This window comes from Natrix helvetica (genome assembly GCF_964273705.1).
Source record: "Natrix helvetica genome assembly, chromosome: 2".
Taxonomy (NCBI): domain Eukaryota; kingdom Metazoa; phylum Chordata; class Lepidosauria; order Squamata; family Natricidae; genus Natrix; species Natrix helvetica.
In genome coordinates, this window is record NC_138552.1 from 225,187,792 (window position 1) to 225,259,880 (window position 72,089).

General features: G+C 41.2%; 1 protein-coding gene across 2 annotated transcripts; it reads right to left on the reverse strand.

Moving 5' to 3' along the window:
* Positions 1-23,121: 23,121 nt before the first annotated feature.
* Positions 23,122-56,247, reverse strand: MEMO1 (mediator of cell motility 1). 2 transcript variants are annotated; one of them, XR_014174400.1, is made up of 10 exons: positions 56,044-56,247; positions 37,647-37,728; positions 35,865-35,933; positions 35,188-35,300; positions 32,939-33,050; positions 31,029-31,171; positions 28,238-28,314; positions 25,110-25,214; positions 23,553-23,768; positions 23,122-23,452 (listed from the first exon to the last, which is right to left on the reverse strand). XR_014174400.1 is itself a non-coding variant. In XM_081941576.1 (9 exons), the coding sequence occupies exons 1-9, from the start codon at positions 56,102-56,104 to the stop codon at positions 23,637-23,639; spliced, it is 894 nt and encodes a 297-aa protein (XP_081797702.1). In that variant the 5' UTR covers positions 56,105-56,247; the 3' UTR covers positions 23,122-23,636. The 2 variants fall into 2 exon arrangements, 1 of the variants encoding a protein (XP_081797702.1); XM_081941576.1 differs by having other exon boundaries at positions 23,122-23,768.
* Positions 56,248-72,089: the final 15,842 nt, after the last annotated feature.

A 72,089-nucleotide genomic window follows, 5' to 3' on the forward strand; every position in this document is an offset into this window, starting at 1 on the left:
TTCTGTTCTCATTTTTTTATGAGCTGATTATATTTTATAGCGTGAAAGTTTCATTTTGTTATATGCATTTTTATCACTTTTGCTGGAAAATGTAATTGGGTACACCCATAATGCTAAAACATAAAGTGGCATGTTTCAATTTGTTTTCTTACAGGTAGACAGAAAACTGAATCATAAGTACAGGTAGTCTTTTTAATGACTAATGTTGAGACCCGCAATTCCATTATTAAGCAAAGCAGCCATTAAATGAAACTGTGACTGTGCTTATGATGTTTATGGAGATTCTCAGTCATCCAGGTCATGGATGTCCCAAAGGTGCTTTTTCAAGAGGCAACTGGACTTTCTTGTTTTTCTTTGAAGACATTTCACTTCTTCAGCTCCGACTGGATAGTGGAGAATGGAAGGATTTATACTCTTTGCTGACAGTTTGTCATTTGCATTCTTTTAGTGAGTCGTTAAGACCACCTGGAGGTTTATCTGAGGGTCACCTCAGTGGTGCAAATGGGTGTGGAGCCTTTTTGGAACTGTTGAAAGGACTGTATTGTAGACTGGAGATAGATAATGTCCTATCCCTCCCCTTCTGTTGAGAGAGGACTGCTCAATTTTGACATAGATGGCCTCTTTGACCCCTCTTTCAAACCAGCAATCCTCCCTGTCCAAAATATCTTCAAAAGAGTGGCCTTTGTCTTTTAAATGTTGATGGACTGCTGAATCTAGTCCTGATGAGTTGGTTCTCCTATGTTGTGCCATGCGTTAATGAAGTGGTTGTTTTGTTTCCCCAAAGGACAGATCTGCACATGGCTCACTTCATTGTATTGCATATACCATGTTGCTCAGTTTGTGTCTAGGCGTTTTATCCCTGAGGTGGGCAAGCTTATGACCTTACTTCAATTTTGGACCAGACAGTCTTTTTCCAGACACCTCATCTCCCAAAGTGGTTCTGATGGGGAAAATAGGAAAAGGAAGGAGTATATGTAGTGCTTGATTTACAACAGTTCATTTAATGACTGTTCAAAGTTACAACACCACTAAAAAAAGTGGCTTAAGACCGTTTTTGACACTTACGACTGTTGGAGCATTTCCAATGGTCATGTGATCAAAATTCGGAGGCCTTGGCAAGTGGCTCATGTTTTTGATGGTTGCAGTATCCTGGGGTCATGTGATCACCTTTTGCAACCTTCTTGCAAGCAAACTCAATGGGAAAATCAGATTCACTTAACAACTGTGTTACTAACTTAACCACTGCAGTGGTTCACTTAATAACTGTGGCAAGAAAGGTCATAAAATGGGACAAAATTCATTTAAAAAATGTCTCATTTAGGACCATACATTTTGGGCTCAATTGTAGCCGTAAGTCAAGGACTACCTGCATTAGGTATGTTTTTTTGTTTAAGTAATTTATATAATTCTGCCCCACACATCCCTGCGACCTATTCGCTCGCACAGAGAGGGACTTCTCCGGGTGCCGTCCTCCAGAGAGTGTCAGAGGGTGGCGCCCAGGAGTAGGGCCTTCTCTGTGATGGGCCCTACCCTTTGGAATGACCTCCCCCCAGACATTAGGACAACAACTGACCTCCGCTCCTTCCGTATGAAACTTAAGACCCACCTGTTCCGACTAGCCGGCCTGGCTTAAATTTAGAGCTTTTCCACCTCTTGGGCATTTTTAATTGTTAATTTTAATTTTAAAATTTTAACTGTCATTGGGGTTTTAATTGTCTTAAAGTACTGTAATTTATTTATTTATTTTCCACCTCCTCCATATTATATTGTTGTGACTGTTGCTATTGTACGTCGCCCCGAGTCCCTTGGGGGAGAGGGGGCGACTAAGAAGTCAATAAATAAATAAATAAATAAATAAATAAATAAATAAATAAATAAATAAATAAATAAATAAATAAATAAATAAATAAATAAATAAATAAATAAATAAATAAATAAATAAATAAAATAATTATTAAAGATAATATTAAAAAATAAAATAAAAAATAAAAAAGATCTCCCCAATACTCAAAGATGCTCTCAGGTTCTTCCATTAAACTGTAAAGTTAGACACTTTCTGACTCGGATAACTTCATTTTTCCCAAACATGGAGACAAAACTATTTTAAATGAATTAATGGATTATATTTAATAATAAATATATTTATCTTTTTGCAGTGGTGTAGAGATATTGATTACATTCTATGTAATGTTCAGATGAGAACTATCTAAGATTACTCAGAAAGCATTTTAGATTCTGTATAATCAAACGAGGGAACAAGAAAATAGAACTACAACAATTAACAACAATTACTAACAATTAATTAGTGGAATGACTTGACTCCAGAAGTTATGGGTGTTGCATCACTGGAGGTTTTAAAGAAGAGATTGGACGGCCATTTGTCTGTAAATGGCATCTCCTGCCTGAGCAAGGAGTTGGACTGGAAGACCTCCAAGGTCTCTTCCAAGCCTTTTATTCTGTTTTCTGTAGTGATAAACATGTATGCTTATTGCTCATTGTTTATTTTATTATTCTAATCAATGTTCTAATCATGTTCTGAGGAACATGTTGACTTCTTAGAAGGGTGAGTTTAATTGGTGTTTGATGCTCTCCATTGGTCAGTAATCCCTAGAGATTATTCTTTCTTCTGGCAGCTTTAAAATTGGTGTATAGCTTGTTCACCACCAGCTAAAACTGCTGTGCAGGATATGATATGAAACAGCATGCAGATTTAGCTGGATCATTTTCCTTCACCTTTCCTTCTCTGAAGCAACATTAGTTAACCTCATTAAAGCAATTAGTTGTTGGCCCTCTAATTAATAAACAGGCATTGTGGATAATACTCTGCAATTAAGCCAGATATTTTAATAAAAGTTGTGCCATGCTATCTTAATATATTGCCACTGTGAACTGTTAGCATAGCAAATATTTCTTTAGATGTATGAATGCAGAATGTATTTGTGTTTACTTTCTCTCTGTGTGTGTACGTACATGTGTGTATGTAGTACATTTGTTTTTCTTTTTATGACCCTGTAATCCCTTTAATTGGAGTGGAGTGAGGTTGGCCAAATGAAGCTGAACATTGACTGGACAGATGACCTTCCGGCTGTCTACACAGAGTTTGCTGCAGATATTTTCTCTTTGATAAACATCTGTTGCTGCCTAGGATTGAATTCTCAAACTCCTGAGTGTGAGGCAAGCATCTTCACTTCTAGGCTACTGTGCTGCTCATGTATATACTACATATACATATATACAAATGTATATGTATATACATACTATATATATAGTATATATATATATACATACATACATACATACATATATATATATACATGTATGTATGTATGTATGTATGTATATGTATTGTATGTGTATGTGTATGTATATACATACATACATACATACATACATACATACATACATAAATACATATGGATGGATGGATGGATGGATGGATGGATGGATGGATGGATGGATGGACGGACAGACGGACAGACGGACAGACGGACCCACAGACAGACAGACACACAGACACATACATAAATATGCACCAGTGGTGGGTTGATAGTTGTCCTTTGTGTGCCTCCAATGCAGGAAAGAACTTGATGTTATACAGCAATCCTGCCAAATCCAATTATTGAACTGCAATATAGACAACATAACAAGCTATTTATTGTGGCCAGGATATATTTTTTCTCAGACTTTAGAGCTAGAAGAGTAGTGGAATCAGTTTTTGTTCTGCATTATTTGATAGTTTTGGTGAGGAACAGATTATATTTACCAAGCAAGTTTTATTTTTGTTGTTTTACTCGTTTTACAAATATTGTGTTTTATGATTTGCTAGCTGCTCAGGGTTATTTGATTAAGATAAGCAGCCTAATAAATTTGCTAAACAGGCAAACAAACAAATAAAAGTCAGGCCATAAATTTATAGTTACTATAAAGTGCACCTGGATAAAAACTGTTCAACTGATCTCTTGCTTGGGATATCTTTCTTTCTATCCTTGGCAATCTTCTTTCTCCTTGCATTGGTATAGTATAGATACTATACTATAGTTACTATATTGGTTGAAAAGTGCACCTGAATAAAAACTGTTCAACCGATGTCTTGCTTGGGATATCTTCCTTTCTATTCTTGGCAATCTTCTTTCTCCTTGCATTGGTTTGCATTTTGTTAAGTGGGATTTAATATGGACAATTTGAAATGGTTAGGAGGAAATACACGTTCCGGATACATTCATTTTGAATGATGACCTTAAAGATAACACCTTCCTTCCCTCAGTCTAAAAAGATCTGTGTGTCCTGCCAAACACCAACACTGAATAATGTCATCCCACCATGAAAGATACCACACACAGACACGGTGCCCTTCACTGTTTGATGGATACTATATTCATTGTGAAGCCTCTAGGAAAAAAAGAGAAAAAAAGAGATGTTCCAGACTGCTTTCTAAACCCTTTTTAGGACATGCTCAGAGGTTTTAAGGGAACCTATGAAAGAAAGATGATTGTGCATTTCTTGATTTTGAGCAGTGGTTCTCAACCTGTGGGTCGGGACGCCCTTGGGGGTCGAACGACCCTTTCACAGGGGTCGCCTAAGACCATCGGAAAACACATATTTTTGATGATCTTAGGAACCGAGACACCAATTTTATGGTTGGGGGTCACTACAACATGAGGAACTGTATTAAAGGGTCGCGGCATTGGGAAGGATGAGAACCACTGATTTAGAGGAAGGGTATGCTAAACTCAATAGGTGCAATTTGTGTAAAAATTAAGTTTGGTTGCTGAATGTTATTGAGTATGGATGGAAGTAAAGAATGTGGGAGACCGTACAAATACATAGTAAAAGATTTGACACTGAGCAAGGAATAAGACAAGCTGTACAAAGTACCCTTGATTAATGTATTTAAGGATACATATATAACTGTGATTGCAGAGGTGGCATGCAGAGCCCACTCTGTGGGCACGTGCACCATCACCAGCTGCTTTTCTGGTTTACGGCACACGCATGCGCATTGGCTACCTGGTCTTCAAGGTTCCGGGGCTCCAGCGTGCACCCGCATTCCGGTTGGGCATATCGGTGTCTAAAAGGTTTGCCATCACTGATATATAAGGAATACCTGTGGTAATGTTAGAGTTGCGCTAGTTAGAGATACGAATGGATATATACAATTGTATGCAGATGACTCCATATTGTTGCCTTAGAACAGTAATGATTTTCATTGGATATTTGTTTGCTATAATACAGGTAGTCCTAAACTTACGACCACAAATGAGCCCAAAATTTGTGCTGCTAAGAGAGACATTTGTTAAGCGAATTTTGCTCTATTTTACAACCTTTCTTGCCACAGTCGTTAAGGGAATCACTGCAGTTGTTAAGTTAGCAATATGGTTGTTAAGTAAATCCAGTTTTCCCATTGACTTTGCCTTATTTTGAATTTTAAATAAATTGTAAATTGAGGAATGCCTATAAGGAGCATAGATCTGAAAATTAATCTAGCATAAACTAAATTGTATTTTATAGTATGAACTAAGAATTACAAATTAATAGATCAAATAGATAAATTTGTGTATGGTGGCAAAATATTTTCTAAAGATAGAAAATGGCTGGAAAAGTAACTGGAGAACAAAGAAATGAATATTATCAAAATAAGCTAACATGATTATGTATGAGACTATTTCTGTTTTCTTTCTTATTTGTGAGAATTAAATACGTTAGGAGATCCATAAATTAGGCTGAAATGGGAAATTTAAATAGTGTTGTGGTAAACCAAGAAAGTGGATTGCATTAAAAAAGGGAATAATAGATGCATGATAAAGTGTTTGCTCATATAAAAAGGACCAAATTCCAGAACAAATGCATGAAGGAAGTTAAATGAGTTGAAAGAGAGGAGAAGATTGAGAACATAAAAGAGAGAGAGAGAAGTAAGTTGCTTAAAGAACAAAAAGCAATGCATGAAGTCTTACATGGGTGTGGTGGAATGATGATTTGAAAGGACTGAAAAACATAAAACTGGAATAAAGTTGATATAGATACATTTCTTTTTTTATCTCATACCCATAATTTTTGGTTTATTATTTCTTATTCCCTTTTTGCGCTCTGCATAATGTTGCTCACCCTGAAAGAGAAGAGTGTGATGGGTAAGTATCAGATGTGGTATTCAACAGGTTCTGACCAGTTCTGGAGAACCGGTAGCGGAAATTTTGAGTAGTTTGGAGAACCAGTAAATACCACCTCTGACTGGCCTTTCCCCCATCTATTCTCTGCCTCCAGAGTCCCAGCTGATCAGGAGGAATTGGGGATTTTGCAGTAACCTTCCCTTGGGAAAATTTAAAAGAGATATTTGCAGAAGCTTTGGTCCAATTAACTGGTGAATCCAAGACCGAATATGACTGGCAGATGAACAAAATTTACCGTGTAAATTCATGGATTGCCAGATGGAGACAACTACCAAGAGATATTGTACCGGGAAAATAAGGAATGGGATATTACAAGCAACGTATAAAAACAAATTGCAGGTCGCAGGTCAAGAGGTGACAGTATTAAAGGAAATTCCCCCTAAAATGTTGAGATCTAGAAAGGATTATGCATTCCTAGTGGATGAACTCAGAACTCGCCAGATACAGTACAGATGGGAGGTTCCAGAAGGATTGGTGGTGAACTACTTAGGAGAAAGATATTGTCTTAGCTCAGTCTGGAAAGCAAGAGATTTTTACAGCAATGTATTAATGGCTGGACACCCTCCATCTCCAGGATCTAGAGGAAGAAAAGAAGCAGGGGAAGATAAACAGGAAGATATCCAGGCACAAGCGGGTGCTGCTCAAACCCTGGACTTACTTGAGATAGAAGAAATCATGGAACAAAGACAAACCCGAGCGGTTACCAAACGTAAAGAGCAAGAATTAAAGATGCAACAAGCCCAGATAACAATCCAAGAAACTATAAGCATAAATACAGAAGCTGTGGTGGGAGCCATACCGAAGATTAAATTCCAGCAGGATTTTCAGGTGGCTCTTAAAAAGCTTCAGGCGGCTGAAGATGACAATTAAATTTCTAACCTGGAACGTTAGTGGTCTAAACTCACCACAAAAAAGGGAAAAAAATTCCACTATCTGAAACAATTTAAAAATGATGTGATTTGTCTGCAAGAAACACATATTAGAACACAGGACCAGAAATATCTGATGAATGCAAGATTGTGGCATCTGCTCCTGAGAAGAAAAATGGTATAGTTATATACTTAAGAAAAGACTTAAAGGCTGAATTAATTGAAGCAGATCCTCAAGGAAGATATATTACAATTGAACTATTAATAGAAGGAAAGAAAATACTTTTAACAGGAGTATATGCCCCCAATCAACAAGAAAAATTTTACAAGTTGCTTCATACCAAATTAATACAATGGGATTATAGATCGTGTACATTACTGGGCGATTGGAACAGAGTATTGGACACTATGAAGGACAAGAAGAGACTCTTGCAAAATACTCAAACACGAGCAAGATTGCCTAAATCTTTTTTTGACATGATAGATGATATAGAATTGAGAGATATCTGGAGGAATCTTAAAGAATGGGACTTTACATTTTTTTCCGATAGGCATCAATCCTTTTCTAGAATCGATTTTATACTAATTACAAATGATTTCCTTTCCAGGGTGAAGAAGACAAAGATATGCCCGAGAACTCTAACAGATCATAATCCGGTTTGGATGGAATTGGAATATAGAGAGGGATCTAGGAGGTCTTGGAGGTTAAATGAAAATCTATTTAGATACGAGAGAAATGTTACAGAATGCAAAAAATTATTGAAATAATATTTTGCTTTTAATATGCATAAGGGGGCATCTATGGAAATGGTTTGGGACGCAAGTAAAGCATATGAGAGGTGTTTTAATAAACTTAAATAACCTATATAGACGTAGACAGGGAGAAAAGCGAAGGGAATTGGAAGAAGAGATAAAAAAGAAAGAGCAGGTGCTAATATCTAACCCAGATGATAAGAAGACAAAAGAAGCAATTACTTTACTGTGAGGGCAGTTTAACATGTTGATGTCAGATCAAGTAGCCACTAATCTGCTATACGCTACCTTTTGTAATGCAAATAAACCAGGCAGGTAGTTAGCATACATGTTAAGGAAGAAACAAAAGATAAGGAAGTCTATCAACAGGACACGATTAAAAAGGCTTTTTTAGAATTCTATATTAGACTGTATGCTGGTGATAAAATACAAGGTTTAGATATAGATAGATATTTGGAGAAAGGGAAAATCCCTATAGTTACAGATGAGCAAAGGGAAAGACTGAATCAACCAGTAACCATGGAGGAAACTCTCCTGGCTATTAAGCAGTTAAAAATTGGCAAGGCCCCTGGTACAGATGGATTGACAGCGGTTTATTACAAAAAGTTACAATTAGAAATGGTAGAACCTCTTAAGGAATTATTTAATAAAATTCAATTGGAAGGAAGCGTACCACCATCTTGGAGAACAGCCTTTATTTCCCTGATTCCGAAAGAAGATCAGGATCACACTCAGCCAAAAAACTACAGGCCTATATCATTACTTAATACAGATTATAAGATTTTTGCTAAAGTATTAGCAAATAGGCTGATGTCAGTTATACAACAAACGATTCACAATGATCAATCTGGTTTTATACAGGGGAGACAAGTGAAAAGTAATGTAAGGCAATGTTAATGTATTGGAATATTTGGGGAAGAATAACCAAGTCCCCGCAGTGCTTACATTCTTAGATACAGAGAAAGCATTTGATCGAGTGAATTGGCAATTTCTAATGAAAATAATATAAAAGATGCAGCTTGGAGAGTATTTCACACAATCTATCAAGGCAATATACCAGAAACAGACAGCACAAATTATAGTTAATGGTAGCTTAACAGAATCCTTTAAAATTGAAAAAGGAACAAGACAGGGGTGTCCCCTGTCTCCATTATTGTTCATCTTAACCTTGGAGTTATTGTTGAACAGAATACGTGGGTCAGATGATCTACAAGGAATTAAGATTAGGCATTATGAATATAGAGTACGAGCATTTGCGGACGACTTGGTTGTAACTTTAACCCAACCGGGGAAATCAGCTATAGGTTTAATGAATATAATTAATCAATATAGTCAAGTATCTGGGTTTAAAATAAATCTAGGGAAAACAAAGATGATAGTTAAAAATATGACCATAAATCAAAAAGAAGAATTAGAAAGAGTAACAGGATGTGAGATAGTAAAAAAGGTTAAATATTTAGGAGTTCATATTACAACCTCAAATGGGAAACTATATAAGTATAATTATGAACCATTATGGCATAAAATACAAACAGAGATAACTAAATGGAAAAAACTACAACTGTCTTTGTTGGGAAGGATAGCAGCAGTAAAAATGAACATTTTGCCCAAGTTTCTATTTCTTTTTCAAATGATACCAATACTCAAAAAAAGATGCAAATTTGGAAGAATGGCAGAAAGGTATTAATAATTTTGTTTGGGCATGGAAGAAACCAAGAATAAAACTTAAAATAATGCAAGATATACGTGAAAGGGGAGGTTTGAAAATGCCCAACTTAAAATTATACAATGAAGCGGTAGTTTTATCAACAATCAGCGATTGGATTAATTTAACAGAGGATAGAATACTGAATATTGAGGGATATGATTTGGTATCTTAATATATGATAAGAAGGTGGACAAGATTTTTAAAAGCCATATTTTAAGGAATGCTCTATTGCGTGTCTGGAAAAAATATCAATATAAGTTAAATTATAAGATACCTATGTGGGTAGTGCCCAGACACGCAATAGAGAGTATAAGTATAGAACAAAAACAGGATGTAATTACATATAGAGAGCTTCTTAACACAGAAAGAGGTGTACTACAGCTAAAGTCTTTGAATTTACTAGGAAAGGGCAATTCAAACCTGGTTTCAGTATGGACAGTTACAGGCCAGATGGAAAAAAGATCAGAAAATTGGTATCATGCAAAATGAGGATAATTTGGTAAAACAAATTTTACCAAAAAACCAGGGTCAAATGCATATAAAAAGGTTGTATAATATACTGATAGAAATGGATTCTGAAACAGAGTTAGTCAAAGATTGTATGATAAAATGGGCACAAAACTTTGAAGAACCAATAATGATGGAAACATGGGAAAAGATTTGGGTAAGGAATGTAAAATTTACACAAACTCAAAACTTGAGAGAGAATTTCTATAAGATGTTTTATAGATGGCATTTAGATCCTAAAAAGTTAGCTTGTATGTATCCGAATTTACAACCTAAATGTTGGAGATGTGACTGTGCTGATGCTACCTATTACCATATATGGTGGACTTGCAAAAAAGTTAAGGCATTTTGGATGGTGGTTTATTCAAAATATTCTTAAAAAGAGGATAAGGTTCACTACCCAGCTGTTCTTGTTAGGGATAATTACAGACTGTATAGTTATAGAGATTAACTTGATTCTAAATTTAACAACCGCAGCAAGATTGCTGGTGGCGCACTACTGGAAGAAGGTTGAGTTGCCTACTATTCAAGAATGGACATTAAAAGTAGTAAACTTAGCAGAGATGGCCAAAATCTCAGCATATCTCAAGGACCATTCAGATGAGAAATACAAGTTGGAATGGAGAAGATGGATTGAATATATTCAAAATAAATATCAGACTAAGAAATTCCAATTAGCTTATGAGTGAAAGAACAAGGATTGGTATAATTTATCTAAAGTTAGTTTAACAAAAGAAGAGTTAAAGTAAAAGAGGAGGAAGATGTTAAAGTTAGTTAGCTTATGTTAGCGTATGATTGTTAAATGTTTATACCCTGTATTTTGCTCTGGGAGGTTGTGGGGAGGGAGGGTTGGAGGGGGATGGGATCGGGGTGGAGGGAGGGGAGGGGAAGGGGATATATTTGTAAAATTTATTAAAACTCTTTAATTTAAAAAAAAGCATTGACACAATGATCAATTAGAATAGGTCTATTTATTCCATGCTTGGTATCTTAATAAAGGGAGATATTGTTCCCATGCCAACTCATTCAATTCATTTCTATAGATGGAATAAGATGTGATGTAGGTTTACTTTAGGCAACAATGTATCTTGGACTGGTTTCATTTATTGTGGGTTGCTGATTTTTTCCTCTCCTGTTCTAAATACAAATCTTTAATTTTATTATGTATATTTTGGAATGCTCCTGAACAAGTATGTTTTTGGACAGACTCTCTGGACAATAAGATGCACTTAGTTTTTGGGGAGGAAAACAAGAAAAAAAATATGCCTCTGTCTCCGAGCATCCATCTGGTATTCATCTGGCCCATTTGCCACGGCCCATTCACTGTTGCCCCTTCGCCACCGCAGTGGCCCATTCACCATGGCCCATTCACTGCCACCACTACGGCCCGTTTGGTGTGGCCCATTCTCTGCTGCAGCCCATTCACTGCCACCCATTCACCACGGCCCATTTGCCATGACCCATTTGTCGTTGCCGCCTATTTGCCGTGGCCCGTTTGCTGCTGCCGCAGCCTATTGTAGAACAGCTGATCGGCACCACACCAACCCCCCTTACCCTGCCACTGAAATATTCACTATATAAGATACACAGACTTTTCCACCCACTTTTTTTGGGGGGGGGGGTATCTTATACTCTGAAAAATATGGTATATAAAAATCAGTGGATTCCAGACAAATTAAAATGGTATCTCCAACTCAATTTTGCAATGTAGAATTCCTTAATTCAATGTTCCACCTATGCCTTTTTTCTAGACTCCTTTTCTATTCCTCACCAAAAGTTCAGTGCCCACTTAACATGTGTTGTCCTTATCTCTCCTTTTTTCAGCATCTGGGTTTAAACAACATAGCCATTGTAACCTAGCATTTGAGTATGCTATGACTTAATATCCATGATTATTGGGTGTTATGCTCACTTGGGTGTTCTGCCATAATTGTGCCATTGTTACTGCTGAATCATGTGCAGGAAACAATATGAACCAGTGAACATCTCCAGAGTGACTGCCTGCCCTCTTCCAATCTGGGGAGTCTTCACAGGAGAACAGCATTTGGCTTTGCATAAAGGAATCCAGGGAGGGAAACACTGGATATACAGTATTTTCAGCATTTTCTCCCTGCTTGATCATCAATTTCTCACAGTGTAAAATTATCAGGGCTGTTATCTGGATCACAAAGAAGATGGACATAAAAGCAACTTTGTCGTAGGCATCATTGCTTGAGAGACCAAAGGACACCGGATCGTGGAAAAGCTCAGAAATGCTGAATAGGAACTTAAGAACACATTCAAAAGCAACTCATATAAAACAGAATTTCTGCTGTTGTTCTTATTTCAAAGAAATAAGCCATGTTTCCATTGTTTCCCCTACCAACCTTCTGCTGTCAGCACGATGATTTATAATTGCTATGTTTGTTGCTCTTATGCTGAGATGCTGATTGGTTTGCGATATTTTAAAACTAGTTCCCTTTTCAATGTGCTATAAAACAAGAGACATGCAGACAGCTAAAGAAATAAAGATGAAATCTTTCAAACACACGACTTCCTCCTTATTACGTACTGAAAGCCCAGTCAGGCACTTGGGTGGGCTATCAATCTCCAGACATTCTCAGCTCCTTAACATTTACCAAATTTGAAGAACAGCCTGTATTTTTTGGGCAGAACAAGTTGTTAGCTTGACTGCTGTGCAAATAAAATGTATTGAATATGAAAAATATCTCAAATGCTAAATCCAGGGAAAAACATACTGTTGGGTTAATCCAACCCTGTGTTCCAACTGAACATACTGGAATGCTTTCAGACAAACGTGCAAACTGCAGAAGATGTGAGTTGAGTCCATGTTATTTCCCAGCCTCTTTAATGGAAAGTGGTTGACATGTAAGAAATACTACAGGTATTATTACTGTTTGGTCCTGTTTATGCCACTCACTCCAGCCAGTCGATCACTAATTCAGGCAAATCTTCTTACCAGTGGTTCCAGCAACCCACAGTCACATTAACTGGATATAAAAAGTCATTATCTTGTGTATGCACCTTCCCCATTCATTTTCTCTATGAAATGACTGGTTTTGCTCATTCCTTTTACCACCTTTGCCACTAGAGTATTGGCATGGACTCATGACATCACCAGCTTGTTCTCTATTAGTCTTTGGCATGGCAGTCAGTTAGTGTTTAGTTAGGTGTATGATATATTGTAAAGCCCTGGGGGGGGGGGCTGAGTTCTGAAATTTAGAGGATTGTTTTTTTCAGTTATTCTGTCCTTTCAGCTCCTTTCTTTAGAGAACTAAATAGAAAAAAAAACCATATGTAGTACTATATCTATCAGGGGTTAAATCTGGGAGCTTCAGTTCTCTGGGGCAGCAATACTGAAAATGTCAGTTTATGTAGTGCAGTGTTGTGTAGTACTAAGTGTAAAAAGTACGAGACAAAGTCTGGATTAAATCGCGCAAAGGACAAAAGAAAATGGTGTTGAGTTTAAAGATAAGAGAAAATAGGGGGCTATAACTTCAGCTAGCATAGGGCAATCAATTACTTGTGGTGGATTCAGTTTTAATGATTCCTCACTAGCTGTTCAGTAATAGGTGTGACTGTGACAGGTTTTAGCCATGTTTAAGCCATTTAAGGGAATAAGCCTGACAAGCCATGTTGGTGGAGTATAGATAGATTTTTGAGGATTTTGGTGGTTGTTAACTGCTGTAAACTTGCTTTCAGATTTATGCTGTGCTACTGTGTTCTTGTTTGTCCCCACCTGGGAAACAATGCCCTCATATTTTTATAATTGCACTATAATGCAATTACCAAAAATTGTAGTAAGTTCTCATGGCCATTAAAATAGACCTTGCAGGGTTTCCCAATCTTAAATTTAAAAATTTCAGAAAAATAATTGAAGTGGGCATTTGATTGGGAAACTTACTTTTTGAATATTGTTCCATTTTTATCCATTTGTCCATGCCTGTTATGGGTTTCAAATAAGCATAAGTGTCAGTTTTCAAGATACTCTAAATGTTTACTATATATCTCTTCCATCTTCCAAGTTTTCAAGCTAAACATGCCAACTCCTTTAACCATGCTTCACAAAGTTTGGTTTCCAGTTCCAGAAACTTTAGCATCCTCTCCTCTGAACCTACTCCAGCTTCTCTATGTCCCTTTTAAACTGCAATGTTCCAACTGGATGTAGCATTCCAAACGCAATTTAACAGAGCAGGGAAGAATGGAATTATTGCATTTGTGTGATTTGGGTCAAATGCTTCATAAAACTCAAGCGTGCACTAACTTTTTAACCTAAAGTGGACTTTCCTGCCCTCCCCCCTTGAAAATGTTCCTCTTTTCATCCAAGAAGCCTCTTCAGTTCTATCTTTTTAAAGTGCTCATCAGATTACTTGCTCAAGTTCAGCTGGTGATGTCTTAGGTCTCTTAGATCTTTCTGTCACATCCTGCAGCCAAACCAAGACTCTGAGTGCATTTGATTTTCCTACCCAGTTGCAAGTTGCCCTTGCCCCTCGTTTGATTTCACTTAAACAAGTAATAAGATCCCTTCTATTCCATCCTCTGTGCTATTTAACCATCCTGAGAGTCTAGTCAATATTTACTTAAATCATGAGGATGGAGCCGTGGGAGGCCTGACTTGATTCTTTTTCCAGGGCCACACAAAATAATTTATGAGCATCTATTAGGTGCAATAGGGGACACAGTGGCTCAGTGGATAAGATGCTGAGCTTGTTGATCAGAAATTCAGTGGTTCCAATCCCTAGCGCCATTTAATGGAGTGAGGTCCCGTTACTTGTCCCAGCTTCTGCCAACCTAGCAGTTCAAAAGCATATAAAAATACAAGTAGAAAAATAGGAACCACTTTGGAACAGCGTTCCATGCACCTTCGGCATTTAGTCATGCCAGCCACGTGACCATGGAGATGTCTTCGGATAGCACTGGCTCTTCGGCTTTGAAATGGAAATGAGCGCCACCCCCTAGAGTCGGGAACGACTAGCACATATGTGCGAGGGGAACCTATTAGGTGCAATTGTCCAACCATTTGTAAACCCCACAGACTATATTATTTTATGGGTGACATTTGTCCATCTTGTCTGCAATGATATGAGGAGTATTATTTAACTTTCTACTGAAATCAAGGTATATTTCATCCCCTGCGGTCCCTTGATCTATTGAAATGTCATCAAAAGAGAGATTAGTTTGATAGGATTTATTTTTGACAAATTCATGCTGGCTCCTGGTAAGACTAGCATTCTTTACTAAGTGTTCTCAGACATAGTACTTCTAATACTTGTTGAGTATGGACATAAAACTGACTTGGCTGTAGCTTCCTAGGTTCTCTTTCATATCCTTTCTGAATACTAAGACTAAATGTCTCAGACTTCTGACACTTCTGACTTCTGAATTCGAAATGTCTCAGACTTCTGATACTTTTCCAGTTTGCAAGACTTTTTGAAAATTAGTCAGCAGTTAACAATTCAATTCCATCAGCTCTTTTGAGATGTAATTTGTCTTGAACTTATTTAACATAGTGGGGTGAATTAACATGCCATCCCTTTATTGGAACTGAGTTATGTTCTTTACCTTTTTCTCATTCATATTCGCTCACTTTCTCCCTATTGTGACAAAAGACAAATATAAAGAAATTAGTTTTCTCTCCTCCTTTCTCCTCCCTATTACTATTTTCCACTTTTCCTGTGTAACAGACCAACAAACTCCTTGATTCTTTGAATGGATATACCCTTCCCAAGAAGAACACAGTGGCTCAATGGCTAAGACGCTGAGCTTGTCAATCAGAAAGTTTGGCACTTCGGCAATTTGAATCCCTAGTGCTGCGTAACGGAGTGAGCTCCAGCTACTTGTCCCAGCTTCTGCCAACCTAGCAGTTCGAAAGCATGTAAAAATGGTGGGAAGGTAACAGCGTTCAGTGTTTAGTCATGCCAGCCACATGACCACGGAGACATCTTTGGACAGCGCTGGCTCTTCAGCTTTGAAACAGAGATGAGCACCGCCCCATAGAATCGGGAATGACTAGCACATATGTGCGAGGGGAACCTTTACCTTTACCCTTCCCAATACATTGGGAATACATATATTTTGCATTCCTTATTTCTCAACTCATTCCAAGCTTTAAGTTTTCTAACTCTGTCTCTGCTTACACAAAGTATCAGTCTGTATAGTTTCTTAGTGATCAGCCTATTTCTATTACATACACAGCTCCTGGTTGCTTCTTAGCTTGCCAGGGATCCCTACAGTCATATTAAAAGACTTCCTCCTTTTTCCTTCTTATGGGTATTCTTTGTATCTTTGCTGTCTGGATCTCATTTTCTAGAGTCTCCCCCCCCCGCCCCCCCGCCCCCATCACATTTATTTTTTTTAGGGTTTCAAATCAAGGCATGCTGTTTATCTTGATTTGAAATTTATCACAATGTATCAGTTCAGTCAAAATTGATTAAAACCTATCTTCCTGAAATCCAAAATATGCAACTAATTATTTTGCATTGGTGATACATCAGCAATATTTGCTATTTCCATGGAGTGAAACATGGTTATGTGACAGCTCCAATCCTGTTCAACCTGTTCTTTCCTTGCATGTGCCAGGCCTGCAGTTATATTCCTTTTAGGATTTTTTTGCCTGCCACACTCTCTATTATTTTCCTATACTGTTTTATTAGTGTATTATTGGGAGGGGGAATAGAAAGGAGTAGAATTGTGGAATGTGTTGTTGTCATTCCTTTCTAGAAGCCCAAGGTCATCTTTTGCCTCCGCACCTCTGCACCTGACCGGAACCAGCTGGGTGGAGATGCCAGAGTGGCCGGAGAAGATTGGACCATGTGATGGATTTATGGGTGTGGGGATAAGATCATGAACTTTCAACTGGGTGGAATCCCAGAAAGCTTTTAGATTTAGGATTCCACAGTTTGTTGCCAACATGTCTGTCTTATTAAATTGGAACTTTAAGGGTTTAAGGACTCTGATTTAATTCTGCATATTTGGAATGCTGACATTATCCCAAATCTCTCTTTAAAATAAATCACCAGCACCCCGGCACGGGGGCTGGTGAAGGGTGCTGATTTCCCAACGCTGGGTCAGCATAAAATATCAGTGAACAATTATGAGGAAGCCTTTTGAGATAAGAAGCTGAGATGAGATGCTTCTCTGCAAATCTTCTAAGGCGAAGGAATTTCTGTTTCAAGATTTATAACATCTGGGAAGAGGCACAGCCTGAGGGGGATGGAACGGAGGGGGCTGGAAAGGCTTATTCTACACACAACTAGAGGATGGCCAGAAGATCTGATAAATGGAGATCCCAGCCACCCTCACACAGTCATCTCTGATGGGCTTCCCGGGCCATTTTGGACAACTAAATGTGAGTGCATGCTCCCCCTCCTTCCCCCAGCCAAGGCTTGGGGGGGAAAAACTGGAGTGGAGATTTTGACTCCTTCCAACAGTGATAAATGAAATGACCCATTACCCTGCAACTGAATTGAAGACAGATTCCCTATCAAAATGGGAAATTCAACCCAGCCAGCAAGAAGGGATTTGGCCAGCATCTTTCACTTGCCAGCCACCGGAAATTGGGCTGCAGCTTGTGAAGGAAGCACCACCAAATTGGGCTTTCTTCCCAGAGTATGGATGGAAAAGATGCCAGTGGGCACCTGCTTGGCCATCAGTATGGGAAAATCCTCCAAGCCAGCAGAAGGGGCGTTGGCCCATAACTCCTCCAAGCCAGCAGAGGGGGCCTTGGCACACAACCCCCCCTGCAAGCCATTGTTGGTTGAACTGCAACCTGTGAATCAGGAACCCCAGGGATGGGTCTTAACCCCAGGCCAGTGGGCACCTGCCCTCCCTCAGCAGATGGCACCATGGCAAATAACTGGGCAGTGGCCAACCCAGGGATTGACCTCACCACCGGTTTCAATCTTCCCAGAAATGCCCCAACAGGTTCTTACCCCACCTTCCTACAGAGAAGGGTTCTTGACAAAGGAAGAAGGGATTACCAAGGGGGAAGCTACAGGATGGATAGCGGAACAATGTGATGAGGCGGTTCCTAAGTTTAGAGATGTAACTAGATTCCTTTCCTCGTGGGGGCCAATAAAATGCCACTGTTGCTGTCATCTTGGCCACAGAGCATCAGAGTGCTTGGCTCCAGCCCCAATGCCACAAACGTATGCACTAACTGCCATGGCGGTAAAGAGAAGGCCCCAGATGTCACCAGAAAAGAGTCATCTGGGCCAACAACCTCTGGAAGAGGATCCCCAACCTAAGGTGACGAAGAGTCCTACGAAGGGGAAGGCCTCAGAGGAGGAAATGCCGAAGAACAAATGTGTGCACCAACCACCACGGCAGTAAAGAGAAGGCCCCAGATGCCACCACAGAAGAGTCATCTGGGCCAACAACCTCTGGAAGAGGATCCCCAACCTAAGGTGACGAAGAGTCCTACCAAAGGGGAGGCCCCGGAGGAGGAAAATGCTGAAGATGAACCAATGGTGAGTGCACCCATCCATCCCTTCGCCTTCCAAGTCAACCTCCAAGTGCCTGAAACGGGGGAGGAAGGGGAAGTTGAAGCAGTCTTGGACACCGGTTGCACTCAATGCTTCATCAGCATGTCTATTGTAAAGCAACTGGGCATACGCACAAGACCTCTAACCTGTCCCATTCGGGTTGAGCAGGTAGATAGAACGCTAATTGGAGGGGGCCCAGCCACGCTAATAACTGAACTGGTAAAGTTACAAGTGGGCTGCCACTATGAGCTTCTCAAATTCATTGTGGCTCCAGAGATGCCAGAAAATATTATCTTGGGGCTTGCAAGGCTTGACAAGTGGAAGCCTATGATAAAGTGGGAAGATGGCGGTAGGAAACTAATGATTGTATTTGGGCTGCTACCCAAGAACGATTGAACCTGCAGCACCTGCATCAGAGAAAAAACCCAGGGGTCCAACAAGTACCAAAAAACTTGTTGGGGGATGTTTTGTCGAGAAAACCACAAGACGACAGTAAGAAGGGAGAAGTTGTTCACCAGATCATTTCTTCCTCCCACCAAAAGGCAACCCAAGTCACTATCCGAAGCCAGGATAAGCTGATGACAGCTATGAAATTGGCGCTCTCAACAGACCAGTGGCTCAACAATAACCAGGAAATCCTAACGATGGAAAATGGATTAGCCTGGAAGGGGTCCAAACTGTATGTCCCCGCAGGGCTGAGGCTGGAAGTTCTACAGCGAAGCCATGAGGCGGAACTAGGAGGCAACTTTGGATTCCTAAAAACGCTCCACCTTGCCAGGCGTCAATTTTGGTGGCGAAAGATGGAACCAGAGATGGAAGATTATGTAAAAAGCTGTGCTACTTGTGCAACAATGAAACCACTGCCGGAGAAGTCCCCTGGGCTACTACAATGAGTGGCCAGCCCTAACCGACCATGGGAAGAGGTCGCAATGGACTTCATCGTCGAACTCCCAGACAGCAGTGGGAACAGAGTAATCTGGACAGTTATTGACTTGGTTTCCAAGCAGGCGCACTTCATCGCTTGCTCAGGGTTGCCATCTGCAAAGAAATTAGTGAAAATGTTTGTGAAACATATTTATCGCCTGCACGGATTGCCCAAGAGGATCATTTCAGACCGCAGAGTCCAGTTCACAGCCAAGTTCTGGAGAGAGGTCCTGAGATCCATTGGGTCCACACAAGAACTGAGCTCAGAGGTTCATCCCAGCATGCACTGCGCAGCAGAAAGGGCCAATGTGATGGTGTAACAATACATCTGGTGTTATGTGGACTATCAGCAAAACAACTGGTGGGACTTGCTGCCCTTCGCCGAAGTGGCGTACAACGACGCGGTCCACAGCACCACTTAATTAACTGCTTTCCAGATTACCAGTGGCATGGAATTTGTTGCCATGCCTGAGTTGCCTAGAGAACCTCCCTCCTTCATGTCTCTGAATGAATGGATGGACACACTAAAGAAAGGATGGGAAAATATGAAGAAGGCTCTAGCAGATGCGGCAGAAGCCTACAAGAAGCAAGCTGATAAACACCGCTCACTCCAAAACCCCTTTCATGTGAGGGACAAAGTTTTTGTATCTATCAAATACATGAGATTAAAAATGCCTAGCAAAGAATTTCGTCCAAAATTTCTAGGTCCATTCCCAATCCATTCCCAAGATAGTTAACCCAGTTGCAGTTCAACTCAGTCTACCCAGAAGTCTAGGGAAAATTGACCCAGAATTTCATTGTAGCTTGTTGAAGCCAGTAATTGGGTCCAGCATAAGAGCATCCACCCAAGCTTTCTCTCCTCCTGTAGTGATAGAAGGGGAAACACAATCTGAGATGGAAAAAATTGTGGACTCCAGGCTGAATATGGGTCGCTTACAGTATTTAGTGCATTGGAAGGGTTACCCTTTGTCTGAAGCTACTTGGGTGAAAAGTTGGAATCTAAAAGTGGCTTAAGCAATACAAAACAATAAGCCAGTGGTAACTGGGAGGGGGAATAAAAGGAGTAAACTTGTGGAATGTGTTGTTGTCATTCTTTTCTAGAAGCCCAAGGTTATCTTTTGTCTCCGCACCTCTGCACCTGGGGGGAGATGCCAGCGTGGCCGAAGAAGATTGGACCATGTGATGGATTTATGGGCGTGGGGATAAGATCATGAACTTTCAACTGGGTGGAATCCCAGGAAGCTTTTAGATTTGGGATTCCACAGTTTGTTGCCAACATGTCTGACTTATTAAATTGGAACTTTAAGGATAGCTCTTCCTTGGATTCTGATTTAATTCTGCATGATATTTGGAACGCTGATATTATGTTGTCCAGGGGGAGGTGTACATCAAGTACTGATTGGAAGGCTCTCTCTTTGATTTTTGCCACTTGATCATATGGATGAAGTGCCTCCATTCAGTCATTCAAGTAATCCTATTTGCTGATCACTATATGCTTCTGGCATACAGAAACAACAATCTACAGTCCGAATCACACTTCTGGATGTTATCTGTCTGTTGTAAACTTTAAAATGTTGCATACAATAGGCCAGAGGTGTCAAACTCGCATCATCACGTCGTCATGCAATGTATCACAACTTTCCCTTTTCACTAAACCAGGGGTGGGCACAGCTAATGCATGAAGCATCCAGCCTGTGTCTGACACCTCTGCAGTAGGCTGTTGCCAAGAAATTTATTTCAGCAGAAAGGATCAGATGTTTTTATTTGAGCTGTAATTGAATTTATTTGAAAACTGCCTCAATTCCTAATGTTTTAATTCTCTCTTCCTATAAGGAAGAATAAGAAAGTAAATTGTTACGGATAGGTAGAAAGGATACTGGAAGGATACGGAAATGCTATAGTTAGAAGAGATTCTAATCTGAAACTAAAATTAAGAAAACAGTGATCAATGAAAACAATTAAAAGGGTTGCATTAGGAAAGATGAGATAGTATATATTAAAACATATTTCTCAACCATGGAAATTTTAAGATAGGTGGACTGCAACCCCACACATCTTAAAGTTGCCAAGCTTGAGAAAGATTGCTTAAAGAGTTAATTCTCTGGACTACTCAATGGCTTTTGCTTGGGCTATGAACAAAGGATCCTCTGAGAATGCGGATATTTGCTTACTAACAATAGTCAGAAAACTTTCCAAGTACATCTAAGCAAATAATCTGCAGAATTTTAAGGGGACAAGTCCAAATATGGCATTAGTCCCTTAAATCAACCATGAAAATAAAGATACAGAGGGGTTGCATAAACCAGAAACTTTTAAAATATCATTTAATTCATGATTTGGCCAAACACTGAGCCAAACTGAGGACAGGATAGGAAGAAAGAACAAAATAAGTAGAAGCCTATTGTTTCTCTTTAAAAGTGGAAAAATCATTTCTCTCCTGAAACAGGAAGAGAATACATTATCTTCCCTGAAAAGGGGGGGGGGTACTTTGGGGGGGGGAAGAGGAAGATGTATGAATAGTGGAATTCAATGCAGAAGAAGAAGGGGCATTTTTAGTCCCTTCTTTTTTGTGGGTGCTTAAAGCTTATCCAAAAAAGGATAGGGAACATAGGTAAGGAGGTAGAAATTCTAATGTCTGACCTAATGGTTGTCTGAATACTCTATTTTTTAGAAGAACAATGAATGCCTAAGCAAAAGTGTCAGTTGACACAACCTAAAGTCAATGCTGAAGACACACATTTATAGCAGTAGATGATGAACTAGGAGCAGGAAGAATAATCATGTCCTCCTTAGTATTAGTTCTCTTTGGAATGGAAGCAAGTATACAGTTCACGTCCTCTATCCCACACAAACTCACAAAACAAGGGGAAAGGGGGAGAAAGTACTTGTTCTTCAAAAAATAGTCAGCTGTTATTGGCTTGCTCATTCTTTTTCAGCACAAAGGTAACAACTCCCCCTAGTGTACACAATAGGTAAAAGCATAACACTAACTCAAATACTGTTAGAAACTGGTAACTAATCTTCAGAGAACTGATTTACAAGTGGATTTACAAATGACAGGCTACAAGAATGACATGGGAAAGATGTTGCAATGGACATACAAATAAAATCAGATGATGTAATAAAACGCTGACAAGTACCAGCTTGACAATGCATACTACTAACACCTAGATATATTTGTTTTTATTTGTCTACTCACAACTTCAGAACATGTTTATTATTTTTAAAAAACTTTTTGAGAACTGCTTATAACACAGTCTGCTTATTTGTTGCCAAGCAAGTCTTTCCATCAGCTGTAACAGATCAGGCTACAATTCTCCCCAATGAACATCAAGGATAGCTCCAATTAGCACTCCACCCTGTTTGTGCAACTGATGTGCGTGTCATTTACTCAGCTCTTCTAAAGGCAGTTTCTCCTTTTCATACAACTTTTTTATCCTGTCGCAGAAACAACCTGTATGTTAGGAACTTTGGAAGAAGTGAAGAGTGGGTTCTCTAAATTAAGACAGAGAGCTTAGTTATATGCTTTAAAATCTGTAAAAGCCACAGCAAACTTAGAAGGTTGCAGTACTTTGGACTCAAACTCCTATTAGTTTCGGCCACAAGGCCAGTGAAAGCCAAAAATATTGGGAGAGCACCAAGTTGTTCTTCATGAAGAGACAGTCAATTTTGTTTAGCTTAATGCAAACAATACAATAAATCACATATAGCCATTTTGGTTGTGCAGCCCTTTATTAGCAACTAAAATAGAATATATTTGTTGTACAACACGGGTAGTAATTGATTATACTGGAGTTTTATTATATTCTAATACAGGATCTTTTATAAATGCATTTTTTTAATTAAAAAGCTTCCATCCTTTTCTGTTTAAACTTGCAAAACTATTCTGAAAGCAGAGTATGTGCACAGGTCTGCAGAGTGCAAATCTGGGATGTGGTAAATGCTTTACATGTTGTATTTTGCAAGGACCGTCTGTCACCATACCTTTATAGCCACTGGTTTTTAGAAGTCACAACATTTTGACACCAGCCTTCCTCCCTTGTCCTAAACAAGAAAGCATTTTTAAAATGAGTTGTAACTAAGGAAGGACTACACCTACTAGAAAAAAAAAGAAGAGTTCTATTAGTTTGAGGTTTCAGTATACCCAAAGATCAGGAACTGCATCTTTGCAAGGGCAAGGCTGGGACCCCATTGAGTGTGCAGGTGTCATCCCTGAGTAGTCAGAGGTTCAGTGGACCATTAATGCTCCTGCTGCATAACTCACTGAGCTATCTTGCCAGTTTCGACACTGGCTTGACTGAGCATAATTCAAAAATGAAAAGCTCATGTTCATTCCATTCTTCTGGAGCTCTGTGATAGCCTAGATGGAATAAAAAGAATGTTTTATAAAATGACTATTCAGATCATTGGCAACATTTCTTACACGTTCATAAGGAATACTTTTTTTTTTCAAATCAAGAACTTTGAACTTTTCTCATGGTTATTGGAATAATCATTCATATGGAAAACTGAGGCAGATGGATGCACAAATTTACTTTGGAACACGTTAAAAACACTACTGATTGTCAGAAGGCAAATTAACTCTCAGAGTGCTTTTTAATCTCAATTGGACCTTAATGGGGCCCAAAGGCAATCCTGCTAATAACCATTATGCTCACTTTGCAACACACCATCTTCTGCTGTAATTGTTTTTATTAAAGCAATATTTTTTAAAAGCCAAGTGGGAAAGGATGTGTTTTGGGGAATTCACCATGTTGTTTACTCCTGACTCATATAGTGAGACACATAGCCCCATGGTTCTACTAATTGTGAATCTTCCCGACTTCTGAGGAACTAAACACAAAGGGCTTTTTTTCTGAATGCCTGTATTTTGTTTGATCTAGGCAGAAAATTCAGCATGCACACATACCACCCTTCATCCATCCAAGTATATATATAGAGGTGGCAAAGGAAAAGCTTCATCCCTTTTTCACGGGGAGATTGATTATTTTTGGATGAATAATCAACTTGTCATGGTAAAATTACCAAACTCCTCCATGCACTGGCAAACAGGAAGGATGCAATTCTATTGGCTCTATCAACTTTTTCTTGCAAGTACCCCAAGGGATATGCTCTTCCCACAGTTAGATGAAATTACAACCGAAAAAAGTGTTGGTAGGACTTTTGCACTAATGAAAGGGACATTTTTAAAAAATCAGAATCTCTTATCAGTTCTATCTTGCAGATTCTCCCTCAACTCCTTCCTCAACAAATTTTTATTATTTAATCAATTTGTTAGCTGTCTCAATCACTGAAGCATCTCTAGGTGGGATTAAAAAAGAGTAATTATTTAAAATGGCCACCAATAAGTCAATATGGCCGATATAACTATCCACAATGGACAAAACAACAGCAAAAGCCCTATATCAATGAGATTACAAATCACCCTGTCCTGTTGAAAAAAACCGAAACAGGATCACATGGAGTTCAGAAGAAATACAATTCCAAAGACCAGGGACAGCCACGGAGAAAGTGGGTATCTACTGCTCTGCACAATAGCAGGGCTTTCTTGATGGATCTGGAGTATGCCAACCCTGCCAGACCTTATCAATTAGGCAAAATCAATCAGAAAATGATAGTCTTGAGGGCACGAAGAGCTTTCATATATTTGTAACTTGAAAACGTACGTATACTCATTATTTCATTTAACAACAATACTTACATTTAATAAAACACCAATAGGATGTCTTCCACATATTGTATTATGGTATTTCTTCAAGTAATTGCTAAAGGACACAGGGTCAAGTTGTTCTATAATGTTCATACCCTGAGGAGAATTAGAAAGTTATCATTAATTTTTAAATGCCTCAAATATAAAATATATTATTTAACAAAAAAGAAAAACTGACAGATTAAAAACTGACAGATTAAAAACTAAATCATGGTACACTATGAATATAATAACTTGCATAACTTACTTAGCTCCGGGTTGAAGTGTGGGGTCCTTGAAGCTCTCTGAGCTTGGTTGTTTTCTAACATAAGAGGTGTTGGTGGTTCCTGATTGGGCTGTTGATCACTCTCACCAATGCTGACAAGATGAGCCACTAGTACTATATATAAAATGAGAACAAACCCTACTCCTTACTAGTATTGATGGTGTTATCTAGATTGGCAATGAAATGTCTGCAAGAAAACAACCAAGCCCAGAGGACCAAGGACCCCAATAGTTTATATCTGAGGAAAAAGCATTTATAGATTATAAATGCTTTTACTATTAGTAAGAGTGAAATTGAGTATTTTGAGTGTTTGTGATTCATCAACAAAAGCAGCAATTATTTTCTTCTCTCATAGGTTCTATTAATTATGTTCTTCTATATTTTATTTTCAACATCAGAGTCTGCATCCAATGATAAAGTGAAAGGCCTAGGACAAGAACACCTCTATGACAATTTCACCTGATCTCATCCAAGTGTCTCAATGCCAAATAATCATAGTAATAAAACAATATTTTATAGGCAAGGATAGGTGCTGAAATCTTCAGGCGCTGCTGAACTACACTGAAAATCCACTTTATCAGTGCCCAGAAGGACAGAAAGGCAAGAGCACACTTCTTCTGGCAGCCTTAATGGCAAGAATCAGAAAGGTTTCAGGTCAGGTATAGGACTGAAATGACATTTGATGTCTGAAATGACAAATGACCACTGGAAGGACTGGGATGGAAATAGTTCATCCTTCCTTCCTCTCCTTGATTTTTTTTTTTAAATAAGAATTTTATTGGTGTTCATATATATATATATATATATATATATATATATATATATATATATATATATATATATATATATATATATATATATATATATATATATATATATATATATATATATATATATATATATATATATATATATATATATATATATATATATATATATATATATATATATATATATATATATATATATATATATATATATATATATATATATATATATATATATATATATATATATATATATATATATATATATATATATATATATATATATATATATATATATATATATATATATATATATATATATATATATATATATATATATATGGGGAAAAGGTAAGGGGGTATACAAAACATTTTGGCAGCTCCCACACTAGTGATAATAATCCATCCAAAACTCACAATTTTTACAATCTTAAAAACAAAATATAAAAGACAAGCAGAAAGCCAGGTCTTATTCTATATTGTCAACCATGTGTTCATTCGTTTCCCTTTGTCACTTTCCAGAGTGTCCCAATTGCTATTATTTCAAATACTTTTATTTTTGTGATCTGAGCCTTTTTGATATTGCTCCTTCCTCCCTATCTCTCCTTGATTTCTCAGCTACCTTCAATGCCATCAACTATGGTATTCTTCTGAAGTGGTTTCCTCACGGTTCATTTCTTTCTCCACTATTGTTTAACACGTATATAAAACCACTAGTGAGGTTATTTGATGGCACGGGATGAGATATCATCAATATATAGTAACATTCAACTTATGTATCTCCACCCCAGCCAGCCAAAGTATACTGGGGAGGCTTCATTTTAATGCCTGTATGGAGATGAATAAACTGCAGTCCAACCCTAGCAAAATGAGGGGTTTGCATAGGTGCTCTCCCTCCCTCCCCCTCCCCCCTCTCTCTGAACCATGACTGCTACGGAATTGAAATTTGGCAAATTTTATAACACATTTATGACATAAATGTGATAATGCATCCATTTATTATGTAATACAAAGCATTATACATATTTCCTATGATTAACTGCCGATGTTTTACTTTGCTACACAGTTCAACATGGGCTATTTTCAATATCTGAATATCCCCCTAAATTTTTAAGAACTTTTCCAGTGAAGGCAGAATGTTAGAAGCTCCATCATTGTTGAAGACACTGAGGAATCTGGTAAGGAAAATACTTATGAAATGATCATCTAAGAGATAGAAGGTGGTATAATACTTATACACACAAACACATACAGATACACATATGTAACCGAACGTTATACTGCCTATCACACTAAGTATTAGTGCTATTTATTTTAATTCAAATATTTTTTGCTAAAATCATCTGCACTCTGATATGTATTTATATTCCCTAGTATCCATCTTCAGTCCACAACTGCTTTTGTAATTTATGTCCAATTAGACCTTCACTGTGTGGTCATGTTAAGCTTTCCTAAAACTACATTTTTGTCATTCCCAGTTTCAGCAAATCTTCTTATATTGTCAATAAATGACTATTGCTTGCCTATTCCTAACTGGCTAGTTAAATCACATACACAATGGATTAGTTAAGCAACAAACTGCTCTATTTCCTTTCTGGCTTTATTGGTTGGCAAATTGGCATCAAGAAGACAGCATTCTTGTTGTTAATGCTGAGAAAGCTCATTTAAACCTGACTGTTTAAGTGGGCATTCAGGAACTGAGGAATCAATGAAGAATGTTCCTGGGATGTATGTGGGCAGTCCTTATTGGTCTAATGCTACTATTGAGACTGAAATTGTTTTCCAAAATGTATATTTGGGGGATTTCCACCCCCACCCCACCCCACTAGTTAGTTTTTTTTAGTTTGCTTAGACCTGTTTGCTTAAAACAGCATAAAAACACTTGTAATAAAATGAGGCTTTCTGGGTTAATAAAATAAAAAACCACAACTGACAAACCTCGGTGGATATGTGCACACAATGCAATAAGCCCTAAACAAACAAACACTATAGAATGAACTGGTTCATGTAAAGTATATAAAAGATATAATGGGTAATGCTTTGATCAGATTCAAGGCAAAAAATGTGCAAAAGATATTTATACTTACCATTTTATCTAAGTGTTCAATTGATCTATAAATCTCTCCTTGAGACTCATCATAGTAACTGTATCTGAACCTCTGACCTTAAGAGAAAAAGCCATATGAAATTAAAGGCCAAAGGAATAACTATATACATGTTTATGGCAAGTCAAACAGAATTACATTGTAGCTGGTATCAAAAAACCATACAAATTGACTCTCTCGGAGATATCATTCCAAACACTTGACACACGTAGATAGTTGCCTTAAAGCAATATTTAAAGTAAAATAATATGGTCACTTAATAATTGCAGCAAATCTGATTCATAAATACTCTCTATCTATCCATCCATCCATCCATCCATCCATCCATCCATCCATCCATCAACCCACACATACATGTATTATGTATGTATATGTATGTATATACACACACACACACATATTATACAAACACACACACATATACACAAATTTTATACATACATACACAAATTTGTGTTATTCTGGAACACTGGCATTTGTAAGAAATTCCTTTTTTTCCAAAGCACACCAAAAATACCTCTGGTAAAAACTGAAGAAGGACACCCCCAAACCACATTCCCAAGTACATGCTGTATTGAAAGATCTGAAATATTAACCTAGGAGGAAGAAACACACAAGCAAAAATGCAAATTTTGAAAAGGTTCTATGAGTCCTACAATGATAGAATTATTCTATGCACAACTAATAATACTTTGGCACACGCAGAAGCCATTTCTTTTGTACAAGCATCTCACCTCTAAGGACAAAAACTCCTGAATGTTAAATATGCATGCAGGCACTACTCTGACTTCAGACATTTCTTTTATTCCTCGCTAGGCTTCTTGCCCACTGATTTTAATTGCTAATGCTTCTTTTAATTAAAACAAATGGGAAGCTACTCTGCTGGAAGTAGAGCTGCACAAACCACTCAAGGAAATTTAAATAAAGCACTTTCCTACTGCTTAAATTCAACTGCTTGAAGTGTTGAAGTTGAAGTTCTTTGCTTTTATGGCAGTTCTGGTGGAAGTACCTTCTCCCTATATATACACACACTCATGCTACGATGGGAAAGATGTTCCTGATGTTCTCTGAACTTGGTTGTTTTTCTGCAGATGTTTCATTACCACCCTAGGTATCATCATCAGTGCATAGGAAGTAAGAGTTTGTTTAAAACAAGTAAAACAAGCCTTCAAATGATCTGGGAATCTCAACATTCTGAGCAGTAGGTCTGGAGGATCATTTTAAGATGCACCCATCCAGATGGTTTGCACACCTTTACTGCAAATAAGAGCAACAGCCTGAAGCATAGCCTGAATGTTTAAGAATGCTTTTGAGTGCAAATCTGATAACTATTTTTTGAAAATAAAAACAATGATAAGAGAAGGGGAAAAGAATGCAGTCTAGTGCATTGTTTAGAAGTATGACCTCCTGCTTACGAAAGAAAGATTAAGGTAATTATCCATCCGTTTATCCACCCACCCACCTACCCAGCCATTTATCTATCCATCCAATTTATATGGTCATCCATCTCAGTGAGTGTCTCTGGGTAGCAAATAGAATTAGAATAGAATAAAAACCATTATTACACATTTAAACACAGGCAATACAGTACAATTAAGAAGTAGGTCCCTGCACACTCAAGCCCCCAGAACCAGGTCTTTAGGGCCTTAGGAAAGGCCAGCAGGGTTGAAGCATCCTCATCTCCAGAGGGAGAATGTTTCATAAGGAGGCTTATAGCAAAAAAAGCACGTCTTCCAGGCTCCACCAACTGGCATTCTTTGACTGATGGCACCAAAAGCATGTTTGATTGGATCAGATGGCCAGAAACAACTGAGGAGAGACAGTCCCTTAAGTAACCCAGACCTAAGCCAAGAAGAGCTTTAAAGATGGCATTTGGCACCTTGAATTTCTCCTAAAAGCACACTGGCAACCAAAACACCGGTATTACTGGTGTTTCATATAACGAATAACCAGCACCATTTTACCATGCTGACACATTCTGCACCAGCTGAAGCTTCCGAATAGTCTTGAATGACAACCCCATGTATAGGGAATTGCAATAATCCAGTCAAGCGATCATAAGGACATAAATGACAGTGATCAGGGCCTCTTGGTCCAGAGACAGCCACAGATGGCACACAACCTAAAGGTGTGCAAAAGCCCTCCCAGCCATAGATGCTACCCATCGTTTTGAGCAGGATCAGTGAGTCCAGGAGAACCCTGAGACTACACGTGATCACAATTTCTGAAGTTTCCTGTTGGCTTCCTACAAAATCAATGAGGAAGCTGGCAGGAATTTTTTTGCTTGCCTGCACTCTTTAGTGCTCTCCCTGTAGAACCTGTACACTCACCCACAAGCCTGCTTGCTTAGGACTCCCCACTTCTTCATGATCAACAACCTGCATAGACCCAGGGTTATGACAGCAACTGGGACCACCAGGATTGCCATCACTAAGTAATGCAGTCATATGACATTGCGCTTTATAACAGTATCATTTAGTGATGGAAATTCTGGTCCCAAATGCCATCATAACCAGAGGACTACTTGTACTCAAAATGGAATAAACTATCTATCCATCCTGATGCTTGTCAGCTGCATTAGATGTCTATAGTTATAATCCCGATATAGTGTATTGTAGATGATGGATAACAATTCATCACAATAGAAAGGCAACAAATTGGGGAATGTTAATGGACAACACCATGTTTTGCTGAAGCAGGTTTGTTATTTTAAAATAGGTTAATTTTAAACGAGTTCTTTTGTGAACATGTTCAGATATATAATTTAACTTACCCCAATGACAGAAGTCAGAGGAAACCACAAAAAGATTACAAGGATCTGCTAAATATTTGCTGAAGAGTTTTCCAAATTCCTGTTCTTTTGTCTCACTCAGTGCTCCAACCAATACAGGAACAATAGTAAACTCATCCTTATGGCTAAAAAGAAGAAAAAGGATTCAGAACTTGATTGGTGCCATTTTAAGTTTTTCCTCATATTCAAATGATTCTGTAGAGCCTGATAAGCTCCCTGCAAAAGTCTCACTATTCCTGACAATGAATAGGGTTTGGCACACCTGGCAAAAAACATTTAGATTTTGAATTTCTTGTAAATGATTGCCAGGATGCCATATATGATGGTCACAGATATGTCAAGGTACCTGGCAATGTTTCTCTTCCTGAGACACCTGGTTTTGGTTCACTAATTCTTTTAATTTACAAAAAAGCAATGTAAATTAATCTGTTCAAAGCAAAGCACCAACCTCAACCACACAAAGACTCAAGATATAGTGTTAAAAAATAAAATGGATTGTTGGTTGCAAATTAATGGTTTGCTAGGAAGCATGCCCAAAACTGTCAGGTAAAAAAAAAGACAAACTGCAGGAGAGATTAGAAAAATAATAGGGTGCATCAATAAGTAGCATCATTACCATACTTTTCAGAGTATAAGACGTACCTTTTTCCCTCAAAAAAAGAGGCTGAAAATCTGGGTGCGTCTTATCCACTGAATACAGCATTTTTTGCCTCCTGAAACCCCACCCCCTTCACCAAAATGGCCGTGCAGGGCATGGATAGTCTCTAGGAAGCTTTTAGAGAGCTCCTGGGGGCTGGGGAGGGCAATTTTAAATACCCCCCTGCCCCCAGGAGCATTATAAGCTTCCTAGAGGCTATCCATGCCCTCTTTTTTTTTTGCTCGTTTTTGCCCCCTCCCCCATCCCCTCAGGAGCAAACCCCCTAATGCAGGGGTGTCCAAACTTGAGAACTTTAAGACTTGTGGACTTCAACTCCCAGAATTCCCCAGCCAGCCATGAATTGAATTGAAGTCCACAAGTCTTAAAGTTCCCAAGTTTGGACACCCCTGCCCTAAAGGCTATCCATGCCTTTTTTTTTAGAAAAAAAAACAGGCCCGTTTTCGGGAAATTTTGAGTATTTTTGCAGAGTGAAAAACTTTTTTTTTATTTGCCTCTTCAAAACCTTGATATGTCTTATACTGTGGTGCGTCTTATGCTCCGAAAAATACAGTAATTGACATTCCATAAATTTTCAGTCAAAGCAAGGTTGTTAGGGAAATTGGGCTCTAAGTCCTGCAATGTAGGATGCCTCAGGCTCAAGCCTTTCACTGTTCCTTTGTAACATCTACCTAAAACGACTAGGGGAGGTCATCAATCGGTATGGAGTTTAGTATCATCTGTATGCTGATTACATCCAATTACATATCAGCCCAAAACTTTAACTAGTCCAGAATGCAGCAGCACACATAGTAATGAGGGACTCTAGGTTTGTCCGTGTAACACTTTTTTAATTTTACCAATCATTCCACATTATTTCAAAAAATACATATATGAGCTAGGTAGCGATCAGGAGCAGAATATTTACAGATTTCAAACCTTTTAATATTACTTTATTTAAAAATGCACATATTTTTATTTTTACAAGGACAAAAAATCTCTATTGGAAACCCTATTTTCCTCAATCCTTTGCTTTTTTATTCTTCTAACGTAGCCTTTCTTTATGTGTCTAAAAGTTTCAGTTCACAGTCCTCTCATTTTAATTGGTTTGGTACATCAAAGCCCTAAGAATTTTGAAGATGTAAATGTATTCAATGTTACTAAATAACTGAGAAAATCGATTTATTACTATAATTATTTATATTATTATTATTATACATGCAATTTGATATCTGCAATTTTAAAATGATCCGTGTACCTTTCCATGGCTTTAGCAGTGTAAGGCAAGTGCATTTCAATACTATGTTCATCTTCATCTGTTTGCAAAGACATGCGCTCAAACATTCCAGTCTTCCACAGATCTGCATAAACTGAAAAATGTCGAATATATTAATAGACTAAAAAAAGAGGAACAAATGGATAAACAGCTACATAACCCCTGCTCCCCTTTTCTGCTTTATATGTTAGACCCATGATGGCGAATCTATGGCATGTGCAACCAAAGTGGCACGTGGAGCCATGTCACCTGGCACATGTGACATCACCCGTTCCTCTTCCGGATTTCTGGTGCACATGAGTGCATGATGATCAGCTGGCCTTCGTGCGTGTATTAGTGCCAGAAACTGGAAGAGCTTGTCTTCTATTTTCCTGTGTGAGCAAGTGCGCCGGCCAGCTGATCATTGTGCACGCATGTACGTCAGAAACCCAAAAGATGCGCACTAGAAACCATTTTTGGGAGCGCATATGCGCCATGGGCAGCTTCTCTTCTGGGTTGGCCCAGGGGAGCACGCACACACGCTCCCTTTTCGGCACTTGGTGCCGAAAAGGTTCCCTATCACTGTGATAGACTGAGGATTCCTGAAGAGTTAACACTGGAACCACAGCTTGTAGTAAGAATGCTATTCATAATAGTTCTGGTAAAAGTCCTCCCTCGCCCCCCGCCCCAACTTACCCTAGAAATGAAATAGGGTACTCCAAACAAACAAATAAAAAATTAAAACTGGTATTTTGTTGAGGGAAAGGTTTACACACATAAAAAACAGGACAATACATATTGAAATATGCAAGTTTGATTTGTATTTGCTCATACATACTGTAGGTTTGAGAACACTAATGTAAGATTTCAACTGTATAAAATAAAAGACACAACTGTGGAGTAATTGCACATTTAACAGCTTTCAACATTTATAAAATATAGTAAGGGCTATTTTTCAGACATATCTAGTAATTTTTAGAATCTAAAAGCATGTCTCAATTGTTTCTCTCAAGTTGCTTTGTACCTTAGTGAGATTGAAAACATTAGTTAGCGTTAGGTATGCACAAAATTAACCAATCTGGGAACAGGATTCACAGGAAGTGAATCAACAATTTCTACAAGTAAATTCTATGAACCAGAGGTAGTTAAAGGTATCCCAGAAAATGGATTCTAAATGAGTATTTCATCTGGAACACTTCAATCAGCTTCTAGGTGAGACTTTATAATACCCTGAAAAGTACCAACCACTTCTGGAATCACATGGTCAAGTAGGATATTTGACATGATCTGGAGTTGGAGCGGGATGTTTCTGAATTCTTCAGAATGTCCTATTCCCAAATTGATGAGTTTTGCACATTCTAATTTAAACCATGAGTTTAATACGGGACTCCCAGCTAAAAATGTGGTTAATTTTTAAAGGAATATACATTGGAAATAAACACATTTACTTGTCATTTTGCAATTAGGCTTAGTGTATCGATTGAACCCAGGCACATAATTTTCATGTGGCTATGAATAACTTTTACTCCTTCCATAGCCACAGCTTACCTAGTCTGGATGTGACTTCCACTTCACCTTAACTTGGTGTAATTAAGTATCATCAATCAATGCAGTAACTGAGACAAAAAACAAAAGTAGCAACAAAGCAGAATTGCTTCCATTGACGTTATCTCCATTGTTCAGGCTTATTTAATCACTCCACGCAGGGTTCTTATTTTAAACGATCTGGTGGAAGGATTAGACTTTGCTCACTCCACACCTGGATGATCTGTGACTGACTAGATATGCTCCTGCATTTTTGTTTAAAACGTAAAATCTTGGAACTGGCAGCTGCCAGTTACCAAAGATGTTGAGAGGTAGCTGCAGAGAAATATAATAGGTAAACAACTGCAGGTTGTAGTAAATTGTGTTGTGTGTGGCATGCACTATGGTTAATATTAAATTATACTTACATGTAAATATACCTAAGACAGTCGCCAACAGTTCATGTATTGAATTAAGTTTTAACATGGTTTGTTTTTTGACTTAATACACTATATGAATTCAGTCTTTTGTGTGTTAAAATTCTATGCAAATCCAGCCAATACGTAAAAGAAACAATAAGTATTAAACCTTCTGCATCAATACAGCTGTCTTTTTGTACAAATATTTAAGAGATAAACTATGCAGAATAAACAGTCTCAGAAAAATAACAGACTAAATTTGCTAAGAGCTTATTTTGTTTGTGTATTGCATGAATTGTGTACAGTTACCCTTTTGATCAATTCGTAAATCATATAGGGGAGTTCTATATATATCCACACTGGAAAGTGCACATCTGGAGAGGGGCACATGATGGGAAGGCCCAAGGATGAAGATTCTCCGTCTGAAGATGAATAAGAAAAAACATTTGAGTAAAACATTTCATAACTAAAGCACATCAAGAGGTTTTAGATAGATTCCCCTTGTTTAATTTCTACATTATGTTTGTAATGTGGTTGATTGTGAGAAGTTGAATCACATAACATCTGGATCCCATGAAGAGTTTTGTATAGAATTTGGCAAGCAGAATCCCAGGGAAAAAGTAATCTGCATTGGGACAAATATAGATTTGGTATTTGACAATACAAAGGCTTCTTCTGAACACAGAATAAATCTTTCAGATTCTTTTTTCCATTGCAACTTCGTGCTCTGCTTTCCATTTAATTCAAGATGATTCCCCCATACATAAAAATGGATTTTAGACAAGTATGTTTTTAAAAAAAGCATCAGTAAAAAATCCTGCAGGTCTCCTATATTCTCTAGGATCCAAATTATGCTTGTAACTCTGATAAACAGATTTCCTCTCCTGACAAATCCACTTTAAATAATTTTATGTTGTCTTAACCAGTATCTATACAAACAGCATCTGGCTGTTCTTAGGACAAGAATCTTCTTGAATGCTACTTACGTAATTGAAGGATCCACTTGTTTGTATGCATGAGCTGCACAAGACCCACAGTAAGTATATCCTGCATGTCTGCCAAAAACAAAAGACACTTTCTTTGAGGCTTTTTTTAAAATCTCTGTAGAAAAATCTCAATGAAAGAAATATAATTGAGTTTGATAAGCAGATTTTATTAGGCCAATCTACAGAATGCTCCAAGCAAAGTACTAAAAATCAAGGTGAAAAGCTTACTTATGTAGCAGAAAATAAGGTGGGTACTAGCAGTGAGAAAACTATGATGTAATGATCAGATCTAGCCTCCAAGATCTCCTGACTCAACTCAGTGCAATGATGACTATTCATTCAAAAGTAATTCTTTTAAAGCAAAAGGGACTAGCAAGTAAAATCAGGCCTCCTTGGGAGCTACTGTTTCAAGCTGATTGAACCATATTGAAAAAAGTTCCTGGAATCTGTCCTTGTTTCTCCTGACAGGAAAAACAAGGAATGCCTGTATGGTCATGCCAAAGGCATACAGATTCTGAAAAGTTAGGGGGAGGGGAACAGACTCATTGAAAGAAAAAATCCTCAGTCCTGGTGTGTACGCCATATCAAGATTGTTAACTCTAGGAACAGAAAAAGAAAATTACATCTGTATATTTTAATTAAAGATTAAAGCGATTTGAAGATATTAATATTCTGCTTTCTCAAAGAGATTGCTCAGAAGACTGTACATTTCAAGTATTCTAAACACTACTCAATTGAGTAGCAGAACATAATGTATAAAGTATAATACTCATAAAGTATAATTTCCTGTGATTTGGGTTCAAAAAACCATATTTTGGAGAAAAGAATAATATGGACGAACATAAAAAAAGGATTCTTAAGGAGAAGAATTGCTTGACTAATTACCAGTATCTACCGAAGTGTCTGTCAAAATACTGTATTTTTCGCTCCATAAGACGTACCTAGGTTTAGAGGAGGAAAACAAGAAAAAAATATCAGGCAGAACCTGAGAGGATCACAGATAAGTGTCCTCTCATGTGCCAGCTCTGCCTATTGACACCTGCACTGCAGAAAAGTGACAGAAGAGGTGGGCAATGACCAACACAGAAGAGGCGGGGTGCAGCAGTGTAAAAGGACCCTGCCACCGCAGCCCAGCTGCTATTCACCAAAGGACCAGTCCACTGTTGGAATACACTTCACGGTCTGTGATTCAATATTTGCTCCATAAGATGCACAGACACCCATCCACCTTTTTTTGGGGGGGGGGGAGTGTGCGCCTTATAGAGCGAAAAATACAGTATGTATGTATATATATGTATGTGAATATACATATAAAATAGATATTTTAATTTAGATTAAAGATTTGCCCATTCCAAATGCCTAATTTCATGAAATAGGTAGCTATTCTAAAAGAAATTAAAAATAAGACAGAAGTAGACCAATTATTATGTCTTTCATTCAAATTTGCCCTCACACATAGCCATAAACTAATTACTACCAATATCTTGTCAGACTGAGTTCAGAGTAAGCCAGAGCTAATTGTCACAGTGAAACCAAAACAATTAACGTATACCTGTTCTTGTAACTCAAAAGTCAACCAACAATAATTTTAAGAAACCGCCACCAAGAAGTCAGGGGAATAAGACTAGTTTATTATCCAATCAATACACATTAATATAAAGAAGATTTTGCTCTCTCTAGTTATGCGGGGCGTACTAACTTTTTCTAATATCTTAGTATAAATTCTTAGGATAGCCCTTTTATGATCTTCAGGGAGTGGGAGGAAGAGGGGGGGAAACGTACGGTGCAATAATGGCTCTAGCAGGTCTTTTTGTAGACTGTACTTGAGAGAGCCAACCTTCTAGTTGTGCACTCAGCTGAGGTCCTACAGAAAAAAATAGATTTTTAAAACAATGTTAGCAAATAATTATTCCTTGTTATAGTTCCCATGTAATGCAATACAATACAATACAATACAATACAATAATACAATACAATACAATAGCAGAGTTGGAAGGGACCTTGGAAGTCTTCTAGTCCAACCCCCTGCCTAGGCAGGAAACCCTACACCGTTTCAGACAAATGGCTATCCAACATCTTCTTAAAGACTTCCAGTGTTGGGGCATTTACAACTTCTGGAGGCAAGCTCTTCCAGTGATTAATTGTTCTAACTGTCAGGAAATTTCTCCTCAGTTCTAAGTTGCTTCTCTCCTTGATTAGTTTCCACACATTGCTTCTTGTTCTACCCTCAGGTGCCTTGGAGAATAGTTTGACTCCCTCTTCTCCCCTGAGATATTGGAACATTGCTATCAAGTCTCCCCTAGTCCTTCTTTTCATTAAACTAGACGTACACAGTTCCTGCAACCGTTCTTCATATGTTTTAGTCTCCAGTCCCCCAATCATCTTTGTTGCTCTTCTCTGCACTCTTTCTAAAGTCTCCACATCTTTTCTAAAGCGTGGTGACCAAAACTGAATGCAGTATTCCAAGTGTGGCCTTACCAAGGCATCATAAAGTGGTATTAACACTTAATGTGATCTTGATTCTATCCCTCTGTTTATGCAGCCTAGAACTGTGTTGGCTTTTTTGGCAGCTGCTGCACACTGCTGGCTCATATTTAAATGGTTCTCCACTAGGACTCCAAGATCCCTTTCACAGTTACCACTGTTGAGCAAGGTACCACCTATACTGTACCTGTGCATTTCGTTTTTGTTGCCTAAATGTAGAACCTTACTCTGTATTTAATTCTCCTTGTACCAGCAATAATTTAAAACAGTACAATCTTGACTTTCAGTTAAACCCTATTGTATTTAACAATGGTTTTAATCTGAAAAACTCACTAGGAGATTTTGCAGCTACTAATAAGTAGTTATCAATGTTTCCTGCTTTGTATTTTAGCCAAAGTTGATCTACTGATGCATTAATTTTACTAATACCAATGGAATGGAATAGAATATTTTTTTTTATTTACAAATGTAAATTAAAATGGTGCAAATGATCCATTTCCCAATAAACACTGGGGAAAAAGACGAATCAGAAAAAAAAAAGAATCAGATTTCTTGCTTAGGTAACAGGAGACAAAAATCACAAGAATATTGTAGTTTTAAAAGCACGGTCAGCTTCTCATTTACCTCATTTGTCATTATTTCTCCAAGCTTTGCTTGGCCATATATTCAGTTGCTGAAGATAATCCTCTGGTGTACAGATAATACTATCCAAACATATTAAGATCAATAATACCTGCTGAGTTAGCACACTGCTGAATGTAATTAACTTTACATCTGCCATAGCCTCTCTCAAATGTGGTTTATAAACTGTTTGGAGTTCACAACTAAATTAACAATATTCATTGTTAGAAAAGAAAACTAGTTTCTTTACTGTGACGGATAGAAGACATCTATCAATGAGAAACAGTTATTTTTATGCTAGATTAAGAGCAGTTTGAAATTGCCTTGCAAGAAAACTCTTTCCACCAATATGAAATCCAGGAGCAATTTCTGTCTTTTAAATGATAACTTTTCCATCTCTTCAGAAGAGCACCTTTTCAACAAGATGCTTTTTAATATTTATTGTGACTTGGCTAAATCATCTACAGTATATTCGTTCTAATCTCTATGCACCCTCTCCTTTCAATGTACTGTATATTCCCTGGTACAATTACTTTATACCCATAACTACAGTTGCTAAAATTTCCATTTTGAAAGCGGACTTGTAAATACATTAAAATAAAGTACACCATATGGATGATATTTAAAAAGTGATGAGCAGTGTTTTAAGTCTGGCTTAAGGCATGACTGAAAACTAAAGCAAAACTTTTTCAGACAATTTGCCTCTAATAATTAAAATCAGGTATTAGTATTTACAATGCCAGCAACATTTCATTCTTTCAAATATTGATTTAATGCATCAATTTTTCCTCAAATGTATGCCTAACTGCGTTGGCCAGCACAGCCAGCAATTATGGGAGTTGTGGTCCAGAAGATCTAAAGCATGCCAGGTTGCCCACCAGAAGCACATTAAAACCCACTTTAATGAGCACAGTAGTGCTATGAAGAGTAAAGAATGAAACATTGAACCATTGTGAAAATCCTATTCCTATTTCAAGGCAGAAAGTGAAAACAAGTTTTCTTTGGAAGTTGTCTAATGCTTATATTAAATGCATTTCTCCCAACATTTCTCCACATCAACTCCAAAATTGGAGGTTAACTTACATTTATTCCCAGAAATCCTTGATTTAAGATCTATGTGTCCATGAGCAGATAAACTGATCTCTTCTGTCAAAGGATGAGCACTTTCATATAATGCTAACCTTTTTTCAGATAAATCTTGGGATTTAGAAGTGTCCTTTAAAATCTATTATATTTGCATAATGTTTCAGTACCTTTCACAGGTTTTTGAATGTGTTTTCCGTTATATATTTGGTCAAGAGTTACTAAATAAAACTCATATACAGTATATTTCATGTAGATTCATGTAGAACGAGGAAGAAATGGGCGTTGGTTCCAACCTGATACGCCCTTTCTCAGGACGGTGGCGACATCATCCAGGCATGGGATATGACTCAGTCAGGATCCAATAGGACTGGGTCTACAAGTATTAAAGACACACCCATGAGGCTACTCCCCAGAAATAGATGAAGGAGTGACTTGTAGACCACTGTGTAAGCAATCTGAAACGATATATAATATCTCTCCCAAAGGAACACAGTAGAAAGGAAAGGTAGTAAGTCCAAAGAACAAGGTGGGGCTGGTTGATGTCTCCACCGTCCTGAGAAAGGGCGTATCAGGTAGGAACCAACGCCCATTCTCCAAGTAGGTGGAGACATCATCCAGGCATGGGACATACCAAAGCCCAATAGTCCCATCGGGAGGGAAAGTGGCAACCACACGCTGCAGCACGTGCCATCCGAATGAAGCATCAACTGAGGCGTATCTATCCAGCTTGTAGTGTCGGATGAATAGAGAAATCAAGGTCCATGTAGCCGCTCAGCAAATGTCCTCTAGCGAAGTTTGAGTCGACCAGGCCGCAAATGTGGCGCTGCGTGTGGAATGCACCGTGATATGAGGTGCAACAGGCAGAGAGAGTGCGGAATACGCCCTAAAAATAGCTGCCCTTACCCAACGACCAATGTCCAAAGAAGAGGCCTTGGATCCTTTCTTACCTCCATGCTGGAACTTGACGAAAAGAGCCTCAAATCGCCTGAAAGAAGCAGTTTGCATGCGTAAAGCACGACGTACATCAAGGTAATGCCACTTACATTCCAGCTCGTGAGATGGCAGAGGGCAGAAGTCTGGAAGCACCAGTTCCTGGGTTCTATGGAATACAGAATTTACCTTAGGCACAAAGGTTGGGTCAAGCCGAAGGACTACCCTGTCTGGATGAAAGATGCATAAATCTTGTCTGGTGGACAAGGCTGCCAACTCTGAAACTCGCCTCGCCGAGGTAATGGCTACAAGAAAAACTACTTTTAATGTTAAAACATGCAAGGACACAGAATGCAAAGGTTTAAATGGAGACCGAGTCAATGATTCCAGGACTTTGGAGACATCCCAGGTAGGAAATCTGTGTATTGTAGGTGGCTTGATGTTTGTGGCCCCCCTCAGGAAACGCCAGATCAGAGGATCATGAGAGAGAGACTGAGCCGCGATCAGAGAGAGGACAAAGGAGAGGGCCGCAACCTGGCGGCGAAGAATATTCGATGAAAGCCCTAGGTCCAGCCCCCGTTGCAGAAGTTGGAGAATATGGGGAACAGACGCCTCGAGGGGGACAATGCCCTTTGATTGGCACCAGACAGAGAATTGAGTCCAAGTGGCGTCATAAATGCGGTTAGTGGAAGGGCATCTGGAGGCTTAAATTGTTCGAATGACCTCAACCTCCAAGCGGTGAGGCGCAACCACGGAAGATCTGGATGTTGGAACGCCCCTTGCAGGAGCAGTGAGGGGAATTGGGGCAGTTGCCACAGAGGGGCCACTAAGAGATTCATGAGGTCAGCAAACCAGGGTCTGCGGGGCCACCGAGGAGCGATCAAGATTAGTTCTGCCCTTTCCACAAGCAGCTTTCGGAGCACCCTCTGAATGAGTGGGATAGGTGGAAAGGCATACAGAAGGCCCGGAGGCCACTCGTTCCTCAGAGCATCCACTCCCTCTGCCCCTGGAGTCGCAAAGCGAGTGAAGAACCTTGGTAACTGAGTGTTGTCCTGGGAGGCAAAGAGGTCAAGGACCGGAATTCCGAATCTGACTGTCAGCTGCTGGAAGACGCGCCGATGAAAGCCCCACTCTGCTGGATCTATGTGCATGCGGCTGAGTTCGTCTGCCTGTGTGTTTTGGATCCCCAATATGTGTTCGGCCTGGAGTGACAATAGGTGGGTTTCCGCCCAAGATATTAGATGGAAGGACAGAGTCATCATACGTCGGGATTTTGTCCCGCCCTGTTGGTTTATGTGTGCCTTGGTGGTGGTATTGTCCATAAGGATGAGCACGTGCGCATTGGCCACAAGAGATTTGAATCGGAGCAGGGCAAGAAACACAGCTTTCAGCTCCAACCAGTTGATACTGTTCCTCTGGTCGGAGCGTGACCAAAGCCCTTGGGCCGTTTGTGACAGGATGTGAGCTCCCCAACCTTGCAGACTTGCGTCTGTCATTAGCGTGATGTATGGGGGTTCACAAAATAGAGAGCCCAGTGTAACTGCAGGGGAGAGCCACCAGCATAGAGATCTTCTTACCTCCGAGGTCAGGCAAATTCTGTGAGTAGAGCAACTGCAGTTTGCCTTCTGGTACGGGAGCAGAAGCCATTGAAGCTGGCGATTATGGAACCTGGCCCACGGCACGATGTGGAAAGCGGATACCATCTTGCCCAGAAGTTGAGATAGATGAATGTGCAGAACCACCTGCTGGTCGCGGATGGATGAGACCAGGTCGTGAATGCTCACCTGTCTCTCTGGGGATAAAAATACCTGTTCCAGAGAGGTGTCTATTACTGCCCCGAGATGTGTGAGATGGGTCGTGGGCTGCAGATGACTCTTCTTCGAGTTGACCAGAAAGCCGTGGTCTGCTAGGGTGTGGAGGGTGAGCTGGACGTCCTGGAGAGCCTGATGTGAAGACCTGGATAGTAACAAAATATCATCAAGGTAACAGAGAATTCTAACCGGCAGAGATCTGAGATGGGCCACCAGAGCAGCTAAAATCTTAGTAAAAACCCTCGGGGCCAATGATAAGCCGAATGGAAGTGCTCGGTATTGGAAGTGATTCCCATTATAAGAAAACCGGAGAAATTTCCTGTGATCTGGAAGAATGGGGATATGGAGGTATGCCTCTGTGAGATCGATGGAGGAGAGAAGGTCATTGGGCCAAATGCTCTCCAGAATGGACAACAGAGAATACATTTTAAATATCCTATAAACTATAAATTTGTTTAGAAATTTGAGGTCGAGAATTGCTCTCCAACCCCCTGAAGACTTAGGTACTATAAAGAGACGGGAGTAAAAACCCTGCCCTTGTTGCTCAATAGGGACCTCCTCGGTGGCCTGAATTTGGAGGAGATGGCTGATAGCTAGTTCAACCAGATGTCTTTTGGAGATGTCCCTGGAGATGGGACAAAGTACAAAAATCTGCGGGAGGCTGGAAAGAAATTCCAGGGCCAGGCCAAAACGGATGGTATGCCTGATCCAGGAGTCGCTGGTGATGTCATCCCAGTGATCAGCGAAGGAAGACAGGCGGCCCCCAATAGGGAAGTCATCCAGAATTTCACTTCTGCTTTCGAAAGGTACGGTTTGAACCGCCCTTGAAGGGCTTTCTATAGGAGAATAGCTAGGAGTTCCGGTTGGACCTGTCCTGGAACTGATACCCTTGTCTTGGGGAGCCTGGCGCTGAGGACGGGGTAGGCAAATCCCCCCTCCGTCCCATGAAAGGACGACCTGCGGAAGAAGGAAGGTTTAGGGTCAGACTTGTGGTTTGCAGAAGGAAGCACCTTGCGTTTGTCTTTAGACTCTACCAAGAGAGGCTCCAGAGGAGGACTGAATAGCAGACCAGGTGAGAAGGCCAAGCGCCACTTTGCTCTGGCCTCCGCCTGCCACTGCTTCAGCCAAAGAAGACGCCTCAAGGTGATGGTAGAAGCCATGGACCTGGAAGAGAAACATGCCGCATCCAGAGAAGCATCTGCCACGTACTCCATTGCCGCCTTGAGTTTGTTAATGTCCTGGTGAGAGCGGAAATCTCCAGGAGGGATCCTGTCCTGCATCTGCTTTAGCCATCGAAGGGCAGCCCTATTGAAAAAGTAAGCAGAAGAGGTGGCCTTGACCGCCCATGCGGCGGACTGATGACCCTTTACCAGCGACTGCTCAAAGCATTTATCCTCAGGGCGGCAAGCGTTCTCTGAAGCATTGGTGGATGCATTAGGCGATGACAAAGACACCACTGGAAGATCAATGGAAGGAACCACCAAAAGTTTAGAGAGCTCTGGGCTGACATTATACAACTGTTTGTCCAGAGTAGAAGGGAGGGGCCCTGACCCCGGGGAACCCCGCTGGTTTTGAATCACCTCCAGAAACAGTTTCGCAGAAGGAACTATGTCCTTTTCGATGGGAGGATGTGAGAAGGGGTCAGTGGTATCTGATTTGTCTGCCTCCGTGGAGGAGGAGGGTTTCGAAGCCGGAATACCAGAGACCTTCTTGGCTTTAAATAAGGGGGAACGAAACATGGCAGGCTTGAACAGGCCCAATAAGGCAGAAGGGGCAGGGGTCAAGTCCTCATCCTCTGACAGGTCGGAATCACGAGTGGCCTGCTCCTCAGAATCCACAGCAGAAGGCTGAGAGACGCTTGCAGAAGAAGCCCCTTGGGCCTGGGAAGAACGCCCCCTCTTGGACTTGGTAGAAGAGGAACCATGAGGAGTGGCTGATGCAGGAGCCCGATGTTGTAGGCCTGTAGCAATGCCCCGCTCAATGGCAGCTGCTATGATGCCAGCCATATCATCGGGGTTGATGATGACAGTCCTGGGCGCAGGGCAACCCACATCTATATCTGGGGTGACACTGCCACGCCCTTCAGAATCAGATTCCCCCTGAAAACCAATCCCATCTTCTGGGTTTAAAGGAGAAGCTGGGGGGGGGAGAACATCCCCATCGGTGTCAGTGGAGAGATCTTCCATAGGGTTGAAATTAGAAGGAAGAGAAACTCTAGGAGTGGGGGCAGAAATAATGGTTGGTCTTGGAAGTGGCCTTTCGAGGAGCAGGATCACAGGCCTTATCAGTAGTTGCGCTGGGATTAGTGGCCTCTCGGGCCTCCTGAGGAGTGGCAGGCCTAGGGGCCTTAGCTGGCTTGGAAGCAGAATGCTTGGTATAGGCTCTCTTTTTGCTCCTAGGTTCAGCTGGGACTGGAGCAGCAGGGGCAACTGGACTGGGAGAATCCTCCCCCTGGGGAACCAAGGCCTCGTTGGTCGCCATTACTCACGGTTACTCTGAAGCGTCGAGGAAAGGCTTCCCGCCCAAACAAAATGGCCGCCACTGATTTCGCGCACAAATAACTGCTGTCCAGGTAAACAGGGCCCCGAGGAAGGGCTGAGGTGGCGAGCCGACAAAGCAGCTTATCGCCCGGCAATTAGCAGCCCACCAAATGCTCCGTCGTTAGGTGCGGAAATTGGAGCCGAAGGAGCACACTGCGGGTGGCAAGAGGAAAGCGGAGGTGTGCAAGGCGATCTCTGTGGCCGCACGATGAAAGGAGGCAGCACGGCTGCAGCGATCATCCCTCTGGCGGTGCGGCTGCAGTAAACGGCATTTCAAAGGGTGGTGCTCTTCAGACAGCGCGGCCGCGCCAATCGGCAATCAAGAAACCTGAAGGCGAATCTCATAGGCTTGCCGAGAAGGCTCTTAGCTGCTAAGCCTAAAAGAAGCAAAGCCTCGTAAAGGCTGTAATGCTCTAATTTAGCGAAGGAGCCTGATTGTAAGTAATTTGAGGGAGAAAGCCAATTGTTGAAATTTGAGAAGATGTTTTAAGCGAAATAGGAAAATTAGCAAGGATAGGGAGACACAGCTAATCGAAGGATCGACTGAGTTTATTTCTGGGGAGTAGCCTCGTGGGCGTGTCTTTAATACTTGTACACCCAGTCGTATTGGATCCTGACGGAGTTATACCCATGCCTGGATGATGTCTCCATCTACTTGGAGAATGAGGTGTAACCTTATCTATACAATACTAGAAGACTGTTATTTCAGTGTCAAGAGAAAACTTGATTGAGAACTGTGGTCATGTAGTAATTATAAAATGTTACAAACTTTATTTTCACTGATTAATACCTGTCATAAACAGATGAAGTTTGCTGTTAAGAATAGAAACATAATGAAGCAATAGTTATATGGCTTGTTTTTAGAAAATAACCCCGAAGAAAAGTTTTATTTAATCTATTTTAAAACTACAATTTAGATATGTTTCAGTAAGGGTGGTCAAAATATATATATAAAATAAGGTTCGACCACTACCCTTATTTTAGATTCTCGGAAATCTTTTATTTGTAACTGAAATATCAAAATCATATAGCAGTTTGTTTCCATTTGACTTGTTTTGGGCCTATCAGATTTATTCTTTTTACTAAAATCTTAACCAAATTTTGGAAATTTTAACAGACTACTATTATTTATGCACTTTCATTACACTAAACACTGACAAAGACTATATTTTGAGGATGTTTGATAGTTACAGAGAGAGTGAAACATGATTAGGAATATTGTATCTATATGATTAAATTTATAATACAGGTGAATTCCAACAGTCATCTTGATTCTCCCAGATGTATTTTGTAAATATATTTCTAATCATAACCCAAATGTCTCTTCTGTTAATAACAAGGACAGAGATCCATATTTAGTAACACTGGGTAAGAGTAATTTTTTTTATTTGAAGTATACCAAACTATTAAATATTTTAACACAAAATAATTATGAAAGCAAATACTCTCTGATATTAGGTAAGAAAGTTTCAAGACATCCAATATAAATGGTGTGAAGAGAAAGATTAATAAACAAACTATATCTTAATTAACAACCTTGACAGATTTAAATGGTTTATAATTTGACTGTCTATATTTATCTGGCTGTTAAAATCTGAGGTTTTTCTGACAATAGAAGTGAGCTTTCACTTGTGCTACTCCCAATCTTGGAATGCTCTCAGTCAGAAGTTAAATTCCGCCCCACTGCTGGGCATTTGTAAAAAGAAGTTATACTAGCCAATTTTCATTGTCAAAACTTTTAATTAATGTTAAAAGTAAGAGTAATAATTTTAATTTATGTTTTTAATTGCTTATATTGATTTTGTATTTTAATTTCGACAGCTGCATTAATTGTTCATCAGAATTGAAAGGTGGAATACAAATAAAATAAAAACCAGACTGCTCAGACTAAAGTGTAGTCTGGTTTAAACAATGCACTAAACCAAAATGTGGCATGTCTGTTTTTGTTTAGACTTCTTTTGCACTTCATGCCAAGCCACTGTTTGTTCAATCACAATTTACTTAATCAACTAAAATTGCCTAAAGTTGCGCAAGCACATGCTATGCTTTACAGGATAAACTGTTTATTCAATGTAATAAGCTAAAGTGAAACAAACCCATTACAATTTAATCAATAAAAATCTTAGCAAATGAAACAAGTAAAACCACTGAGCTATGTCTCTGTCCGTCCATCTATCATCCTTTTTTGCATAGCATTAATTCCTTTTCTGCATACTGATTCACACACAATGCTTAATAGTATATCATATTATATGATAAACAGTGACGTGCGGTGAGAGTTATGGCTGGTGAGGCTGGTGACGTCATCAGGAAGGCGGGGAATGGGACCACGTGTGCAGGAGGCTGAGGCAGCCCCCACCTTCCTGAGTGAACATTAAGGGGACCGCGGAGTGCACTGATCCGCGTAGCCTTGCTTCCTCCACCGGCGCCAGTCCCTTCCCCCCCCCCACTCCTTCAACGTCTTCCACCAACCCAAAGCCCAATCCCCAGAGGCCTCCCTCGGGCCTTCTGCATCCCCCTAACTCCTCCTGCACGGCTTCTTCAGCGTTGTCACCTCAACGAAGCCCTGCCTTGGCAGCCAGCAAAAAACCCGTTGGCTCCCGGGAATGGCCCCACATCAACGAGAGACTCACCTACAGGGCGGGCCTTTCCCGAGCCGCCGACTCCGAGAAAAAAATCGGGGTGAGGGAGGGAGACGCACAAAATGGGGGCAGGAGCTTCCCAGGGGTGTGGGAGAGGAGGAAGAAGAAGAAGAGCCTGTCTAAGGCTTGCAGCCGCCGGCGCCCACAAACGCGGCCCCGTGGCGGTGGGTTCCTTTGCGTTTGCTTCCTAACAACCCGAGAGGCAGCGCGCCAGCTGTGTGGTTGTCAAGCAGCTTCACCAATCGCTGCCCAGGAAAAGCAGCTCCGTGGGGCCCGGCGGCAAGGCTTGAGCGGGGTGACAGAGCAGCCGCCTCAATGGGAAAGCAACGAAAGGGGCTGCGCTTTCACCCCGCTCAAGCCTTGCCGCCTGCATGGGAAGCCGTCCTCGCTGGCCCTTTCGTTGCTTTCCCATTCAGGCAGCTGCGCTTTCACCCCGCTGAAGCCTTGCTGCAGCAAGGCTTCAGCGGGGTGAAAACGCAGCCCCTTTCGCTGCTTTCCCATTCAGCAGCAAGGCTTCAGCGGGGTGAAAACGCAGCCCCTTTCGCTGCTTTCCCATTCAGCAGCAAGGCTTCAGCGGGGTGAAAACGCAGCCCCTTTCGCTGCTTTCCAATTCAGCAGCAAGGCTTCAGCGGGCTGAAAACGCAGCCCCTTTCGCTGCTTTCCCATTGAGGCAGCAAGGCTTCAGCGGGGTGAAAGCGCAGCCCCTTTCGCTGCTTTCCCATTCAGCAGCAAGGCTTCAGCGGGGTGAAAACGCAGCCCCTTTCGCTGCTTTCCCATTCAGCAGCAAGGCTTCAGCTGGGTGAAAACGCAGCCCCTTTCGCTGTTTTCCCATTGAGGCAGCAAGGGGCTGCGTTTTCACCCCGCTGAAGCCTTGCTGCCTCAATGGGAAAGCAGCGAAAGGGGCTGCGTTTTCACCCCGCTGAAGCCTTGCTGCCTCAATGGGAAAGCAGCGAAAGGGGCTGCGTTTTCACCCCGCTGAAGCCTTGCTGCCTCAATGGGAAAGCAGCGAAAGGGGCTGCGTTTTCACCCCGCTGAAGCCTTGCTGCCTCAATGGGAAAGCAGCGAAAGGGGCTGTGTTTTCACCCCGCTGAAGCCTTGCTGCCTCAATGGGAAAGCAGCGAAAGGGGCTGCGTTTTCACCCAGCTGAAGCCTTGCTGCTGAATGGGAAAGCAGCAAAAGGGGCAGTGAGGACGGCTTCCCATGCAGGCAGCAAGGCTTCAGCGTGGTGAAAACGCAGCCCCTTTCGTTGCTTTCCCATTGAGGCAGCAAGGCTTCAGCGGGGTGAAAGCGCAGCCGCCTCAATGGGAAAGCAACGAAAGGGGCAGCGAGGTCGTTCTCCAGTCGCTTTCGTGGCTTCGTCATCCGGGAGCGCCAACAACATTTCTGCCTCAGCAGCTCCCGGGCACGGCTGACGGATGTATATAATATTATAATATAATATTACATACTATTATTTCATGAAGAGAGGTGAGGCTCTGCCTCCCCTGCCTCCCCTGACCGCACGTCCCTGATGATAAATGCAAATTTAAAAAAAATGCAAGCAGCAATAGCACAAGAAGCAACATGCTTCTTGAATAGATGAACTTTTCCCATTTGAGGAAAACATACAACTCAGAGAATCAGAAGAGAAAGGGAATACAACTGGTTTCTATTCGATGTGAAACTATTTGAAATTAAATTCTTTCTTCATAGGCCTTCATCTCATAGCATCACCATTTCAGAGAAATAAGAAGAAATATTTACAACATAAAATGGTGAAAGAAAAAAATTAGCACAATTTTTAAGATTTTCAAAGCACAACTCTATAGACAATATTTTAACATTCGTTAAACAATCCATCCAAGTATAAAACCAGCAGTTATTTTTAAATTTTACATTGAATTGTCAAATGTTGATCTTTTAGAGATCTTTTGCTCATTTGTTTACAGTATTTTCAGTTTTAACACTCTCTCACTTAGGTATAGGTAGGTAGGTAGATAGAACTAAATAAATAAAAATAAAAGAATCTGCCAATTGTGGATAAACTTTTTTGTGCCTGATGAAAATTCTAGTCTTTAAAAACATGCGTATGTACATAAAGTTGATGGTCCCAAAGGTGTTACCACACTCTTCTTAAAAGAACATTTGCTTGCAGATCATTTTATATTTTGGTGCTTAATCAGCATTTGCTTCAGCAAAATGGGCTGGCGTATACAAGTTCTTTTGTAATTACTGAGCTCATGTCAGATTTTTTTTGTAGAATAAGCAAGAGACCACAGCAAACCTGTCTAGCCAGCCAGTTCAGTTTTCTGTCTTGCTGCCAACTCCCTAGAGTAGGGAATTTGTTTACTCTGCAGTACAAACAAGTTTGGATACAATAGGAGTATCTCTACATCATTTAAAATCTATTACTTTATTTATTTAAATTTATAATTTGTCTCAAGAAATCTAAGCACTCTGGTTTTAGTTTTGTGGAAAGGGAGTGAAAATTTCATTCACCTAGACATTTTTTCTAATTTCCACATACAGTGTATTCAAGACCTGGTATGGAAGAGAGGAAGTAAATCTGAGGTATTCATATATCTGTGTGTCTCACCAAATTTATACTGCTTAGCTTCTGCTCTTCAGCTGAAGAGTCACATTTATTGCTAGGGCTGTGCAAAAAATGTGTATTCAAAAGGGAACACAATTCAAAATATGTAGAGCACAAACATTACATCTGTTAGCAAATTCTTAAGGAAGCTGCATCCTTTCCTAACTCACATAAGCTTTGCACATGATTTAAGAAGACACCAACAAATGCAGTGTGCGTGTTTCTATGTCCTCTAAATCACTTTTCTTTCAAATTCAGACTGCTGAACAATTATATTTACTGCTTTGCCAAACCAGCCCTTCTGTCTTTCTATTTCCCCTGTCCTCCTCCTGTAATGTACACTGAGAATTTATTAATAGGAACAAAAATCTTCCTTTATTCCAAGTGATGTAGTAGGGGTTTCTGCCTCTACATTAAACCTTCCAACTCCAGTTACAGCCCAAACATTTCCAAACTGACTTCATAAAGAGATGCTCAATCAATTTCTGATTTATTCCTACTCTATACCTTTATAAACAACTAGGAAATACAGATGTATCTTATTGGAAAAAACAAATAGAAGGGGTCTGGTAACAAAAAGAAATGGTCTATTTAATAGCAGCTTTTCCAACAATTTTTATTAAAAGGCATACATTTTTGTGAGCTGCAGCGTATAGAGGTATACCTAAAATATACATAACTAAAACAAAGCTGAGAAAAGGCATCATGAGGTGAGCGAGAGGTTTCCTAACAAAGAAATTAAGAGTCAGCAGAAGTTCACTTTTTTCTTCTTGCTTCTACAGTTAAGACTGGACTCTTATACCAACTCTTCCACCACAATGAATAATTATTACCCACAAAGAAGATTCACATTAAAAGCCCAAATAATTCTGAGCCCCTTCAAGGCTCACATTGGCAATAGGTAGTATGTAATCTGAGGCCTCCCATTTAAAGCAAATGTAAAAAGTATAATGTTCAGGAAGATAGTTTTCATTATAAATTTAGTCTTCAGACAAGCAGTGCTATCTAACTCCACAGCCATTAGGATAATAGCCTGATTTATGATAAAGTACCTTTCAGTCACCAGAAGACAGATCCAGTAAGAAAGGACTGGCTCCGTCTCTTCTAGTTAGAAAACAGAGTTTAAGTTTCTTCCTAGCCTATAGAAGAAGGCTCCTTCCTTCAGCTGTAGTGATTCAACTTCTCTCATATTGTGTATTTTATTGTAATAACAAATGTGTAACCAGTAGGACAAATGGAAATAGAAGAATATATATTCACTTCAGCTGAGTGATTCAACTTCTCTTTCATTGTGTATTTTATTGTAATAACAAATGTGTAACCAGTAGGACAAATGGAAATAGAATAATATATAATAGCATTGTATAGGAAGGTAATGCACATCCTAGATACTGGGGGCCACTTTCTTAATCTACTTCTAACTAGAGTAAGATCATCAGAATCTTCTTCTAGCAAATGAGATATTGCTGGTCTTCTTGGTCCCTGAAGATGGATCTAAGATATTCTACAGCATTACTCACAGGTTAGTCAGTTGCTATTATGGGTGTTCCGAATCTGTGTCTTGAGGAGATGAATATATGGTATATTTTATGATGTCTTTTAGAGGTAGATTATTCTACTCCACAGCTACTTAAAATGTTTATTAACATTACTCCTGCTGTTAAATCTGCCAACAGTCATTCCTGTACAGAAAGTGCTAAGAACAAAGAAAAAAATTTCTTGTTGACTGTGAAGACCAGGATTATATATTATCCAATTCATCCATTAACTGTGGGACAGGAAACTCATTTGCCCAATTTTCTTTTTAGTAGGAAATAATCACTCTTTTACTGGTCTAATCTACATTTAAATTATATCCACATTCATATTCACATTTTGGCCTTAGTGAAATCTGGAAAGTGTTCTAAGCAATGAAGCAAAGTATTGGCCAGAAATATCGTGTACAGGTTCCCAAGAACATTCCTATGTCCCTAAGCCTTCAAACCAAGGCTTGAGCTATCAGAGTCCTGGATTCTTGGTAAAAAAAAGTTCACAGAAAATTAGTTCAGGGGGAGTCACTAAGAACGTGTATATTATTGACAAGTCCCATGTAGGGAAATGAGATGGCAGGAGCATGTTCCTAGAGGTTCAATACATATGAAATAGCTAGAAGTAGAGCCATTGGGTTGTCCTTGAAATTCAATGCTGTGATAATTATGCTCTTATGAGCTTTATAAGGTTCAGCCATCCAGATAGTAAGTTCTCTTTCTTGGCACTGCATCCATGAGTCAAGAAAACCTTCCTTCCCTCTTTGTTAATTGTAACTGCAAATGTAGAATCCACCTAGATGGTACCAGCATACTTTTAGCTAAATTCATACAAGGCAGTATGAAACAGTAGCACATCAACCTGGGCTTTTGCCATAGAGGACATTATGATGAGCAGTTTGTCTAGGTAACCATAAATGTGGAGTCACTGGGTTCTTAAATGGCTCAGAGGAGCCATTTTCACATTTTGATGAATAGCCTCAGTGACAAAGCCAGACTGAAAAAGAGCTGTGAAGTGAAGCTGATTGCATACAAATCTGAGGAGCCTTTTGGGGCAGGGGAGGGGTCCTAGTTGGAATATTAGGTACGTTTCTGACAAATCCATCAAAATTAGAAAGTTAATTGCTCTATTCTAAACTTGTGTGATAAACGGCTTTGCTGCAAGTTTGGCTTTCAACTCTTGGCTGGTTCAGACAATCTCTGAATCTGCAGTGGTACCTGGGAAAGAGTTTGGGCGATAGGGCAAAAAAAAATCCTACCTAGGGAGTGATCAGATAAGAGACACCATCGCCCACAGCTGGATATTGGGCAAGGCAAGAGGTTCAGAAGAGACCCTCCCTAATTTCTCACAGGTATTCCCCAGTGTCATGGGAGGAAGAGGTTCAAGGAGCCATCCTCTGTTACCTTCTCTTGCCATCTTGGGTTGGCAAGAGACCTGTTGGTCTCTTAAATCAGTCTCAGCTTCTGACGCTCAGTGTTCCCATTGTAATATGTGGTGGGATGTTCATAGACTTGCCCACATTATGGCCCTGTCCAAGGCTTTGTTTACTGTGGTACAGGAACTGGCCTTCAACCTTGCAGGGTCATTCACAAGCTTGAAGCCAGCATTGCCACTCATCTCCGTACTGTGTCCACCTGGAGGCCTGATCAAGCTCTTTCCCAATCTCCTACATTAATCTGTCAACTCAGCAAGGTAGCTACAATCTCCTGCTGAAATGGATTCACAGATTTTTTTTAAAAAAAGGATGTTTAATTTAAGAAAAGCTGGGAAGTGACAGCTATATACCAGCTAAAATTATTGCTCCTATATAATTGGAGAAGCTCTCAATTTTTCCAATCATCTGCCTCAGATCACAGAACTGTTAACAATACCAATACCAGTGCACTATACCTGTATACAGTACCAGATATAGCAAGGCTATGTTTTGGCAGCCAACTCTTCTTCAACTCTGCTTAGCAGGCAGCCTTATTGTGTTTATAACTAGGCCTTCAAATGGTATGAGACAGCATTTTAAGTCTACCTTCCACATATCTGAAACCATAATCACATATGCTTTGTTTGGGGGATATATTTGTCTAAAATGTAATACAGAACACAATTAATCACATCTTCCCAGATACCTAAATAATAAAACTGTATTCTATTTTGCAAAGATTTTAAACTAAAAGAAGCAAAGCATGCTATAAAACTAAATTATAATTGCTGCCATGAAAGATTTAGTTTAAATTTCTAAGCAAGTAGACAGATGTGCTATTTATATGCTTGTTAAAAATTGTTGTATTCCCTCTCTCTATCACATTTTTCAGATGAGAATATACATTCACAAGCTAGATGAAGTACGTATGTGTGGCTTTCACTGCTTTGTATTTCCCTAGAGAGCTTTTTTAGGCCAAGTGAAATATCTGATGAGCACATACAGAAAGAAATCATATTGTAGGCAATGTGAATCTGACATCCTGCAGAGGGCAGTCTTGTGCACGTTTTCTCAAGAAACTACTGTATGAGAAACAAAGGTGGGGGGAAGAGAAATATGGATAACTGATTATTTTACCTGATACTGGAAATCAAGTGACATCTAAATGCACCCCCTAACAGCACTGCATTCTTTACAATTTCACTGCAAAAATGCATATACCGACTTTTTTTTAAATAACCTTTCGAAACCTTAAATCCTTCATGCACTGGCATCTTCAATTCCATGGGATTTCAATACAGTGTTTAAAATATATTTTTTTCCAAAATTGTTTCCTCCTCCCCCCCCGGACAGCAAGGAAGAAGCCCGAGTAGACAAATGCCTACTAGCCTGGTCCTGAGTTACAACTGCTGCGTTCCCACAATGCAATTCGCCCCCTCCCTCGCTTTACCCTAAATGACCCCTTTTCATTCACATGCACACTTCGGGGATCTTGGCCGGTTCCCTGATTCTACACGAAGCCACCCCCATCCCCGAGGATTGCTCGTCGGTTCTTTGTCCTAGGCACCTTCCCTGAAAGGCGCTGTCCGCTTCCTATACGGGAGGGTATGATAAAGAGAAGTAGGGGAGATTTCCGGGGCCAGCCTTAGAGAAAAACATATTTTCCTCCAGGCTCTGTCCATTCCTTGGGAATCGATCCTCGGCAGTTCAAGCAGTTCATTGTTCGGGGGTGGCTTAGGACGATTCATTCTGGGCGGGGGGATCTAGAAGAGGGTCCCGGCATTCCCGGCGAAAAGTGCTGATTCAAAGGCCCACCCGAGCCCTAGAGATCATGGGGGTGGGGGTGGGGGTGGGGGGCAACCTCTTCCGCACTAAACCACGCCGGCTCCCGCGATTAATCGCTCCTATACCCACCCACCCAGAAGCAACAGGCGCCCTCCCGGCTTCCTGGCAGGGTTTAACGTCGGGCGATTTTGCAACATGTCTCCTTCACCCTTCCTCGGCCGCTGCTCCCTTAACGGCGATCGCCCACACCGAAGTTCATTTCACGGCAGCTTAAAGCACCGCTCGGCAGCGCCCTGCCGGATGATTCAATGGGATTTCCTACCCAGCAAAGGCGTCCGAGATTGCAGCCTTATTAGGACAGGGACTCTGGTGAATTGACAGTCGACTTCTCCCCCCCCCCCTTCCCTCCGATGGCTGCAATTTAAGGGAGGAGGACGGGGCATCGCCCACAGCTAACGCCGCCGCGATAAGTTTTGCCGATCCGCCTTTCCGTGGGTGCAAGTGGCCTTTGGGACCGAGCACGGATTCAATGCCTCCGGGCACCGTTTCACCCTCATTCTCGTCCACCGTTCAGCATTAATATCCCACTTATTTGGCTTTTTAAGCAGGGGAGCAGCTCTCCGTTGGACGAAAGGGAGAGTTCTGAGTGCTAAAAGTCGCCCAGATCCCCCCGACAGGCACCCCCCTCGCCGCTCCCTCAACGTGGCTCAAGCGGACCCCGCAGACACCCGCCACCCACCCACGGAGGCTTGTGACCCAGCTCGTACCTGAGGCCGTGTACCAGCTGCCGGCATGGCTGGCTTCCCGGCAGAGCGCTCGGTTGGACATCTTGGTGCCTGAGCCGCCTATGGTGTTGGGGGAGTGTCGGGAGGGGGGGCAGGAGACGAGTCCGGCCGCGGCGGTATTAAGTCCCCCTCCTCCTCCCCCGGCAGAAGGGAAACCCCCGGGAAGGGGGAAACGGTGGTGCCCGGGGTAGAAAGCGAGGTAGTGGAGGCGGCACGCAGCGAGGCACTCGTAGCTGCCGTAGGATCCGCCGGCTTGTGCGCCGACAGCGGAGGAGAGGAAAGGAGGTAGAGGAAGGCAGAGCCTGAGGGGGACAAAGGCCAAGGCAGCAACCGCCGCCTGGGTGATACCCACAGAGCAGGCGGCAGCCGCCGGGTTTGGCCTAACTCGGCTCCTGTGGCATAATAACTAGAGCAGCGTGGCTCTCCATTGGGCAAAGGAAAGCAAAAGGTCCTGTGGCGATTGGGTAATGGTTTTCCCTGTTCGCCGGACGGGCCTAATCGCAGCTTCCCATTGGACAGCGCTCTGAACAGCCTCCTCTCGATTGGAGGAAGGGGAGGTTGCGGGCGGGATCATTTAAGATTGGTCCAGAGAAGTTGCCGTGGCGATGGCATCTGGCCTCCCTGATTGGGGGGTTTGTGTCTCTGAGGTGAAGGGAAGATTAGAGGAAGAGGTGGGCTTGGGAGAGAAAGGAGGCGGGACCGCCTCGAGGGGAAAAGAGGGATGCCTACTAACTGGACGAGGATTGGAGGGGGAAGGGGAGGAAGATCTGCTGAAGGGAGGGGGGTGAAAAAGTCGTGTGAGACTCGTTGCTTCTGCTCTGCATGGTCCGCTCGAAAGTTAGAATGCTAAAAAGGTGGATTCCCGGAAAAGAATGTCGCCGCTTAATATTCCAGGAACTGGTGAACCCGGATGTATTGCACCACAACGCCCGTAATGTGTTCGGCTAGCAATGCGTACTGGAAGCTTTAAGTCCAGCACATATGAAGGCTTCCAAATTAACTCAGTTTCTGGCAGCTGCTGGGTTTCTAATTTCTAAAATTGATGGAGAAGGGAATTTCTTCTCCATCAATCTGAAAGACAAAATAAGATATTGCATATCAAAGGGCCTAAATAATTACAAGTGACTATTAGATCGATGCTACTAATATTCAGCACCTCAAAGTTTGCCTTATTGTATTCAGAATAATCTATTTCAGTATCTCTACAAATCACATCAGCATAGAAATTTCGGAAGAATGTTAATGTTGGAATCAGTTCAATTTTGCAGGTAGTGACAGTCTTTATTATCAGACATGAGTTGCTCTGAGATACTTACTATTTTGGAGCAGCCAAGAATGGTCGAATTATTTAAATATTTAACATTCATACGGTATTGGTTTAATATTGACGTACTTGTTGGACATTCAGTCAGCACAATTTTCATCCAGAAACAGTTAAAGCAGCAGCTTAGAAAGTAAAAGGCAGTTCAGGTTCCACCTTAGCTATGAAAGCCACCTGGGTGTCCTTGGGCCAGTCATTCTCTCCCAGTCCAGCTCACCTCACAGAATGCATGTAATAGCCTGGTAGAACAAAATAGAGTTGGGAGGAACCTTGGACGTCTTCTAATCCAATCAACCAGGAGACCATGCCTGGACCTCCATTTCAGACAAGTAGGTATTCAGTCTCTTCTTAAAAGCTTCCAGTGGTGGAGCACCCACAACTTCTGAAAGCAAGACGTTCCACTTGTTAATTGTTTTCAGTTAGGAAATTTCTCCTTGTTCTAGTTGCTTCTCTTTGATTAGTTTCCATCCATTGTTTTTTGTGTTGTCTTTTGGTGCTTTTGAAAATAAGTTGACCACCCTCTTTGTGGCAGCCTCTGAAATATTGGAGCAATCATGTCACCCTTAGTCCTTTTCACTAGACTAAACAAACTCAATCCCTGCAACTGTTCTTCATATGTTTTAGCCTCCAGCTCCCAAATCATCTTTATTGCTCTTTTCTACACTCTTTCCAGAGTCTCTATATTGTTTTTAATAATATAGTGACCAAAACCGGATGCAGCATTCTAAATATGGTCTTACTAAGGCTTTGTGGTACTAATACTTTACATGATCTTGATTCTATCCCTCTGTTAATGCAATTTAGGATTGCATTGACCTGCTGGCTCATATTAAAGTAATTGTCCACTAGAACACCAAGATCCCTCTCACAGTTACTGCTACTGAACTAGGTTTCACCTAATCTGTACCTGTACATACAATTAATTTTTCTTGCATACGTATAAAGCCTTATTTTTCTCTATATTGAATTTCATTTTGTAGATGGGGCCTATTGTTCATGTCTATTGAGATCCATCTGGATCTTGAACCTGTCTTCTGGAGTGTTGACTATTCCTGCCAGTTTAGTGTTGTCTGCAAATTCGATGTGTTCCCCTTGTATTCCCTCATTTTAATTGTTTATGAAGATGTTGAGGAGTACTGGGCCTAACATGGAACCTTGGGGTGACTCACTGCTTTCTTCCTTTCATATAGGTGTAGTTCCATTGAGAACTACACATTGAGTGTGTTTTGTTAGCCAGTTACAAATACATCTGGTGGTGATGCCATCTATCCCCCCTTTTTTAGCTTACTAAGAAGTAGGTTATGATCTACTTTGTCAAATTCCTATAGAGATCCAGAGTGACCAGATGAAAATTAAAACTTATACATTTTTGCAAGTCCTTGCTGTTATAGGTTAGGTTGGCATTTTTTTCTCATTTTAACATTTGTAGTTCTTACATTTATGACTTGCAAAACAAGCAGGCCAATATTTCACCACATAAACCCAAATATTTCTCACTCTATAACTGTCCTCCAAATTACATTCTGCCCTTCTCCCCTAAATGTTTGGTTTGAGCTTCATGAGGCTGGAATGAAATGCCTTTGTAACTAATCAAATCCATACTTGATAAATACAGAGTCTATATATGCAGTCTTGCATGGACCTCAGGATGGGGGATTTGTCTTCTCCCTCATCATTTTCCTGGTATGGGAAGAACTGCATCACTATAACACAATATGTTATCTATTCTTCCTTGAAGAAGCAGCTTTTGCAGCTTTGTCACAATAGCCAGCCAGATAGGTACTTGGTGTATCTAAAATGGTCCAACACTTTAGTGATCTAGTGTTAGAAAAAAAGCTAGGGCCTATATTTACTCATGGCACATTGATTGCCAAACTTCTGACCAACAAATTATCTGAATGTTTCCATCCCATGCTATTCTGTGATGGAATTTGCCCCCGGAGGAGCAAAAGAGGAGACTTCTGTCCATTAGGTGCAAGCAAATAAAGGATTGAACCTGATTGGATAAAGATTCTGATCTACCCCAGCTGTGTCATAGAATCTTTGGAGTCAAGCCAAGTATTGAATAAGTTGTGGGTCTGGAGGCTAGGATTTACTGCTGAGACAGCATGTGAAGTCGGATAGCTCATGGGGAACCCTGTTAGCTTTACAAAGGACCACCTGCTTCAATATTTCAAAAAGAAATATTCTTAGTTTATACTCAAGCTCTATGTGAAATACCTATTTCAAAGGTTTTGCATAGGCTAACAGATACAGCTTCTTTAGTATTACATTGGGTTAGGCAGAATATGAATTAAACACTGTGCTGAATTTTTTTCATCCTCCTTGCTTTAATCTTAAACCAAAAATCACCCTGTATCCTGTGAATCAGACCAATTATGGTGTAATACAGGGGTCTCTAAATTTGACAACTTTAAGACTTATGGAATTCAACTCACAGAATTCCTCAGATGCCTGGTGTAATAGAATATATAAATTCTTGGGCATTTTTATAACTTTGGATGCTATCATGCATCCTTATATTTATAGTAAACCCCATTGATTTTGGTACCAATGTTTTTATTGAATAGGCATGTCATACAACAGATCATTCTGTAGTGTTTCTTCTCCTTAGCAGCTTTCAGATATATAGAATTCAACTCCCACAATTCCTTAACAAGCATTAAAATGATCTAAAATTTTAGGATGTAAGAATTTACAATACTGAAATGTATGTCAGATACTATTCATTGTATTAGCTAAAAACCTCATTCACAAGTACTTGTTCTGTACTTCTGTACTGAAAACAAATTCCTTCTGTCGCAAATGACACTTGGCCAAATAAAGTATTCAGTGTGCTTGTGTATATATGTGTGTTTATAGAAAACCTCCTCTATTTTGCTAAGTTAATTGTCCAGTTAGTTTTGTATTGTTTTGATAGCAGGGTTACTCCTCCACTATGTAGCTACCAGGCACACATACCAATACAGACTGAAAAATCCAGTTCAGCCTTATTAACTAAATTACTAATTAGGGTTAATAAATCTAATCACTTTATGCTGCTTTTTTGCTGTAAAGCATCTACTTTTATTATAAAATAAATCAACATTTATGTAGCACTTAAAAAGACATTAGAAATAACATAAATAATCAAATAAGTTATTGAGGCAAAAGACTTCTGTTTTTTGATAAACAATGTTACTTAAACAGGTTCCCCCTCAAATATACAAAATAGCTTAAATCATTTCAAAATGGGAGCCCTGTCACAGATTCTGAGTAGCCCTAGAGTCTAGACCAATGATGGTGAATCTTTTAGGCAGTGCCAAAAAGGTCGCCTGGAAACATCGTGCATGCGTCTGCGCTCCAGAAAAGCCGAACCTCTGGGTTCTGGTGCCCACGCGCACCCAACAATCAGCTGGCCGGTGCTCATGCACAGGCTGGTTTTCAGAATGGCTGCACGTACAAAGGACAGCTGATTGTCGCGCATGCATGCATGCCAGAAACCCAGAAGACAAACAGGCAAGGCCATGCGTGCCCGGCAATATGGCTTCGCATACCACTTTGGGCATGCGTGCCATAGGTTTGTCATCACAGCCCTAGACTCTGAGTCTCATGTTTAAGAAGAGATTGGAAGAACTGAGTGCTTTGCTGCAAATCTTATTTGGATATGGCATTTGAGTTTCTAGTTCTACACCCTTCCTTTGTTTTGAAAATCTCAGAATTGGCAGAAAAAAATATTAAGGCAAATATCTGAACAATGAAAATGTTTAATGCTAACAAAGTGCATAGCTAATTAAATTAGTGTTGATAGCTCTGCCTGATATCCGCTGTCTAGGATCTTGGGCAGAGATCTTTCTCATCACCTGCTACCTAATCCAATAACTGGGTTCCCTAGAATGTTGCTCAGAAATTACAGTGATTTAATTTTCTCCCTCCCTCTCTCCCCCACCCTCTCTCTCATATCTTTACAAATGTAGAATCAATGGATCTTTATTTTGCAGCTCTCTAATGGGAACAATGTCACATAGAATCTATGAAATTATGGATCTAATGTATCAATTAATTGACAATTATTTGGGGAGTTGGATATTTCATGTGATTAGGAATTGTAATGACATTCTTGTGGACAGAGTAACAATTCATGTATAAACTGGCACTGCATATACTTTTATTGACTGAGCCACTTCAGTGCTATTAAACTTAAGTTGTCTAGCTTCCTCTAGTTGCTATTTTTAAAAAAAACATTTTAACATGTACTTATGTATACATTTATTCTATCTACCTAGCTCCACATCTCACATATATGACTTTACATGTTGTAGATACTGTATGTTTGCATGTGGTGTCATAGTTAGAGTAAGACTAGGGGATCCAGTTTCACTGAGCTATGGAAATATATATTGGAAGACTGAGTACGCTCCCAGTTCAACCAAACTCAAAGGATTGTTTGGGGATAAAATGAAGGGAGATTCCAGAGGTGGGTTCCTACCAGTTTAGACTGGTTCTCCCGAACTGGTAGTGCTGCTTTCAAAAAGAGAATGAACTGGTTCTCTGTTTTTTTTTTGAAGTGGGCCCATCTGCCCCTGGGTTATACTTACCTTTATTCCAGCTTCTGAAGCCCAGCGATCCAGGGCGGCAGCTTGAATTGCCACTCCTCAGCTGGTTTCCTTTTTTCTGACTAATTTTCGTTCAGTTGTGCATGTGCATGCAGCAAAGCGTTCAGCGAACCGGTAGTAAACTGGTTAGAACCCACCACTGGGAGATTCTCATGTATTCTGTCTTCAACTCCCCTAGAAAGGTAGCATTTCAGTAACAACTACTATATTACTTATATGTTACACTTAAAATATTTATATGTATTATGCCTGTGGCTATATTTGATATAAATCTAACTTTAATGGCACGTGTAAATGAAATATGTGTAAGATTATTTGTATAATCATCAGTTTAATTGCACACTGTATTTTTAAAAAGGTATTCTTTTAAAAAACCCACTCATCCATTTTTTAAAGATCTGGGCCTTTCTTTTTCTCTCCATTGCTTTTTATTAAGTAGTTTAGAGCAAGCAAGAAGATCAGGGCACAAGTGCTATGAAGACTGTTGTTTCATATTATCCATTACAAGAGGAAAAGATATTTCACTGCCAGCCGAAGGCAGACATCATGACTGTTAGATACATAGTGTGCTGCCTGGAGTTAACAACTGAGTTACTACTGTTTTTTCGTGTTTTGACCAAGCTAAAAGGAAATATAACTTTAGATTTATAGTGATACACAGAAAAACCACCCAGATCTAAATTCAAGAAAAGGACAATGCAGCCATCAAATGTTTCCCCCCCCCCTGGATTTTTTAAACAAAGGTGATGCATTACTTTCTATGAAAAACGAGGATATAAGGGAACACACATTTTGGTAGTATACATAGAATTATGCATATGGGGGGGGGGTATTTTTAATGCCTTTGAGTCAGTGTTGACTGGCAACTGGCTGGACTATTCTGGGCAAGATTTTCAGTTTGCCATTGCCTGCTTCTAGGGTTGAGAAGGCCCATTTGGTTTCATGCCAGAGGGAAAACTAGAGCTCCCAATTTTCTGGTTTATATCCTAATGCCTTAACCACTACACCAGGCTGGGTCATTTATATGTGTACTATATATAAATATAGAAATAATTACTGCAATTTAAATTCAAATACATTGTAGCTATCTATAGTGGGGAACATTTTGTCTTATTCTACTCTACAGAGATGTTTTATCCCATCAAACTCAATTCTAGCCAGCATGGGTGTCCTGTAGAGATTCCCACGGCAAAGTAAAATCTGTAGCCAAGTCTAAAGTTTAGAAATTAGCACGGAAGACTTATATGGTAAAGGCCAAGGTCCACTCAGAATTGAGGCAAAATGTTCCAGAATTGCAAGGTATTGGCATGAGTCTGGTAGAGCCCAAAATATACACATTGTTAGAGCAAGGTCCAGATTAAAGACAGAATATGTGCAGCTGAACTATCATACATGCCATTGAAGAGTATGAGTTCAGGCAAAGGTTTTTATCTTAGGTACTCCTGATTTCCACCGAAACATTGATGGGCTGTTAGATTAAATTTGTTTCTCTACTCAGGAGTAACAGCCATATCCCAACTAGATTATCACATGTCATGTCTCCATCACTCTGTGTTTTGATGCTCGGTTTAGTGACAAGGCGTTTATCATATCCTACTTTTCTCAAAATTATGAAAGATGTAGTTTATGCTCATTTTCTAAGAAGTGTGGGTATTGTGTGTGTGTGTGTATGTGTATGTGTGTGTCATGGGGCTCCTGAATAGTAATTGCATTTTGGGAAACTAGTGCAATCACACATGGAAAATAGTCTATGTAATTTTGTGTGTCTACTCCATCTATCACCAATCTGACAATGGACAATGGATATAAGATCCATAGTTCACTTGGTAGCCTAACCCAGCATGTGGCTAAGCCAAGTGTGACCTCCAGAGCATGGAGGATCATTTTAGCCACAACCTCTATTCCTGGCTTGTCATCAGTTTACTTACTTAACGCAATCTTACATGTCATGTAATCCGGACTGATGAAATAAGTCCTCCTTCTGATTTCCCAGCTACAAAACAGGGCAATTTGTGTTCCATTTTGTTCTCAGGGATGTGAGAGTGAAAGGGATACACATAAAAGGTATAATTAAAAAATGGACATTTTTTAGCCTATTTGCAGTGTCTCCAATCTCATTTATTTTTTGGTTTTAATAGAAATGTGAAATAAGCAAGATGCATATATTGATATACAGCTAAAATAATGGCAGGTATCCAAGAAGCCATCATTGGCTGTGATTTGCCATGTTACCTTTTACTGAATCAGTGCCTTACTTTTGGGAAATTCCAGACTTTGTGTGTCATATTATGTAAATATGTTTCTATTGTCTACACCAGGGGTGTCCAAACTTGGGAACTTTAAGACATGTGGACTTCAACTCCCAGAATTCCCCAGCCAGCATGCATCAAATCCCCAAAGAAGTAATCTCCCAGAGATGGAGCTGTTAGATCCATTGGATGACAGAAAAAAGATATAGTAAACTTTTAAGTCGAGATTTGTCAGGTCAAATTTGCCTCATTGTTCATTGTGATTTCTCTTTGTTCCCTATGACAGCTACAGGCACAGCCCTGTATCGTTCTTAGCTGAGAGAGATTACATTTTAGCAGGGAGGGATTACCGCATTGTTAGCCTGGAAGAGAAAATATGTCTGTTTTTCATTCATAAGATCCGAGAAAGATAACACTAAATAAAAGCAATTAGCTAGCCATCACCTTAAAATACAGAATTATTTTTAAATTGGTTTTCTTTTTAAGCTTCCTTTCTGGAGCTGTGCATTCTGTTTCTGTGTTTGGCTTCTCAATCATATGTTTAAATGGGGGAAAACCTGGTCACTTTTACAACGGTAATGTAACAGATAGCACAGATGTGTATAGAATAATTAAAAAGAACAATGCTATAAAGGTCAATTCAAATGGCAGTAATAAGAGATAGAAACAAAAAAGTCAAAAGGCAAACTGATGTGGAAAAAGAACACAAGAATATAGAGCAGTGATGGCTAACCTTTTCGGTATGGAGTGCCGAAAGAGCGTGCACACCCATAATGCAATGCACTTGCAACCCCCCGTGTGCACCCCGCCGCTGTGCATGTGTGCACGACCTCCGTGCATGTGCACACAACCTCCCATCTAACCCCCCCCCGCGCATGCATGCTGACATCCCTGTGTGCCACACCCCATGCATGCATGCACATCTGCATGTGCTCCGCCCCCGCACATGCATGGCAGAGACCCGAAACCAGCTGGCCGGCGGGAGGCGCATGGGCAACAGAGCTTAGCTGGGTTGACAGCTCACATGCCCACAGAGAGGGCTCTGTGTGCCACCTGTGGCACGTGTGGCACAGATTTGCCCTCACAGATATAGAGAATTGGCAAAATTGACAGTCACTTTCTAGGGTTTAAATTTGGACAAGTAAGCATATCATAAACTTGCCTCATAAATGGCATTACTCTGTAAGATCTTCTGAATAGTGGGTGGGCTATTAATAGTTAAAATAAATAAATACGTCAGACTGGTTAAATGGCAATCTGCATGTCATTAATCTATCGCCATATGATTTCTTAATAAGGCTCAGTGGTGTTTCTAGAATTAAGCCTAGCATTAAAACACCTTTTTTTATTAGCACCAGAATATGAAACCACATTAATTGTTCAATGCTAAGGTTTCTTGGATACTACATAATTGAAAATGGCAGTTACTTCTGGTTCAGATTATATTCTTCGCCATAAGAAAGCAACACAAGCAGTTTAAGCTCTCATAAAGATTAATCTAAGGCAGGGGACCCCAACTCCTGGGCCTTGGTCCGGTCTGGGCCATGAGCCGTTTGGAAGTAGGATGCAGAAGCGCACAGTTCTATTTGTGCGAGCAGCAGGCACTCTTGTGTGCATTTGAAGCTCTATTTGTGTGAATAATTTCTTCCCCCTCCCCCATCAGTCCACACAGCTGGATAGGTTGGGGACTACTGATTTATTGCAAGTAAGGAGACATGGGACAAATTAAAGATCTAGAAATTGGAACAGAAAATTCTGGAAGAATATGTTGATGGAATTCTACCTTCTAGATAAGAGCAGGCTAGGCTGGTCGTACTTAGAATTAAAGATTTTATATTTACAGTATTTATTGACATCTGTGTAACTCTGGACAGCATACAAGATAAGCACAATAGATCAAAGTAAAGGGGAAAGAAAATATATAACAAGGAACAATATATAAATGTCAAATATATTTTGTATTTATTGTCAATTAAGCTTATAAGTGTTTTATGTTAACTAAATCTAAACAATTGGATGACAAGAGGGTTTTTGTCTTTATCTGAAGGTATTCTCCAAGAACATTGCAAACATTGCAAAACGTAAAATCTCTTTCAACCATTTCTTCTTCAATAGCTCTCCTTTCCAAGTTTAGTGAGCTGATACTTTTCTTAAGATCAAAGGTAAATTTGGTATTTCTTCACTCCAGGTATTCAAACAATATTATTTCCTAATCTTTGTTGGAGGTGCCAGGGATTGAAACAGAGACTTTTTTTTGCACACAAACCAGATGTTCTGGAGTGAACTATGGGCCTTGTCCAAGACTGATACAGCTGTATAATCTCAGAAATGTCCACTTCCTTCAAAATGCAAATGGATTTTCATTACCTTGACTGTAGGATGTGAATATAGCAGATTCCTCAATGCAAATCACCAAGCAGATATTCCAATTTTGATTCACCCAACAAGCCCAAGATTTAAGAGATGCCAGTGAAGTAGCTAGGTGGAGTCAAAAACTGCAACCTAGTACAGAAAGTCCTCAACTTACAACAGTTCATTTAGTGACCGTTCTAAGTTACAATGGCACTGAAAAAAGTGACTTATGACTATTTTCCCACACTTACAACCATTGCAGTGTCCTCATGGTCATGTGATCAAAATTCAGCTACTTGGCAACTGATTCATATGTATGACCATTACAGTGTTCTGGGGTCATGTGATCCCCTTTCGCAACCTTCTGGCATACAAAGTCAATGGGAAAGCCAGATTCACTTAACAACCATGTTACTAATTTAACAACTGCAGTTATTCACTTAACAACTGTGGCAAGAAAGATCGTAAAATGATCAAAATTCACTTAAACATTTCACTTAACAACAGAAATGTTGGGTTCAATTGTGGTCGTAATTCAAGGACTACCTGTTTATTCTGCATCAGAAACAACAATATGCTTTTGTAGCTGCTTTGCTTAGCAAAGTGTAGTGGGCTGGTGAGGTCCCTGAATAAATTGGTCATAGGTAGAGATTTATAAAAGGAAAGGTAGAACAAGCCAAACAGAATGGCAACTGAGAATTGTAGCCAAATAACTTCTGAAAAACATTTGAACAGTATGCTCAGGAATTTCTGTGTGACAGAAAGCTAGTAGTTCCCAAATGTAAGGTCCCACAAGCATGGACATGTTGTTTAGTTTAAATAACGCAATAATTTAGTAACAGGAAGACTAAAATATATGTGTGTTTCACTGCTGCATGCTTGGTTTCACTTTGATGGGATGAAACAGGATCACGGTGGGTTATACAAAGGCAGACACTTAATCCACTTCAACTGTTCACCCACCTAATTTGTCATCTGGTATATTATTGGCCTGCTGCCATGGAGACACCAACAATCCTCAAAGGCCTCTTCTTCCAAAATAGCTAATAAGGTTGAACTGGAAAGAGGGGGATGGGGGGAAAGAATTACAATTATCATTGAACTGGAGAGAGGGAGTGAAGAAAGGCAGAGCCAATGAAGTCAGCAACGAGGAATTTATTATTCATATTTATAGACCGCCCCCTCTCCCGAAAGGGACTCGGGGCGGTGTACAGTCACTAAAATGCGTTATAAAATACATACATAAAACAGTTAAATAATTAAAAACGTAGGTGGAGGAGGTTGCAAGACTGTATATAGAATAATAAATATAGTACATTAAAAGCTCTAATAACCCAGGAGTTAAAATATTACCCAAAATTACCCATTAAAATATATCCACCGGGAGGTAAAAACTAAGAATGTGCCAGGCCAGCTAATCGAAACAGGTGAGTCTTTAATTTTTGACGGAAGGAACGGAAGTCAGTGGTAGTTCTAATGTCGGGGGGGAGGTCATTCCAGAGGGTTGGGCCCATCACAGAGAAGGTCCTACCCCTAGGCGTCGCCCGCTGGCACTGCCTAGTGGACGGCACCAGTAGTAGTCCCTCCCTGTGAGAGCGGATTGGTCGTAGGGATGTGTGCGGGAGGATACGATCCCGCAGGTAACTGGGTCCTGTGCCATGGAGCGCTTTAAAGATGGTGATCAATACCTTGAAACGCACCCGAAAAACCACAGGTAGCCAGTGCAGCTCGCGCAGGAGAGGTGTCACGTGGGAGTATCTTGAGCTCCCCATAATCACCCGCGCGGCCGCGTTCTGGACTAGCTGTAGTCTTCGGATGCATCCCAAGGGAAGCCCCATGTAGAGGGCATTGCAGTAGTCCAGGCGAGATGTCACCAGCGCATGAGTGACCGTGCGTAGGGCATCCCGGTCCAGTAGGGGGCGCAATTGACGCACCAGGCGAACCTGGTGGAACGCCCCCCTTGCCACGGCTGCCACATGGTCATCCATAGACAGCCGGGCATCTAGGAGGACGCCCAAATTGCGCGCCCGCTCCACAGGGGGGAGTTGTTCACCCCCTATGGCCAGCGATGGAGTTAGCTGGCTGAACCGAGGTGCCGGTAGCCACAGCCACTCAGTCTTGGAGGGGTTGAGTTTGAGTCTGTTGTCCCCCATCCAGACCCCGACGGCTTCCAAACACCGGGACATCACTTCGACAGCCTCGTTGGGGTGGTTTGGGGTTGAGATGTACAGCTGCGTATCATCAGCGTACAGATGGTATTCAACCCCAAAACCACAGATGATCTCCCCCAGCGGCTTCACATATGCGTTGAACAGGAGGGGCGAGAGGACCGACCCCTGCAGCACCCCACAAGAGAGTGGCCTCAGGGTCGACCTCTGCCCCCCTGTCAACACACATTGCGTCCGGTCAGAGAGGTAGGAGCCGAACCACCGTAGAACGGTGCCTCCGACTCCCATCCCCCCCAGCCGGCGCAATAGGATACCATGGTCGATGGTATCGAAAGCCGCTGAGAGGTCTAATAGGACCAGGATAGAGTAACAACCGGACTGGCGTGGGTCTAGATATTCGGATTCGTCGAGGTGTCGCGGAAATTGCTGCGCCACCACATTCTCAACAACCTTAGCCAAAAAGGGAAGGTTGGAGACTGGACGGTAATTAGCTAGTTCCGTTGGGTCCAGTGAAGGCTTCTTGAGCAGGGGCCTCACCATCGCCTCTTTCAAGGCGGTTGGCAAGGATCCCTCACCCAACGAAGCGTTCACCAGGCCCAGAAGCCAGCCTCGTGTCGTCTCCCAGGATGCCAGTACCAGCCAGGAGGGACACGGGTCCATTGAACATCTGGTGGGTCGCAGCCGTCCACGTAACCTGTCCAAATCCTCGGGGGCAACAGAGTCAAACTCCTCCCAGAGTGGTCTCACAAGACTCGCTGTTGACGGCTCGTCCGGTCCACTGAAGGGGGCCCATCCGCTCCGGATCTGAGCGACTTTGTCCTGCAGATATTCCCCAAACTCCTCTGCTCTTCCCTGCAGGGGTGCCCCCCGCGTCCTCTGTGATAGGAGGGAGCGGGTCACCCGAAACAGGGCGGCAGGGCGGTTATCGGCGGACGCAATAAGGGCGGCACAATGTCTACACTGGATCTCGTTTTTGTCTCCGACCAGTGGATGAGTGATCTAGGAGTAGGGGACCTAGTCATTACGCCCCTGTCATGGTCAGATCACTCACTTCTTCGGCTCGATTTCCCGGGCGCTACCCCCCTCCGTGGGGAGGCGGAACCAGATTGTCCTAGATGGTTCCGCCCCAGGCGCCTGATGGAACCGGATAGGTTCCAGATGGAGCTTGGGCCACTTCCTGTAGACCTGGCCCGCTCCCGGAGGACCTGGTAGCCGCATGGAATAGTGCGGCCGCCGGGGCCTTAGACCGGGTTGCGCCTCTGTGGCCTCTCCGGTGGCAACGAACCGCCCTGGCTCCTTGGTTTAATGAGGAGCTGAGGGCGATGAAACGCCACAAGAGACACCTAGAGAGCAGATGGAGATCCTCCCGTTCTGAATTTGACCGAACACAGGTAAGAACCTATTTAAGGACTTACCTTGTGGCATTAAGAGTGGCCAAACGTCAACATTGCGCCACTCTTATTGCGTCCGCAGAGAACCGCCCTGCCGCCCTGTTTCGGGTGACCCGCTCCCTCTTGTCACAGAGGCCGCGGGAAGCCCCTTTGCAGGGCAGGGCAGAGGAATTTGGGGAATACCTGCAGGATAAAATCGCTCAAATCTGGAGGGAATGGGTCCCCCTCAGTATTCCAGAGGGGACGCCCAAGGCGAGTCTTGAGAGACCATTTTGGAAGGAGTTTGACTCTGTTGCCACCGAGGATTTGGACAGGCTGCATGGGCGACTGCGAGCCACCACATGTTTATTGGACCCGTGTCCCTCCTGGCTTGTACTGGCATCCTGGGAGGTCACACGAGGCTGGCTACTGGGACTAGTGAACACTTCATTGAGTGAGGGGTTCCTGCCAGCCGTCTTGAAAGAGGCGGTTGTGAGGCCCTTGCTCAAGAAGCCTTTGCTGGACCCAACTGAGCTAGCTAATTACCGTCCCGTCTCCAACCTTCCCTTTTAACGAAGGTTGTAGAGAGTGTGGTGGCTCAACAGTTCCCACGTCACCTGGAGGAATCTGATTATCTAGACCCGCGCCAGTCCAGCTTCCGACCTGGGCACAGCACAGAGACGGCCTTGGTCGCGTTGGTGGATGATCTCTGGAGGGCCAGAGATAGGGGCTGTTCCTCTATCCTGGTGTTAGATCTCTCAGCGGCTTTCTACATGGGGCTCCCCTTGAGATGCACCCGGAGACTACAGCTGGTCCAGAATGCGGCCGCGCGGGCAATTATGGGGCGAACGAGGTTCACCCATGTAACACCTCTCCTGTGCGATCTGCACTGGCTCCCTGTGGTCTACCGGGTGCGCTTCAAGGTGTTAATCACCATCTTTAAAGCGCTCCATGGCACAGGGCTTAGTTATTTGCGGGAGCGTATCCTGCCCCATACATCCCTGCGACCAATCCGCTCTCACAGAGAGGGACTCCTCTGGGTGCCGTCCAGTGACGTGCGGTCAGTAGAGGCAAGGGAGGCAGGACCTCACCTCTCTTCATGGAATAATAGTATATAATATTATATACTATATATATAATATTATATACATCCGTCCGGCCGCGCCCGGGAGACGCGGAGGGAGAAATGTTGTCGGCGCCTCCGGATGACGAACCAGTCGCTTGCTTTCGTCATCGGGAGGCCGACAACATTTCTGCCTCCGCGTCTCCCGGGTGCGGATGGACGAAGGTAGCCAGAATGGCGCCGAAGCAGTCCGGCGAGCGAGCGAGCGAGGCAGCGAGATCTTCGGTCACTCATCCACCGGACTGCTTCCGCATCTCCCGGGCGTGGATGGACGAAGGTAGCCAGAATGGCGCCGAAGCAGTCCGGCGAGCAAGCGAGCGAGGCAGCGAGATCTTCGGTCACTCATCCACCGGACTGCTTCCGCATCTCCCGGGCGCGGATGGACGAAGATAGCCAGAATGGCGCCGAGGCAGTCCGGTGGACGAGTGACCGAAGATCTCGCTGCCTCGCTCGCTGCCTCGCTCGCTCGCTCACCGGACTGCTTCGGCGCCATTCTGGCTACCTTCGTCCATCCGCGCCCGGGAGATGCGGAAGCAGTCCAGTGGACGAGTGACCGAAGATCTCGCTGCCTCGCTCGCTCGCTCGCCGGACTGCTTCGGCGCCATTCTGGCTACCTTCGTCCATCCGCGCCCGGGAGATGCGGAAGCAGTCCGGTGGATGAGTGACCGAAGATCTCGCTGCCTCGCTCGCTTGCTCGCCGGACTGCTTCGGCGCCATTCTGGCTACCTTCGTCCATCCGCGCCCGGGAGATGCGGAAGCAGTCCGGTGGACGAGTCACCAAAGATCTCGCTGCCTCGCTCGCTCGCTCGCTCGCCGGACTGCTTCGGCGCCATTCTAGCTACCTTCGTCC

Coding starts and splice junctions, on each gene's coding strand:
- MEMO1 (XM_081941576.1), bottom strand. CDS start 56,104: ATGTCCAACCGAGCGCTCTGCCGGGAAGCCAGCCATGCCGGCAGCTGG. Junction 25,215..28,237: donor TTGAACACTTAGATAAAATG/GTAAGTATAAAT, acceptor AATTCTCCTCAG/GGTATGAACATTATAGAACA. Junction 23,769..25,109: donor CTATTGGTGTTTTATTAAAT/GTAAGTATTGTT, acceptor TATTCCATCTAG/GCTATCACAGAGCTCCAGAA.